Here is a 72089-nt window from a genome sequence, read left to right as displayed (position 1 = left end):
TTGTAGTATACTCTGAAGTCAGGGAGTCTGATTCCTCCAGCTCCGTTTTATTCTCTCAATATTGCTTTGGCTATTCGGGGTCTTTTCTGTCTCCATACAAATTTTTAATTTTTTTGCTCTACTTCTGTAAAAAATGCCATTGGGGAGTCAGCTCGACACACTACCAGTCCCTCCCATCAGGAAGCTTGCACAAGCCTCTTAGACAGTCTCATCCACCAGAGGCAGACAGCAGAGGCAAGAAGAAATACAATCCTGCAGCTTGTGGAACAAAAACCACATTCACAGAAAGATGGACAAGATGAAAAGGCAGAGGGCTATGTACCACATGAAGGAACATGATAAACTCCCCAAAAAACAACTAAATGAAGTGGAGATAGGCAACCTTCCAGAGAAAGAATTCAGAATAATGACAGTGAAGATGATCCAGATCTCGGAAAAAGAATGCAGGCAAAGATCGAGTAGATGCAAGAAATGTTTAATAAAGACCTAGAAGAATTAAAGAACAAGCAAACAGAGATGAACAATACAATAACCAAAATGAAAACTACACTAGAAGGAATCAGTAGCAGAGTAACTGAGGCAGAAGAACGGATAAGTGACCTGCAAGACAGAATGGTGGAATTCACTACTGTGGAACTGAATAAAGAAAAAAGAATGAAAAGAAATGAAGACAGCCTAAGAGACTTCTGGGACAACATTAAATGCAACAACATTCGCATTATAGGGGCCTCAGAAGGAGAAGAGAGAGAGAAAGGACCAGAGAGAATATTTGAAGAGATTATAGTCAAAAACCTCCCTAACATGGGAAAGGAAATAGGCACCCAAGTCCAGGAAGCGCAGTGAGTCCCATACAGGATAAACCCAAGGAGAAACATGCCAAGACACATAGTAATCAAATTGTCAAAAATTAAAGACAAAGAAAAATATTGAAAGCAGCAAGGGAAAAATGACAAATAACATACAAGGGAACTCCCATAAGGTTAACAGCTGATTTCTCAGCAGAAACTCTACAAGCCAGAAGGGAGTGGCATGATATACTTAAAGTGATGAAAGGGAAGAACCAACAACCAAGATTACTCTACCCAACAAGGATCTCATTCAGATTCAATGGAGAAATCAAAAGCTTTACAGACAAGCAAAACCTAAGAGAATTCAGCACCACCAAACCAGCTCTACAACAAATGCTAAAGGAACTTCTCTAAGTGGGAAAACAAGAGAAGGAAAGAACCTACAAAAACAAACCCAAAACAGTTAAGAAAATGGTAATAGGAACATACATATAGATAATTACCTTAAACGTGAATGGATTAAATGCTCCAACCAAAAGACACAGGCTTGCTGAATGGATACAAAAACAAGACCCATATATATGCTGTCTACAAGAGACCCACTTCAGACCTAGGGACACATACAGACTGAAAGTGAGGGGATGGAAAAAGATATTCCATGCAAATGGAAATCAAAAGAAAGCTGGAGCAGCAATACTCATATCAGATAAAATAGACTTTAAAATAAAGAATGTTACAAGAGACAAGGAAGGACACTACATAATGATCAAGGGACCAATCCAAGAAGAAGATATAACAATTATAAGTATATATGCACCCAACATAGGAGCACCTCAGTACATGAGGCAACTGCTAACAGCCATAAAAGAGGAAATCGACAGTAACACAATAATAGTGGGGGACTTTAACATCTCCCTTACATCAATGGACAGATCATCCAAAATGAAAATAAATAAGGAAACAGAAGCTTTAAATGACACAATAGACCAGATAGATTTAATTGATATTTATAGGACATTCCATCCAAAAACAGCAGATTACACTTTATTCTGAAGTGCGCACAGAACATTCTCCAGGATAGATCACATCTTGGGTGAAAAATCAAGCCTCAGTAAATTTAAGGAAATTGAAATCATATCAAGCATCTTTTCTGACCACAACGCTATGAGATTAGAAATGAATTACACGGAAAAAAACGTAAAAAACACAAACACATGGAGGCTAAACAATACGTTACTAAATAACCAAGAGATCACTGAAGAAAGCAAAGAGGAAATCAAAAAATCCCTAGAGACAAATGACAATGAAAACACGATGATCCAATACCTATGGGATGCAGCAAAAGCAGTTCTAAGAGGGAACTTTATGGCTATACAAGCCTACCTCAAGAAACAAGAAAAATCTCAAATAAACAATCTAACCTTACACCTAAAGGAACTAGAGAAAGAAGAACAAACAAAACCCAAAGTTAGCAGAAGGAAAGAAATCATAAAGATCAGAGCAGAAATAAATGAAATAGAAACAAAGAAAACAATAGCAAAGATCAATAAAACTAAAAGCTGGTTCTTTGAGAAGATAAACAAAATTGATAAAATTTGATGATAGACTCATCACGAAAAAGAGGGAGAGGACTCAAATCGATAAACACAGAAATGGAAAAGGAGAAGTTACAACGGACACTGCAGAAATACAAAGGATCCTAAGAGCCTACTACAAGCAACTCTATGCCAATAATATGGACAACCTGGAAGAAATGGACAAATTCGTAGAAAGGTAAAACCTTCCAAGACTGAAGCAGGAAGAAATAGAAAATATGAACAGACGAATTGCAAGTAATGAAATTGAAACTGTGATTAAAAATCTTCCAACAAACAAAAGTCCAGGACCAGTTGGCTTACAGATGAATTCTATCAAACATTTAGAGAACAGCTAACACTCATCCTTAAACTCTTCCAAAAAGTTGCAGAGGATGGAACACTCCCAAACACATTGTATGAGGCCACCATCAACCTGATACCAAAACCAGACAAAGGTATTAGAAAAAAAGAAAATTACAGACCAACATCACTGATGAATATAGATGCAAAACTCCTCAACAGAATACTAGGAAACAGAATCCAACAGCATATTAAAAGGATCATACACCATGATCAAGTGGGGTTTATCCCAGGAATGCAAGGATTCTTCAATATACGTAAATCAATCAATGTGATACACCATATTAACAAATTGAAGAATAAAAACCATATGATCATCTCAATAGATGCAGAAAAAGCTTTTGACAAAATTCAACACCCACCTATGATAAAAACTCACCAGAAAGTGGGCATAGACGGAACCTATCTCAACATGATAAAGGCCATATATGACAAACCCAAAGCAAACATCATTCTCAATGGTGAAAAACTGAAAGCATTTCTTCTAAGATCAGGAACAAGACAAGGATGTCCACTCTCACCACTATTATTCAACATAGTTTTGGAAGTCCTAGCCACGGCAATCAGAGATGAAAAAGAAATAAAAGGAGTACAAATTGGAAAAGAAGAGTAAAACTGTCACTGTTTGCAGATGACATGATATTATACATAGAGAATCCTAAAGATGCCACCAGAAAACTACTAGAGCTAATCAATGAATTTTGTAAAGTTGCAGGATACAAAATTAATGCACAGAAATCTCTTGCATTCCTATACACTAAAAATGAAAAATATGACAGAGATATTAAGGAAACACTCCCATTTCCCAGTGCAACAAAAAGAATAAAATACCTAGGAATAAACCTACCTAGGGACACAAAAGACCTGTATGCAGAAAACTATAAGACACTGATGAAAGAAATTAAAGATGATACCAACAGATGGAGAGATATACCATGTTCTTGGACTGGAAGAATCAATGTTGTGAAAATGACTAACCTACCCAAAGCAATCTACAGATTCAATGCCATCCTTATCAAATTACCAATGGCATTTTTTACGGAACTAGAACAAAAAGTCTTAAAATTTGTATAGAGACACAAAAGACCCTGAATAGCCAAAGCAGTCTTGAGGGAAAAAAAAGAAGCAGGAGGAATCAGACTCCCTGACTTCAGACTATACTACAAAGCTACAATCATCAAGACAATATGGTACTGGCACAAAAACAGAAGCATAGATCAATGGAACAAGATAGAAAGCCCAAAGATAAACCCATGCACCTATGGTCAACTAACCTATGACAAAGGAGGCAAGGATATACATTGGAGAAAAGACATTCTCTTCAATAAGTGGTGCTGGGAAAACTCGACAGCTACATGTAAAAGAATGAAATTAGAACACTCCCTAACACTATACACAAAAACAAACTCAAAATGGATTTGAGACCTAAATGTAAGACCGGACACTATAAAACTCTCAGAGGAAAACATAGGAAGAACACTCTTTGACATAAATCACAGCAAGATCTTTTTTGATCCACCTCCTAGAGTAATGGAAATAAAAACAAAAGTAAACAAGTGGGAACTAATGAAACTTCAAAGCTTTTGCACAGCAACGGAAACCATAAACAAGACGAAAAGACAACCTTCAGAATGGGAGAAAATATTTGGAAACGAATCAACAGACAAAGGATTAATCTCCGAAATATATAAACAGCTCATGCAGCTCAATATTAAATAAACAAACAACCCAATCCAAAAATAGGCAGGAAACCTAAATAGACATTTCTCCAAAGAAGACATACAGCTGGCCAAGAAGCATATGAAAAGCTGCTCAAAATCACTAATTATTAGAGAAATGCAAATCAAAACTACAATGAGGTATCAGCTCACACCAGTTAGAATGGGCATCATCAGAAACTGTAAAAACAGCAAATGCTGGAGAGGGTGTGGAGAAAAGGGAACCCTCTTGCACTGTTGTTGGGAATGTAAATTGATACAGCCACTATGGAGAACAGTATGGAGGTTCCTTAAAAAATAAAAATAGAATTACCATATGATCCAGCAATCCCACTACTAGGCATATACCCTGAGAAAACAATAATTCAAAAAGACACATGCACCCCAATGTGCACTGCAGCAGTGTTTACAATAGCCATGTCATCGAAGCTACCTAAATGCCCATCGACAGATGAATGGATAAAGAAGTTGTGGTACATATATACAATGGAATATTACTCAGCCATAAAAAGGAACGAAATTGGGTCATTTGTTGAGACGTGGATGGATCTAGAGACTGTCACACAGAGTGAAGTAAGTCAGAAAGAGAAAAACTAATATCGTATATTAACACATGTATGTGGAACCTAGATAAATGGTATAGATGAACCGGTTTGCAGGGCAGAAGTTGAGACACAGATGTAGAGAACAAATGTATGGAAACCAAGGGGGGAAACAGCAGAGGGATGGCGATGGTGGTGTGATGAATTGGGTGATTGGGATTGTCATGTATACACTGATGTGTATAAAATTGATGACTAATAAGAACCTGCTCTATAAAAAAAATTAAATTAAATTAAAAAATTTATAAAATGTCATTGCTAATTTGATAGGGATTGCACTGAATCTGTATATTGCTTTGGGTCGTATAGTCATTGTCACAATATTGATTCTTCCAATCCAAGAACACGGTATATCTCTCCGTTTGTGTCATCTTCGGTTTTTTTTTTTTTTTTTGTGGTACACGGGCCTCTCACTGTTGTGGCCTCTCCCCTTGCGGAGCACAGGCTCCGGATGTGCAGGCTCAGTGGCCGTGGCTCATGGGCCTAGCCGTTGCACATCGTGTGGGATCTTCCCGGACCAGGGCATGAACCCGTGTCTCCTGCATCATCAGGCGGACTCTCAACCACTGTGCCAACAGGGAAGCCCCGATTTCCACTTTTATAGGTGTTAGCATTTCCCTTATGTATTGAGGTGCTCCTATGTTGGGTGCATATATATTTATAATTGTTATATCTTCTTCTTGGATTGATCCTTTGATCAGTATGTAGTGTCCTTCCTTGTCTCTTGTAACATTCTTTATTTTAAAGTCTATTTTATCTGCTATGAGTATTGCTCTTCCAGATTTCATTTCATTTCCATTTGCATGGAATATCTTTTTCCATCCCCTCACTTTCAGTCTGTATGTGTCCGTAGGTCTGAGGTAGTTTGGTGGTGCTGAATTCTCTTAGGTTTTGCTTGTCTGTAAAGGTTTTAATTTCTCCATCGAATCTGAGTGAGATCCTTGCCAGGTAGAGTAATATTGGTTGTAGCCTCTTCCTTTTCATCATTTTAAATATATTGTGTCACTCCCTTCTGGCTTGTAGAGTTTCTGCTGAGAAATCAGCTGTTAACCTTATGGGAGTTCCCTTGTATGTTATTTGTCATTTTTCCCTTGTTGTTTTTAATAATTTTTGTCTTTAATTTTTGTCAATTTGATTAGTATGAGTCTTGGCGTGTTTCTCCTTGGGTTTATCCTGCTTGGGACTCTCTGTCCTGCTTGGACTTGGGTGGTTATATTCTTTCCCATATTAGTGAAGTTTCTGACTATAATCTCTTCAAATATTTTCTCTAGTCCTTCCTCTCTCTCTTGTTCTTCTGGGACCCCTATAATGGATTTGTGGTGCATTTGATGTTGTCCCAGAGGTCTCTTAGGCTGTCTTCATTTCTTTTCATTCTTTTTTCTTTATTCTGTTCCACTGCAGTGAATTACACCATTGTATTTTCCAGGTCACTTATCCATTCTTCTGCCTCTGTTACTCTGCTATTGATTCCTTCTAGTGTATTTTTCATTTCAGTTATTGTATTGTTCATCTCTGTTTGTTCTTTAATTCTAGGTGTTTGTTCTTTAATTTTTGTAGGTCTTTATTAAACATTTCTTACATCTTCTTGATCTTTGCCTTCATTCTTTTTCTGAGGTCCTGGATCATCTTCACTATCATTATTCTGAATTCTTTTTCTGGAAGACTCCCTATGTCCACTTCACTTAGTTGTTTTTCTGGGTTTTTTTCTTGTTCCTTCATCTGGTACATAGTCTTCTGCCTTTTCATTTTGTCTACCTTTCTGTGAATGTGGTTTCCGCTTCACAGGCTGCAGGACTGTAGTTCTTCTTGTTTCTGCTGTCTGCCCTCTGGTGGATGATGCTATCTAAGAGGCTTGTGCAAGCTTCCTGATGGGAGGGACTGGTGGTGGGTAAAGCTGGGTGTTGTTCTGGTGGGCAGAACTCAGTAAAACTTTAATCCACTTGTCTGCTGATGGGTGGGGCTGAGTTCCCTCCATGTTGGTTGTTTGGGCTGAGGCGATCCAGTACTGCAGGCTACAGGCTCTTTGCTGGGACTTGTGGCAGACTCTTGGAAGGCTCATGCCAAGGAATACTTCCCAGAACTTCTGCTGTCAGTGTCCTTGTCCCCACGGTGAGCCACAGCACACACACACCACCCCCCCGCCACGGCCTCTGCAGGAAACCCTCCAACACTAGCAGGTAGGTCTGGTTCAATCTCCTATGGGGTCCCTGCTCCTTCCCTCTTGGTCCTGTTGTGCACACTACTTTGTGTGTGCCCTCCAAGAGTGGAGTCTCTGTTTCCCCCAGTCCTGTCGAAGTGCTGCAGTCAATTCCCGCTATCCTTCAAAGTCTGATTCTCTGGGAATTCCTCCTCTCATTGCCGGACCCACAGGTTGGGAAGCCTGACATGGGGCTCAGAACCTTCACACCAGTGGGTGGATTTCTGTGGTATAATTGTTCTCCAGTTTGTGAGTCACCCACAGAGCAGTTATGGGGTTTGATTTTATTGTGATTGCGCCCCCTTGTACCATCTCATTGCGCTTCTCCATTGTCTTTGGATGTGGGGTACCTTTTTTGGTGAGTTCCAGTGTCTTCCTGTTGATGATTGTTCAGCAGTTAGTTGTGATTCCGGTGCTCTCGCAAGAGGGAGTGAGCGCACATCTTTCTACTCTGCCATCTTGAATGAATCACTATCAACTGCTGATGCCAACGCTTTTCCTCCCAACACTGGGAAGCTGACTGATTGCATCACTAAGTCCTCTTGTTACTGAACCAAACTTGAGTCTGCTCAGCCATGTGCAGTAAAGCCAGTCTAATGACAGTGAGTTGTGGTGAAGGTAAGTGCAGTGTTTATTATAGGGAGCCAAGCAAGGAATTCAGGAGAGCTAGTGCTCAAAAAGTCTGAACTCTAATCAGTTATTTTTGTAGAATGGCTCCCAATTTGGGTTTGATTGATGTTTTTTTCATGATTAGATTGAGGTTATGTTTAATATTCCATAATCTTGCTATTGCTAGAAAAATTACATCAACTGAAATCACTCCCCCTCTGCCTGTCCCTGCTCCCACCCCATCCACATGACCAATGTTCAAGCCCATTATCAAAAGATGCAAAAGAAATAATAATAGAAACATCATGAGCAGATGAAGGTAAAACATTATAATGCCGAAAGAATTTCTAGTAAGGTGGCAGCAATCTGAACCAAATGGCAGCTTTTGCAGCATACCTATATTATTCCTTACTTCATAGTTTTAAGATAAAAAATTCCAAGTACAATTTTAAAAATTATGGTACATAACGTTTTCAAAAAGTTGGTATTATGCTGTTTCCTCAGGAATGAGGTGGTGCTGGATGTCGTTGGTGGAATGGATTTAGGGGGTGGGCAGTTTTCTTAGAGACATGCTGCCAGGAAATCAGTCTCTTTCCCAAAAAAATCCATGAGGTTGATTAAATAAGCTCTCCTATATGTAAAAAAGCACATGATTTACCATCTGAAGGGTAATATGGCTACATTATGCCTCATGTGGCCATATTATTGGCCTTTAAGCCAACTTTAGCCAAGAGTGGTCAGCATCACCTTACAAAGAAAAAGATGACCAGTAAAGATGACCTCGTGGCCTGGTGGCAAGGGTAATATACCTCAGAACTACAGACCTGAGTAAATCAAACCACCAAAGAGAGGGATAGTTGAAGAATGAAAATTACATCTGCAACAGAATAATATGTAATAATAAATGCATAAGTTAACATTCAGTATATTTTTGTGTGTTTTGTTTATTGTAAATAAATACTCTTAACGTTTTTCAAGTAAAGAATTCAGTTATAGTTCTATTGTAGAAAATGGAGTCTAGATGAGCTCTAGAGAGACCATCAAGTCACAGTAATAGTACATAGAGACTCCCAGATGTTTGGTACCCAAAAGGGATGTTTACAAAAACACATTTTTGCAAAAGGACTGTTACATTTGCACAGATGTATGTGTGTATCAGAACAGAAAATGCACTTTGGGGAAATTAAATAACTATTGTTTGAAAAAGTGGACTTTTAAGTATGGTTATAAATCTCAAAAAGAAATAGCTCTAATTTATTGCCCATCTAGGAGAAATTCTGGGTGTACTCTTTCTGGATGTACTTTCCTCTTCATTCTTACAACTACGGCACAGGGGAGTAATTATCAGTTTGTGAATTCTACTGTGAAAGGACCTAAGTGATTTCACTGGAAATCTTTCCCAGAGACTTTCCTTTGCTTTTTAAAATAATATAATTGGATGTGAAATGAATGGCTGGCACATTTTATAACATATATATTGCAAATGACGGTAGACTTGAAAGAACTAGAAGTGCCTAAATGCTATGGTTGTGCCAGTAACGGAGGCATAGGCTCTTGGGTTTTGTGGGAATGTATTAAATTACAGAACCTTTTAAAAATGTAATAAAAAGCAATGTTCATAAGGTTCCTAAAACAACTCTATATTAATCTGGCTTTTGGTAAATAAAACTCTAAGGAAAACTTCCTTCCAAATGTGAACGTGTCACAGTAAAAATATATTGACATGGAAGGAATGAAGATGAAATAAGTAATATTTTCCCTTAAACACAAAGGGATTATAGTTATGATTCACTAATTAGAAACAATAACTAGATTTAAAAGCTATGATGAATTTTATATGAGAGTTGTAGTAGACCAATTTATTTTGATGGATAATTGTCAGAGTAGTAAATTGAGGTTCTAAACTGTGCTACATAATGTAGGATATTTGAATTCACTATGATTATGACAGAACAAAGCAGCCAGTAGATTCTAAATAAATGATTTGATGACTATGTTGAATATTGCAAAAATCAATTAACATGGTATTATGCTTTGTCCTGTTAAATAATGTCCATTTTATAAAAGCCATAAGGCTTATTAAATTTAAGAAGTTGCTTTAGTCTTTCATAATGTCTGAAGACATTAAGTAAACCACGAGCATAAAAAAGAAGCATTCTAAAGCGCTTTGTGGGCCAATCTGGCTTGATAAATAATCAAAGCTTATCCCATCTCAAAGAAAATGTGGGATTATTCAAAGTTATTCATTTTTGACCATAATTCATTCTGATGTATTATTATTCTAACTTCTCAAACATGATTTTGTAGGACAAAAAATGGAAATCATAAGATAGCTTCACATTAAAAAAAAGCATATAATAGATCACATTCATGTGCCTTTTTCATTCTGCTGTTGAGATCATTAATGAAATAGTAATTCCCATGGTGTTGGACATGGCATAATCTACTATTTGGCTGCTGGGATAGTTTCCTGATATTTGTCACCAATATTGGGCAGTTGTTCAATCAGATAAAGTGGATTAAATATTTTTAATGTGTACGAATGAAAACTCTCTTTTTCAAAGGAATGAGAAGGTGAGAGGTAAAACTTTGAGAACATCTGTAAAGGTGGATTTACAGAAAGTATGCTTGATGTTTATGTTGCCAAGGTTATGGTTTTATCTATAGAAGGTATTTTTAAATTTACTTTATAATTACATTGTAAAACGTTAAAGAAGAATACAGAAGTTTTGTCACTGACATGCCAGTTTTTTCCTGAGTGTGTCTGAGGAAAGCAAGTTTTACTGGACAACTGAAATGTTATAAAATATGAACAGTCACTGTCCTTGCTTCAGAGAGTACTATTGGTGACAAAACATTTTTCCTGTAAATATTTCATCTTTCACCTATGAACTAAACATCTCATCTCCACCCTATGAATTTCCCATCTTTTTTACCTACTAGTAGTAAGAACTTGAGCAAATAATTTCATTTCAGGGCCTCATTAGGAAATGCATACAATGTTCATTAGTGTTTTTCAAAACATGGGTCATTACCCCATTTGTGGGTCACAACTAATATTTTTATAAAATAAAATGGAATTGACTCAATTTGAATAGAAAATATAGAGAACAAGACACAGTAAAAGGCTTGTTTGCAAACTTTGTTTTAGTTTTAAATATCTGTATGCACAGTGTGATATAAAGTGTATTCCTTAATATAAGATGTAGGCAAAAAAGTTTGACAAATACTGTTCTAAAGAATCATAAGTTCCTTCTAAGTCTAAAATGAAATTATTCTAGTTTCCAGCTCAAAAACTCTGATATTGACCTCTTTTAACCTTATGTCATATGGTTTATTGCCTGACAGACAACAGTAGCCAGCTATTGGGTTGGCCAAAAAGTGCCTTCGATTTTTAAGTAAAAATAAAAAGCACATTTTTCATTTTCACCAGGACTTTTATTGAAAAAAGTATTCACCCTTTTGTTCCACTACCTTCTGCCATTTTTCAGGCAACTTCATAATTTCATCTTCCCAATACTTTTTTATCTTTTTGAGCAAAGAACTGTTCCAGGTACCTTTTACAGTCTTCCAGGGAATTGAAATTTTTTCCTTTAAGAGAATTTTGTAAAAACCAAAATAAATGGAAATCTGAAGGTACTATGTCTGGTGAATATGGCAGATGAATGAGAACTTCCCAGCCAAGCTAAGTTTTTGCCTGGTGATCAAAGAAACATGCAGTCTTGTGTTATCCTGATGGAAGGTTATGCGTTTTCTGTTGACTAATTCCGAATGCTTTTTTCTAGTGCTGATTTCAGTTGGTCTAACTGAGAGCAGTACTTTTTGGAATTAATCATTTGGTTTTCAGGAAGGAGCTCATAATAGAGGACTCCCTTCCAATCCCACTATATACACAACATCACCTTCATTGGATGAAGACCGGCCTTTGGTGTGGTTGGTGGTGGTTCATTTCGCTTGCCTCACAATCTCTTCTGTTCCACGCTCTTGTACAGTATCCACTTTTCATCGCCTGTCACAATTTGTCTTAAAACGGAACATTTTCATTACATTTAAGTAGAGAATCACATGCAGAAATATGGTCAAGAAGCTTTTTTTCGCTTAACTTACGTGGAACCCAACCATCAAAGCGATGAACATAACTAGGCAGGTGCAAATGATTTTCAACACTTGATTTGGATATTTTGAGTATGTTGGCTATCTCCGCCGTGGTGTAACACTGATGGTTCTCAATTAATGTCTCAATTTGATCGCTATCAACTACAACGGGTCTACCTGCCCGTGGAACATCATCCAGTGAGAAATCTCCAGCATGAAACTTCGCGAACACTTTTGACATGTTCAATCACTCACAGTACCTTCTCCGTACACTGCACGAATCTTTTTTTGCATTTCCGTTGCGTTTTTACCTTTTAGAAATAATATGCCAAAAATGTTGCTTTTTTCCTTCCATCTTCAATGTTAAAATGGCTACAAAAAATTCACCTATTTTGATAAGTCTTTTTTAAAATGCATGCTGACGTGACAGCTGTCATGTGCAATCTAACAAAATTCTTTCAATGAAGTTAAAGACAACTAAGTGCTACTAGAGCCATCTTATGGAAAAAAATGAACGAACCTTTTGGCCAACCCAATACAAGGGCATTTAGTTAAAGCGACTGAAAAATATTTACTCCCTCAATTAGTTGTACTCGTTATAGCCACTGTAAGTCATTAAAAGACAACTTCTTGGGCTTTCACACACTCTGGGTAAATGCCAGACCTAAGGCACATAGGAGTTTGCCATGTTTGAGAAATAGAAATAGGTGAGAATGGTAGGTATCTAGTGAAAAGAGACAATGGTAGGAGATGAAGTAAATCATGGTAAAGTGTTTACAGTATATTTTTACTGCCAGAGGAGCCATTTGAAAGCTGTAAGCAGAGGACTTCTGTGGCCTTTTTAAGACCAGTAGGATCGCTGTATAGAAAATAGATTTTTACACAGCAAGAATGAAACTAAGAAGGTTAAAAGACTATGACAGTCATTCAGGTGAGAGATGGTGTGGCTTCTATTAAGGTAGTAGCAGTGGAGATGAAAAAAAATAGATGGATTTGGGGAAAGTTTTGGAAGCATACAATACAGAATTTGCTAATAGACTGGATATAGGGGGCTTGGCAAAGAAGGGAATCAATGATAGTTCCTAGAATTTTAGTTGTGATGGGGAAGAGCAAGTTGGGGGGCATGGTGGCAGGAATCCAGATTTCTGTTTGGGAGATGTTAACTTTGAGATACATTTTAGGCATCTAAATGAACATGTCAAGAAAGTAGAACTGGGTTTCATGGGAGAAGTAAGGACTGCTGGATTTTATGCATTTGGGCATCATCAACATATAAACAGTATTTATAGCCACAGGACTGCTACTTCCATAAGAGTGTCATGCAGTGTCTCTTTTAGTCTTGATAACAATTCAAGGGAGATATTTTCTTTTTATATCGATATGATTAGCTTCTTTCTATATCTGATCGACTCCTATGCTCAGAGATACATAGGCTAACTGTCAAGCAGCTACTAAATGGTGGAGCCTGGATTCAGATTTGTCTGACAGAGTTCTTGTTCTTTCCATTACACCAGGTTGTTTTACTGAAGTATTAGAATATGTGAATTTCTGAGTGGAGGATTTTAAATTTTTTTGAATGAAGGTTTTTTTTTTTTAAAAAAAGGTCTGTCTAGTCTAGAAAGAATGAACTTCATTCAGAATCTAATCCAAGTTTATAAATTCAGTAGTCTTTTTTATCCTTATGCAACTTCCCTTGGGCAGGTGCCACTGATAGTTCCTTTTTTTTCTTTTTAACTCTACTCCTTTGGCATGTGGAATATGACTCTCTGTTTTCCTTTCTCCTCATATGTTGATTTTCTTTTCTTCACTGACCCTTAAGTATACGTGTTATGCAGGAATTTTTAGCCTTCTTTCTTAACTTTACATATTCTCCCTTTACATTTTTATGTTCTCGTTGCTTCAAATACTAAATATACCCTTATGACCCTCAAATTTTTTGCTTCCACTCCAGACATTTTTTCCCTAGCTCTACCCAACCAGGTCCAAAGGTTTCTGAAAGCAATTAGCCTGGAGGCTCCCCCGTGCGAATAAAGAGGAGCGAAGTGTAGGGGCTGTGATTAATTCATCTACTTATAATCATTTACATATCGGCTGCCTTTATGGAGTTTAAAAAATAGACTGGCAAGCAGACAGTGATCCACGGGGAGCGTTAACTAAGGGTTTGGATTGGCACGAAGCCATTCATGTGAACATAAGTCCTCGGCCACAGGAACATAACTTGCAAAGCAGAATTCTGCTTAGTTCCTCAAAGAGATTTAACCAGAAATTTTTGAAGTGTATCAGTTCAGCCGAACATTAAAAAGGAAATCGAAGGCGAATCCCATCATGGAAGGAGGAAAGTTGGGAACAGATAACGGGTTCGCGCAGAACTGCATTGCAGCAGGTCATGAAGAGAACAAGGTACCGATTAGGAAGTGGGAAGACAATGAATACACCTATGCAGAAAAAAGTGAAAAGCCGGGAGTGACACACATTAAAGACCCAGAATTTGTTAAGAATCCACGGTAAAGTAGACATCTCACCCCAAACCGGCTTCGGCGGCTCCCGCTCCAGCGGCTCCGCCCCCGCGCCCTCACAGACTTTAACGCGCGGCGCACCGCCCAGCTCGTCCCGCCCCCTTTCCCGACTGCCCCTCGGCAGAGCCGCGTGCACGTGTGAGGCGGATCCCGCCCCCTCCGCGCTCTTGGCCAATGAGAAATGGTGTCGTAATTCGCCGCCGCCTAGTCTCGGGTCGTGTGACCACATCTCCCCGCCCTCTCGCCCGGTTGCCTCCAGGTTCTGAGAAGATGGCGAAGGTCTCAGAGCTTTACGATGTCACCTGGGAAGGTAACTGCTGCCGGGGCGGGCGCGGAAAGACCAGAAGCCGTGGGAAGCCGTTCGGGAGTACCTGCTGCCCTCGGAGAGCTGGATTTTCCGGTCTCTCTTCGGCATTGGACCGGCAGAGCTGTGGTGGTGGCTGAGGTGGAGGTTGAGGCTGACCCCTTCCTTGGCCCGGCCACCGACTGGAGTCTGCGGTGTTTCCCACCTCTTGCGCCAGTAGGCTGACCGACCGTCCTACCTCCGCGCCAGTCCAACGGCCCAGGGTAGCTTCCATTGAAAGGCGACCGGGACCTGGGGCTAGGGTTGTCATACGTTTCCTGTGGCTGCTGGGCGGCGCGGAGGAGGCGGGATAGTTGCCTGCAGAAGCGTCTTTGCAGCCGAGAAATACACGGCCTGTACGGGCCTTTGAAGTGCTCTGTAAGGGTTACAATTCTGTGTAGTAAAGGTGTGTGGAAAACCCGTGAACATATCTGATTCTTTTACATGCCAGTTTACATTTCATTCTCTCTTCAAAACTGGGTTTCTGATTTCTCCCCTTGTTAATTATTCCGTCCCATTTCCCCTCAAAACACATTTACACACACAACTTCCTTATTATTCCCTACCAGTAAGTAATTCCTTTTCTGAAGGGGAAGTACCTCTGGTTTAATCTGAGGTGGAGTTTGTGTTTAAATTTGGAAGCAGCCAAACTTTGGACGAGTTCTGTAAGAGATTTTCCTTTCTTAAAAACTTTCGTGGGAGGCATGCATGCTTAAGAGAAGAGCCTTGAGTTTCTCTAAGGCATGGAATTTGTGTAATCGAAATTTATATTCCCAACATTTCACAGTAGACTAAAGTAGCTTATTTGTTCGGATATTTAAATAATGGCCTGATAACACGTGGACTGAAAACTATATTGATTGTTCAGTGGTGAGTAAATCTTTCCAGTATTACAAAGTTGAAAACAATAATGAGAAAAGGTAAAATTCTTTTATACTGGAAGTGAATTCAGTGATTTATTATTGCTTTTGTGGCTTCTAGCACACTGTGAACCGCAGTGTTTCTACGTGTACTGGGGAATCCATTATATTAAAAATATTAAGTTCTCAGTACTTGGAGACAGCAAATTAAGTGACACAGTCCCTACCTTCAGGGAGTTCATAGTCAAAAGGAGAAAGACAGACTTGTAACATGGTTTTAAAAGGCTTGTGTCAGGGTATATTCCTTCAGTAGATACGTGGCTGTTATTTTTAATGCTTTTAAGAAATTTTCAAATATTTCATGGTTTTTTGAAGGTGCTATTTTGAAGGTATGTTCAATATAAGTTTCTTAGATGATAGTGTTGTGTAGAATGGTAGGGAATGAGTGGGTGTGTTAACTACCAGCAGACAAGGTAATTTAAGTAACTTGGACCTTACCCTGTGGACATTCTAAAGATGAGTGACATAATTAGATTTAGATTAATCAATAATAACTGCTTCACAAGTTTGTTGAGGAACAAAAGGGAAAACATATGTTAAAGTGCTTTTAAACTATTAAATACATATAAAAAGATGATCTGGCTCCTGTCTGTGTCTCCAGCTTTATCTTAAGCTACTCTTACCCTTGCTCTGTGAGCTGGCCACGCTGGCTTTTGTTGAATTCCCTAAATGTGCGATGCTCCTCTAGTCTTAAGACTGGATACAAGCTATTCCTTCTGATAGGAGTGTTCTTCCCTCCTGGTTCTACTCTTATACTCTGCTCTACTGACTATACTTTTATCATTTCTCGGCATTCCCCTCAAAGGTCACATACTCAGAGAGCCTTCCTTGACCACCCTACCCCCGCCCATTCTCCATCCCGCCACCAAAATTTAAAAGAGAAAAGACAACAAAAACAAGCAACAAAACTTACCCCTGGTCCTTTAACTGTGTGTCCTCATAGTACTGAAGTACTTACCCAATTGTGTTAAGTTTAAAAATGTCTCTCCTCGAATGAAGAGGGACCAGGCCTATCTTGTTCTAGTGCATGACATATTGGAGGAACTTAGTGATCTGTTGACTAAATGAATTGTTAGTAGGATTAAAAGATCATCACAAAAAATACTATAAGTAATTTTCTTAGTATTGGAGTGATTTTTTTAGTATCTTAGACTTAGGCAACTCACTTAGCAAATAGAATATAGTTTGCTCATTTTAATTAATGTAATTAATAAGTAGAATTAAAATTCTATTTTAGGAGACTTTTAGGAAAAGAGTATTGTAGATTTTTCTTTCAGAGACTTTTGGTAACAAGAGGGTAATGGGAGGACCCTCGGGGTAGTTTTTTTGTTTAGATTTGGGGGGGGCGGGAGTGTCAGTTGACCTGTGTCCTTTAAGAATTCCATTGAATAGGGCTTCCCTGGTGGCGCAGTGGTTGGGAGTCCGCCTGCCGATGCAGGGGACACGGGTTCGTGCCCTGGTCCGGGAGGATCCCATGTGCCGCGGAGCGGCTGGGACCGTGGGCCGTGGCCGCTGAGCCTGCGCGTCCAGAGCCTGTGCTCCGCAACGGGAGAGGCCACAGCAGTGAGAGGCCTGCGTACTGCCAAAAAAAAAAAAAAGAATTCCATTGAATAGCATCATGAATTAAAGTACTGGAAATGGTTAGTTCAAAGAGTAGTGTGATTTCTTGTGATAGGAAAGTTTATCACATATTTATAAAAGACGTATATACTAAGTTTAACGCTCTCTTAGTTTCTCTTGGGCTCTATAAAAAAGTAGGTATATGGTTTATTTATCAGCCAGTTGAAGGTTATTGATGTTTATTATATAGAGGAATTTGGAGGTGGGAAAGAGTTGAAGGAGGGTATAGTCAAGTTTGTTGAGAATAGGGTATTTGGGCAGAATATGGATAGGATGCCTCACACTGCCTGGCCTATAATAGGCATTAAATGAATATTTGTTGAAAAAATATTTATTAAAAATGTTTGAGGGGATTTTAGTTGTGTATGCTCACTGTCTCTACTTCTCTTTTTATTCAGTCCTTTAAACAACCACAATTTGGTTTCCATGCTCTATTAGTCCAGTAAGATTTCTAGGGAGATCTAATGCTGGGTCTAATGTATCTGTTTTGTACATCTATACTACATTTGTCATTGCAGGTCATTCCCTCTATGAAAAATTCTTTCGTTGGTTTCTTAATAGCATTAAGGCTCTCTTTTTACTTTTCAGAACTTTGCTGTGTTCTCTACATCCATTTGCTCCTTAATTTTTGATGTCCCCAGTGGTTCTTTCCTTAGCCCTCTTCTTAATCTGTTATTGGTGGTGATTAATCCTGAGTTCAACAGACTTCTGACTGATGCAGACATAGGTGTTATGTGGTCTGTGACTTTCCTGAAATTATATGCAAAATTGAGTGTGTTTTTAAACATGTACATATTTCTGGGGGAAAGTTGGTTCAAAGGTCCCATCAGCTTCAAAGAGCTCTAAAAAGGTTGAATGTCTTCTGTGGGTAATCATCCACACCTAGCTTTAATTATTAGCCTATATGCTAAATGACATGTTAGTTAAACATATATTTGAGTACTTTGTGCCAGCTGCTGTTCCAGTTCTTGAGGATACAGTGCTGAAAAAGACAGGCAGGGTCCCAGGTCTCATGGCACGTACCCTGAGATTTCACTTCTGCACTAAAAGTTCATATTTATGGATATGTAAATATTTAGTGAAGGTCATTTTTGCAAGGTAAGAGCTGGAGAGGTAGGTTGGTGCCTTGAATACTAGCCTAAGGAGTTTGGACTTTATTTTGTAGATAGTTGGGAGCCACTTTCCTATTTAAAAAAAAAAAAAAAGATCAGTGACTCCTTTTGGTAAACTTAAAATTTTAAATGGACTTTTGATATAGGGCAGGGCTTTTTCTTTGATAGGGATCTCCTGATTGAAATTCCTTGTCATCTTTAATAAACCATTTTCAACTTTGCTTTCTGTAACATGGAACAAGAACATAAAGACCCTTGTATAGCAGCTTCAGTGCACAAGTCCTGTAGATTTTTATTATTTTCCTCTTATTTTTAATTGAGTCACCTTAACATAACAGCAGTTTTTGAAAGCTCTTTACCTTTGTGGAGTCTTTTTAAAGCATCCAGCTTTGTTTTGTAGAAAAAGTCTATCTTTTGCACTCAAGTTTTTTTTAGCTTTTGTAATATTTAATTACAGTATATAATTACATTAAGTTTAACTGCCATGAACTGGTTTGCATGCAACTGACTTTTTAAAATGTAACAAATAATGGAAACAACCAAGAGCCTGTTGGCTAAGAGCTTCTCAAATGCTAGGGGCATCATTAGTATTTTTTGCAGGAAGAAATTCTTTGATTATAACTGGAGGATAGTTAGAGTTTTTAATGAACCTTATTAATGTCACCCATCATATTTTTTTCATTGAAGTATAGTTAATTTACAAACACCCCTCATATTTTAATTACTTGTTTACATTCTGTACACACACAAATCTTCTCAGTGCTTCCAATGACCAGCATAGTGGTGAGAGTCAAAAAATAGTTCTCAGTAAATGCTAATTAAAATTTTTGTAGCACTTTATATTTTATGAAGTGCTTTACATAAATTATCTGATATTAGGAGTTCTAAACTCAGATGCCAAGAAGATGAGGATAATGTGTGAAATTACGTGAAAGATGATAGTGGTGCCTATGAAGAACTGGTGAGTGCGTGCCTTATCTAAAGGTAATCAGAATCAGATTAAAAACAGATTACCCCCCACCCCAACCCCCAACATTGTACTGGCTAAGACATTTGAGGGGTTTAGGTTTTGCTTTATGTAATGTTCATTGCAGATAGGCTTGTGATCTTCTGTATTTTATAGCTGAGGTTAGAAATGTTACATAACAGGTCCAAGATGACTGTGCTAAGTAGCAGCATTGGGATTTAAACCAAAGTCCTCTGACTGTAGCTCCTATGTCTTTATGCCACTTCATGCTCTAAATCTGGAATTGGCATTATTTTCTGTAAAGGGCCAGGTAGTAAATATTTTCAGCTTTGTGTGACATATGGTCTGTCTCAACTATTCAGCTCTACCATTGTAGCACAGAAACAGTCAGACAGTACCGAAATGAATAAGGGTACCTGTGGGTTTTTTTGTTTTGGGTTTTTTTTTGGGGGTGAGGGGTCCCTGTGTGCTGGTAAAACTTTATCCATAAAACAAGTGGCTGCAAAATTTGGTCCTGGGACTTTATTGACCCCTGCTTTCAGTCTCCTGCTTTAAATGAAATATGAAGACCAAAGCCAAAGATGGAAGGATTAGGAAAAGATAAATAGCATTTGGTTTTAGAGAATGTACTGTTGGCTTGCAGAGAAGTTTCAAAGCCTTTTGGTTCAGAAACAAAAGAGAATTAAAAGTGGGTATGAGAACACGTAAGGAAACAGGGTAGAACATTAATAGCTTAAATTTTTTTGAGCACATGTTGTACCATACTCTGTTCTAAACACATAAATTATCTCACAGTGCTTACCACAACAACTATATGATACAGGTATTATTATTTTTCATCTCCACTTTTTAGATGAGAATATTAAAGTGAAAAGTGTTAACTATCCAATATCACACAGATAGAAAGTGGTAGAACTGGCATTTGAACTCCAGCAGTTTGAATTTTACATCTTCACTTTTAACCACACTACACACTAGTGCCTTTAGATAGTAGAAGAGATATCTGAAGAAAGAAGATAAAAATTTAAAGCTTATGGGAGTTTTGAAACACAGGAAAAACCTTTGGATAGTGAAAAGAATTGTGAGGCAAAATTGAAGTGTATGTAACACTTTAAATATATCTTTGAGGGAGTCATAACAGTGCATAGATAATACTTTTTACCTTGCTTTAAAAATATCTTGAAGTACATGTTATACTCAATTTGGTTTTCTTTTAAAATTTAGAACTTGGGTAAATAGGGAAATATTTGTGTGAACGGGCTCATTGTTTTTCCTAGTTGATCTTTAGAAAAAGTGCTTTTGTTACCAAGTCCAAGATCATTCTGCTCAACGAGCAACAGGCTAATAAATCAAGAGGTGAGTTGTTGGGACAAGGAATAGTGACTTTATTCAGAAAGCCAGCCAGCTGAGAAGATGGTGGACTGGTGTCCCAAAGAACCATCTTACCCCAGTTAGAATTCAGGCTCTTTTATAACTAAAAGAGGGGAGGGGGTATGATTGATTGCTGCAAACTTCTTGGTGTCAAAATCCTTTGTTCTTGCATCTGTTCATGTAGGTCAGGTCATGATGTTCCTGAAAACCTCCAACAAGACAAACTTTATACTCTGTTTGCAACTTCTTATCTCTGTATAAGTAGAAAAGTGTTATACCTTTAAAGGTTGGAGTCTTGAGAAAGGGCTGGCCTGTATATTTCAGGCCATTAGGCAACACTCTTAACTTGTAGCAAAAGCAATAGAATACAAAGGTTAAAGTAAAAGAAAAAGATACGATATGGAGTCAGATTTGTTCTTTCCTATTATACTTTGCTCTCCTAATTTTCCTTCTTCTGGTGAGTGATCCTTCAGGTCTTTTTTTGTTGTTTTTTTTTTTTAAGGGTCTCTGGGAGTAGTCTTTGACAGAGAAACATGTTCCCCACCCCTGCTGTGGGTTACATAAACTAAGAATTAACCTGAGTTCCATTTTGCAATGGCCTGAAGGAACTGCTTTGCCTGCCTTCTCTCTCTCCCCCAATAGGTGGGTTGGGCACTTTCCCAGTCCCTGGGAAAAGGTTGGTCCCCAACCTTTTTGGTACCAGGGACTGGTTTCACGGAAGACAATTTTTCCACAGACCAGGGTGGGGTGGATGGTTTTGGGATGATTCCAGCACATTACATTTGTTGTGCACTTTATTTCTATTGTTATTACATTGTAATATGTAGTGAAATAATTATAAAACTCACCATAATGCTGACAGGAGGTGGAGCTCAGGCAGTAATGAGAATGAGGAGGAGTGGCTGTAAATACAGATGAAGGTTTGTTCACTTGCCCGCTGCACTCAGCTCCTGCTATGCGGCCTGGTTCCTGACAGGCCACGGACCGGTACTGGTCCATGGCCTGGAGGTTGGAGACCCTTGCCTTACCAAATGAGATACTTTTATTCCTCTACCATAGTTTATGCTCTTTGTTGTAGAATTCATCTAACAAACTCCCTTTGATCCTTAGGGCTTAATTCACATATCACAGATGTTTTCTTTAACCCTTTCTCCCTGCCAGGTGAAATTAATCTTTCCCTCACCTTGCTTTCTTAGTGCTCTGAACATAACCACTATCTTACCTTTTATCACATTATTTTGCTGCTGTTTACAGTTTTTCTGTTAACTTGTCAATTTCTTAGGCACACTGGATGATTCTTTTTCATCATTACGTTTATAGCATGTTATAAAAAGTATGTATTAATATATTTTTGAATGACTAATTAGAAGTCATGGGGGACATGACAGTGGGTGAAAGGGAATGTTTTAAAAGTCAGAGATTTTCCAGTAATATACTTTGATTATGAATAAGTAGGAGGAGACTGATGGAAAATTGAGTACTGTTGGTAAATGAGAAATTTGACAAAAAAGGAGATGGGACCAGTTTTTCTCTTTTAGTCTCTAGTTTATGGGAAGGAATTCTACAGTTTCTTAAAGGGCATTCTAAAGCAAGTTAAGAAATAATCTAATAGATTAAAAGATATTTCTTAAATTCAAACTGCATATTTTATTAATTCACCTGGGCTAGCATTTCTTAATTTGGGTGTCAGGGTACAGGCAAGGGGTGCAGTTTTGTGGAACAGATCTGTAAAACACTAAATAGATTTATATTCCCGAGGCTCTTCCTATTTTAAAATAGTCTGCCAGGTTGACAGAGAATGTCAACTTCAGACAGTATAACTATGGTGTAGGGGATGTGGTTTGAATGAGTTCTGAGAACCCAGGTCGTGGACCTTGTGGATATATGTTATATGCATGTTATCTTGTGGATATATGTTATATTGTGATGTAATAAGGTATAATGTATATTTGGTCTTCATCCCCAATTTCTGGCACAGAGCTCCTAAACCCTTGTAATTTCCTTAGTGGTAGGGTTGATAGGAACATCTTCTGTTATAATATTTGGTCTTAGTCCTGGGTTCCACATACAACATCTTCTAAGATTTATAGTGATACATGTCTTTTTATATACCATTGAATAACTGGTGGCTGGATAGCTTCGGGATGGGGGCTGGTCACTGGTAAGACCAAGACTTGAGTGAAGGGTTGGAACTTTCAACCCTACCCCTCAACCTGCTGGGAGGGGAGAGGATCTGGAGATTGACTTAATAACCAGTGTCTAAGGATCTAATCAGTCATGCCTACAGACTGAAACCTTCATAAAAGCCCCTAAACTTCAGGGTTTGTAGAACTTCTAGGTTGGTGGATACATCAAGGTGCTGGGATGGTGACTCACTCAGAGAGGGTACTCCTATGCCCCCGAAAACCCCCTCCCACCCCCAGCTCTTTGCTCTGTGTATCTCTTCCATTTGGTTGTTTCCTCAGTTGTATCCTTTATAAAAAACCAGTAATAGTAAGTGAAGCACTTTCCTGAGTTCTTTCAGCCACTCTAGCAAGTATCAAACTGGATGAGGGAGTTGTAGAAAGGAACCCCTGATTTTGTAACGAGTTGCTCAGAAGTATGGGTATCCCTGACTTGTGTTGGTTTCTGAAGTGGGGGCAGTCTTGTGAGACTGAGTCCTTAACCTGTGGGGTATGTGTAACCTACTTTTTTGTTTGCCTGCTCAATTCCTCTTCAACCTTTAAGATTGAGTTCAAGTTACTTCCTGTGCAGAGTGAGAGTCAAGGTGATTTCTAGGTTTCAGTAGAAGAAATTAACTATGTTAATTTGTAATGATTTTCTAAGACCATTTTTGTAAATTCACTTAGGGTCCATTTTCATCTTATGATGATTTTTGTTTTCTTTTGTAGACTTCGAACTGTAGGGACTCAGGTAATGCATATAAAGGTAGTGAAAATCCTATATGCTTCTCTTAGATATATTCTATAGAAGCATAGCATATTGTTTATTTAACTCATGTGTTCAACAACAACTTAATTCAACTATTTAAATCTGTACAACATGTATGTCAATAGAAGGAAGAAGGTAGTACTTCAGATAAATATGTAAGATTTTCAAGAGGTAAGAGTAAGAAAGCATGTATGTAATTGGTGAACTGGACAGTTAATTCTACCTTAGCCATATAAAAAAGGGATCTTTTTTCTGGGTTAGGTACTCCCCCACCCCAGTTATTATTTCTGCTATTGTCAAAATGCTGTTCTTTGAAACTCCAGTTCCCTATTGTATTAATATGCAAAGTTGTTCTCTCAACTTTTGTTGTTTGCTAGTGCCTTTGACCTTACTTTACATTATTCATTTTTATCTTTATATATAATCAAAAAATTTCCTTTGTCCTAATTTTTTCTTCTGTTTATTTCCCTGTGTAATTGTGTATCTTTATATGGACTGTTGTAGTAATGTTGTTATTAAGAGAGTTTTGTGATGAATGTTTCTTCAGTGCTGATAGCCTAATATGATACCCTGATTATGAAAATTTTATATTCTTGAGTCAATGGGTAAACTTCAGGAGCACCTTGAATTTTTGAGATTTCAATGTATAATTTTATTTGTTTTTCTGAGAAAATAATGCTTAGCTTTTAGCAAATTCTGAACATTGTAACCCAAAAAAGCTATGATCCATAGTTGCTTAAAGGGATAGAGGATATTTGTAGCAGACCCATGCCGTACACTACTTTTAAAGATAGTTGTAATATCAGTTGTAATGCATTTTCAGTCTTCTAAAGCAGGGGTCCCCAATCCCCTGTCCTCAGCCTGTTAGGAACCAGGCCACACAGCAGGAGGTGAACGGTGGGTGAGTGAGCAAAGCTTCATCTGCTGCTCCCCATCACTCATATTACCACCTGAACCATTGCTCGCACTACTGCCTGAAACATGCCCCTCCCCCGTCTGTGGAAAAGTTGTCTTCCACGAAACCACTCCCTGATGCCAAAGAGGTTGGGGAGCGCTGTTCTAAAGGATCTGTTGCTCTTGCTAAAATGATTTTCTGCTTTATGAAATTTGAGATACCATAGACTTTTACATTAGTGTGAGTGTATTTTCTTAAAAAGTTGATTTCATCTTGTCAACTGTTTGACATTAATCAAATGTATATATATATGTAATCGCAAGCATTTTTTTTTTCAGAAATGCGAGATAAAATGAGAAAATGGAGAGAAGAAAACTCACGAAACAGTGAGCAAATTGTGGAAGTTGGAGAGGAATTAATTAATGAATATGCTTCTAAGCTTGGAGATGATAGTAAGTTTTTAAATTTATTGTGTTCATGCTCAGCACATGTTTCATTTACAGTTCTTAGTTTTTTTAAAAAAAAATTATTACTATGTTTTTCTGCTGTTCATATTAATCTCTCTATGATCTGTTAGTTTTTAAAAAACTTCTTAGGAAGTCTTAATGACAATTTTATTTTGAGAAGGACTTATAATTGTTGGTAGTAGTGAAGCTATCAAATAGGCATTTTTGTTTTAAAGCTCACAAGGCTGTAGTCCTGGTCAGGTCAAAATGTATTTTATAATGATCTTTTGAAACAGTAAAAGTATTAAATAATTAGAGATTTTTTTTTACCTTATATTAAAATATCTTGCATTGCTGAAAACATAAGGTTGCTTTCTTTCCTTAATTCCAGATGTAATACAATAAATCAATTTTCAGTTATGAGTAATGTTCTTTAAAATATCAGAAACAGGAAGAATTTATTATCTAATTTCTGTTCTGAGATTTTTATATTAAATTCAGTTTTTTCCTCTGTGTATCTAGTTTGGATCATATATGAACAGGTGATGATTGCGGCCCTTGACTATGGTCGGGATGACTTGTCATTGGTAGGTATTTAAACTTGTTTTATTTTATATTTAATTTGCTTCATAAATTATGTGTAAGCAGTTAGTATATGGCTGTATTGAATGCTTTCTGTAGGTGGTTTTCAGTGCTACTCTTTTTTTTTTTTTTTGCGGTACGCGGGCCTCTCACTGTCGTGGCCTCTCCCATCGCGGAGTACAGGCTCCGGACGCACAGGCCCAGCGGCCATGGCTCATGGGCCCAGGCGCTCCGCGGCATGTGGGATCCTCCCAGACCGTGGCACGAACCCGTGTCCCCTGCATCGGCAGGCAGACTCTCAACCACTGCGCCACCAGGGAAGCCCTCAGTGCTACTCTTGAGTAGCTGGGACTAGCTAGGTACTTTGGGACACAGTATGTTTTTTTATATCTTTTTAACAATCCTGAGAAGTAGATGTTTAGTATCCCAGTTTCACTGAAGAGGTTAAATTAGTTGGTGAAGGTTATCCACTTAATAGGTGAATTATGCCATATTATAGAGTTAAAAATAAGAAGCATATAGTTTAAAACATTTATTTTGGGGGTTGTTAAATGACTTACTTAATATATAATGTTAAGTACTGTTTTACAGTGTTTTAAATGTATATGTTAAATTAGTAGAAAATCCTGACATGTACAGAACATGACTTAAAATATTAATATTAGGTATTTAAGTGGGGCCTGACACATTACGGAAGTAATTTTTAATTTTAATTTAATTTTAAAATAATTTTAATTTAATTTTAAAATTACTTCCACATTATGGAAGTAATTTTTAATTTTAATTTAATTTTAAAATAGCTATATTTTTAAACACTCATGTGCTAGGTGCTATGCTAGAAGCTTTACATCATGGTTTATTTAATCTTTATAATTATTTCTTAATTTGATTTGTGTTGATACTACCACTATATTCATTATATAAATCAGGAAGCAGTGGTTTCTGTTCTTTTGTTCTGTATTTCTGAGCTCTTAAGTGCTCCTTCACACTGCTTCCTCATTTAAGCCCAAAAGAAATACAAAAAAAACAGAAAGTAGATATACCCAAGAACATATGCATGTCTAATTAGCTTTGTCCTTTTCAAGGTAATTATGTCATGTTGACTATACACATAACTCCAGTGGAGCTACCAGTGATAAAAAATATTCCATGAAACGGTTGTATTACATTTAGAACCTATGAGACATAGTCTTTTGAATACCAACAGAGGTGGCAGCTTATATCTTGAGGGAAATTTTGAAGTTTTTTTTTTGTATAGCAAAATGCCATTTGGTAAAGTAGGAGATTAAGTGAATAGGTAATAACTTCTTTCGTAACACAGTATTTTTCTTTTTAATGGTTCAGAAGTTCAGCACAGCTAGCTTGATTGAACAAGTACTATGAGTTTTGCATGATGTCAGAGAAATAAATGACCATTATTTTCAGTTTTGACTAACTTGAATATTTTTCTTATTATAGAACTTAGAGCCACAGACTTTGAAGCTATATTTCCAGATCATATTAAAATTTACTTTATTATTGGTTAATAGTTTCTTCATTAGTTAAAGGCATTTTTAATCAGTTATGGTTGGGGGAACTAGAGTGGACCATTTTTATCATGCTTAATATTTCTAGCACTTCCAAGACTCTTATAATCCCTTATAGGTTGCTGAGAACATAGTAGGTGCTCAATAAATATTTGATTATTTGTATAGTTGAGTTGATGGGTAAATTATGGATATCTGCCAAAAGGAGATTGGTACTCCATTGATATGGTGTCTGTATTTTATGACCCCAAATCACATGTGTACTGACAAGGTGATTGATTAGAATATGACTTCAACAGGGCAAAATTAAACAAAGTGTTAACAGTATTTGCTAGGGACTTGAGGTTACTACCAAAAAACTTAATTTTTATCAAGAGAATGTTTGTGCAATACTTAGGAAGAAAAGGCCAGGAAGCAGTTGTAGTTATTTAAGTGGTGCCTGACACATTATGGAAGCAGTTTTTAAGTGATATGGTAGTAGTATTTGAAGAGTTATTAGTGGACCTCATAATCTGCTCATTTTCTTAGTTAAGAGCTTGATCAGTTTCTGAGAACTGATTGTTGTCCTCACTGTAAGTTCAGAGTTCTTTTACCGCATTATTCATTACTGATTAATTTCACTTATGTCATTAGATCTCAGTAATGAAATTATTTAAGAAAAACATTGAAGACTATGTAAGCCGTTCCTTGTAACCCATTTAGTATATGTAGTGTAATTACTACTCTTCAAGTCTTTTTTACCAGTATTTTTTTTTTAGTTTTGTCTTCAGGAGTTGAGAAGACAGTTCCCTGGCAGTCACAGAGTCAAGCGACTAACTGGCATGAGATTTGAAGCCATGGAGAGGTAACTGAATCTTGTAAATAGTGTGATCCTGTTTTAAAATGGCAAACATGGGTTCTTACATTTAGGTCCTTCTATACCCGTGGCAACATCGTTAATTGTGCAAGATCTTTTGCTAGTGAGCTTCAGAATAGTGTCAGAGTGCTTCTCAGCCTAAATCCTGCCAAGTTACTCTCCTTAAATAGAATTTGACATAAGAGTGTAATCCATTTACCATCTTTGGCCTAGTGGAATTGGGATCATGCTTTGGAGTAAAATAGGCTTCCTATCCTGTTTCTAAGGATTTATTAGCTATTGACCTGGCAAATTATTTAAGATTTTCAGCCTTACTCCTCTGTAAAACAAGAATATTACCAACTTGACAGGGTTGTTTTGGGAATTAATAATGATATATGTGTAGTGCCCTCACAGGCACTCAAGGTACAGAAGCTATTATTATTATTATTTTATTTATTTATTTATTTTTTGCGGTACGCGGGCCTCTCACTGTTGTGGCCTCTCCTGTTACGGAGCACAGGCTCCGGACGTGCAGGCTCAGCGGCCATGGCTCACGGGCCCAGCTGCTCTGCGGCATGTGGGATCTTCCCAGACCAGGGCACGCACCCGTGTCCCCTGCATTGGCAGGTGGACTGTCAACCACTGTGCCACCAGGGAAGCCCTATTATTATTTTTGTAATTGAGATATAATTGATATATAACATTGTATTAGTTTCAGGTATATAACATAATGATTTGTTAAATGTGTACTTTGTGAAATGATTACTGCAATAAGTTTAGTTAACATCCATCATCATAGTTATAAATTTCTTTTTTCTTATGATAAGAATGTTTAAGGTTTACTCTGTTAGCAACTTTAAAATGTACAACACAGTATTGTTAACTATAGTAAACCATGCTATATTTATATCCCCAGGACTTAATTTATCTTATAACTGGATGTTTGTACCTTTTGACCACCTTCACCCACTTCTTCCACTCCCCATTCCCTTGTCTGGCAACCACTAATCTGTTCTATGTATCTGTGAGCTCAGGTTCTCTTTGATTCCACATGTAAGTGAGATCATACAGTATTTATCTTTCTCTGTCTGACTTATTACACTTAGCATAATGCCCTTAAGGTCCATCCAGGTTGTCATAAATGGCAGAATTTCTTTCCTTTTTTATGGCTCAGTAATATTCCATTGTATATACAGTTGACCCTTGAGTAACATGGGTTTGAATTGTGTGGGTCCACTTAGTACGTGGATTTTTTTCAATAGTAAATACTACAGTGCTACACAGTCTGTAGTTGGTTGAATCTGTGGATGTAGAACCTTGGATATGGAAGGGCCGATTTTAAGTTATATATGGATTTTCCTTTTTTTAATTTAAATTTTACTTTTGGCTGTGCTGGGTGTTTGTCGTGGCATGCAGGCTCTTCATTGTGGCACATGGGCTTCTCGTTGCAGCACGCGGGCTTCTCTAGTTGTGGTGCACGGGCTCAGTAGTTGTGATGTGTGGGCTCTCTAGTTGTGCCATGCGGGCTCTAGAGCATGTGGACTCAGTAGTTGCGGCACGTGGGCTTGGTTGCCCTGTGGCATGTGGGATCTTAGTTCCCCAACTAGGAATTGAACCTTCATCCCCTGCATTGGAAGGCGGATTCTTAACCACTGGACCACTAGGGAAGTCCCCTATGTATGGATTTTCCACTGTGCCGTAGGTTTGGTGCTCCTAACCCACACGTTGTTCAAGGGTCAGCTGTACTTACACCAAACTGTTTTAGCCATTTATCTGTCGATGGACACTTAGGTTGTTTCCATGTCTTGGCTGTTATAAATAATGCTGCAATGAACATGGGGGTTCAAATATCTTTTCAAGTTAGTAATTTTATTTCCTTTGGATAAATACCCAGAAGTAGAATTGACTAGATCAAATGGTAGTTCTGTGTTTAATTTTTTGAGGAACTTTTATACTGTTTTCCATAGTGACTGTGCCAATTTACATTCCCATCGACAGTGCACAAGGGTTCCCTTTTCTCCACATCCTTCCAACACTTGGTATGTTTTGTCTCTTTGATAATAGCCATTCTAATAAGTATGAGGTGATATCACATTGTGGTTTTAATTTTCATTTCCCTGATGATTAGTGATGTTGAGCACCTTTTCATGGACTTGTTGGCTATTTGTGTGTCTTCTTTAGAAAAATGTATATTCAGTTGCTCTGACCCCTTTTACTTGGATTGTTTGTTTTTTTGTTATTAAATTATATAATTTCTTATAATATTTTGGTTATTAGCCCCTTATCAGGTATGACTTGCAAATATTTTCTCTAATTCCATAAGTTGCCTTTTCATTCTGTTGATGTTTTTCTTTGCTGTGCAGAAGCTTTTTTAGTTTGATGTAGTCCCACCTGTTTATTTTTGCTTTGGTTGACTTTGCTTTTTGTGTTGAATCCAAAAAATCATCACCAAGATTGATGTCAAGGAGCTTACCACCTACATTTTCTTCTAGGGGTTTTATGGTTTCAGGTCTTATGTTCAGGTCTTTAATCCATTTGAGTTGTTTTTCTGTATGGTGTAAAGATAGAGGTCCAGTTTCATTCAGGCTGTCTAGTTTTCCCAACACTGTTTATTGAAGAGACTGTTTCTCCCCCATGATATATTCTTAGCTCCTTTGTCATAAATTAATTGACCATATATGTGTGGGTTTATGTCTGGGCTGTCTGTTCTGTCCCATTGATCTATGTGTCTGTTTTTATGCCAGTACCTTACTGTTTTGATTACTATAGGTTTGTAATATAGTCTGAAATCAGGGAGCCTGATCCCTCCAGCTTTGTTTTTCTTGCTCAAGATTGCTTTGGCTACTCAAGATCTTCTGTGATTCCATACAGATTTTAAGATTATTCTATTTCTGTGGGAAATGGCATTGGAATTTTAAGAATTGCACTGAATCTGTAGATTGCTTTGGGTACTATGGACATTTGACTAATCTTAATTTTTCCAGTCCTTGAGCATGAGATAATCATCTCATTTATTTGTGTCTTCAGTTTCTTTCATTAGTATCTTACAGTTTGTAGTATATAGGGCTTTCAGCTCTTCGATTAAATTTATTTCTAGGTATTTCATTCTTCTTGATGCAGTTATAAATGGGATTGTTTTCTTAATTTCTCTTTCTGGTAGATTCTTATTAGTGTATTGAAACACAACAGATTTTTGTATATTAATTTTATATCTGCAACTTTATTGAATTTATTAGTTGTAACAGTTTTTGATGGAGTCCTTTGCACAAGTAAGCTGTGATTGTATTCACCTGTCTCGCAATTTTGGATGCAGTGGTTTGCCCTGTAACTTTAATTGTCTGATGGATCTAAGAAGAGTTGTTGGGTCAGCTTTTTTCTTGCGAGGATGGTAGTGATGACTTCCAAGGTCTTTATGTGCCAGACCAGGAACCAGAAATCTTGAGTATCTTTTCATGCAATAATTGGCCATTTATGTATGTTCTTTGGAGAAATGTTTGTTCACATTGTCTGTTTTTAAATTGGGTTACTTTATTTATTTACATCTTTTTATTATTTAGTTGTAAGAGTTCTTTATATATAGTCTAGATACAAGTTTTTTATCATATATATGATTTGCAAAAATTTTCTTACATTATGTGAGTTGTCTTTCACTTGCTTAATGGTGTCTTTGATTACAAAGGATTTTGATTTTTTTATGAAGTTCAGTTCATTTTTTCTTTTGTTGCTTGTCATTGTGGTGTTATTTCTAGAAACCATTGCCTAATTCAAGGTCACAAAGATTACACCTCTTTTCTTCTAATAGTTTTATAGTTTCAGTTTTTGCATTTAGGTCGTTGACACTTTTGAGTTAATATAGTATGAAGAAGGTGTCCAACTTTATTCTTTCTTTTGTGGATATCCCGTTGTTCCAGCACCATTTGTTGAAAAGACTGCTTTCCCCATTTAACTGTCTTGGACAATTAAATCAATTGAATGTAAATGCAATGTTTTATTTCTGGGCTTTCAATTCTGTTCCATCGATGTATATGTTTATTATATACCACACTGTATCGATCCCAATATTGATATTGTAGCTTTGTAGTAAGTTCTAAAATTGGGAAGTGTGAGTCCTTCAACTTTGTGGGGTTTTTTTTCAAGATTATTTTGTCTGAGTCTCTTAAATTTTTATATTCATTTTAGAGTCAGCTTGTTGTTTCTTACCTTTTTAACTTGGTGTTTTAGGTGAGACAGGGTTAACTTGTACCTCAATTGTAGCAGCTTTTTTCACATAGGATCTATAGATATAGTTTTTCTTAACCCTTTTATTTCTTGGCTTTTGGCTTATGTGTTTATGTATATGTATATTTTAATATCTTTGGATCTTCTCAGTTAGCAAAGGGCATGGATAAATAAAAATAAATAAAATAGTATTATTATAGGTTAGCAGAAAATAGTTTTGAATCAGAGGACAGAATGGAAGAAATCTGCAAAGGATTGCTCCTGAATCAGTATTCTACTCTAATACCACTTTGTTTTACTTCAAGTAGTATGAGTTCCTAGCCCGTTCTTAAAATATGTGAATAGCAAAGCACATCCCAGAGTCCAAGATGAATGATTTTTCAAATTATCTTTTTAACACATTTTAATAGTTATCATTCTACCCTCTTTCCAGCCATACAAAAAATTGATATGGTAACAATAATTTATTTTTAAGTATTAACTCAGGTTTCTAAGAAACCTAGTGAACTTTAATTTCTTTAAGCTTTTATTCTTTAATTGAAACTCATATCATCATTTTACCTAGTAAGGTTTTACTGTTTTTTTCTGAAAGAGTGGCTGTTATATGTTTTTGTTACACAGGACCTTTAACCATTGATTCTCATACATGATTGTGTGAATTAGAATTATCTGTGGCATTTAAAAAATATGTAGTTGCCTAGTCCTCACTACTGAAATCAGTCTGTTAGGGGTGTAATGCAGGAGAATAGACAGGCAGATTTGAGAACGTTGCTGACTAAAGGTAAATTTTTATGGACCTTCAGTGTATTAGGCAAGACTCTCTAGAGAAACAGAACCAGTGGGATGTATGTATATTTATGTGTGTATATGTGTGTGTATACATATACATATATATATAATGGAGATTTATTATGAGGCAGTTATGGAGGCTAAGAAGTCCCAGGATCTGCTCTCTGTGACCTGGAGACCCAGGAAAGCTGGTGCTGTAATTCAGTCTGAGACCAGGTCTGAAGGCAAGAGAAAGTGAGATGAGATGTCCCAGCTCCAACAGTGTAAGGCAGTAAAAAGAGGTAAATTCTTCCTTCTGCCTTTGTTCTATTCAGGCCCTTGAGGGATTGGATGGTGTCCACCCATATTAGGGAAGGTAATCTGTTTTACTGAGTCCATGGATTCAAATGCTAATCTCATCTGAAACACCCTGAGACATACCCGGAAATAATATTTGATCTTGGCACCCTGTGGTTGACACATAAAACTAATCATCACACCCAGTTTTTACATAAATTACTTTTTTTATTATAATATAACTTAAATATGTTCAAATATAAAACCAGTATTAGTGCCTTACATGTATATTTTCATATAACTGTGAAAACAATGTATGGTTTCTAATAAAATACCAAAAAAACTAGAAAGTACTAAAATTCAAATTATCATTCTATTAATGAAGTGAATGAATAGTTTCCTCTGTCATTTCCAATATATTTCCTAGAAGTTATATAGTTGGGAAAAGATCCCCAAGTGATTTTCATGTACTGTGTCTTGTGAGAACCCGTGCTCTATGGCATTAATTTTGCCCTTGTTTATATACTGTTTATATACTTTATTTTATACTTGTTTAATGATACTATTTTCTCTTTCTCCATATAGTTGCAGGTTCTTATGAGGCTAGCATACCTACTATATAATCATGTGTTTGGTGTCCAAACTAATTTTCTTTTTTTGAGCTATTGCTAAGTCTGATTAACTTAGTGTACAGTGATGTTATTTGGACTTTGCATGGTATGGACATATTTACAAATTAAGTCTGATTTTATTTTTCTCAGTAGTCTGCTACAGTAGTCAAATATTCTTAGCTACTGGCATGACCACAACCACAGATACAGGCTTGGTCACTAAAATTGTGGGCTGGTGTTTGATTAAAAGATGTGTCACCATGATGGTATAGAATATTCATGTGTTGAATAACATTAAGAGAAAAATAAAAAAATTATCATAGGGAACTTAAGAATAGATCACAAGAGTATATCTGCCGTCCCTAGTTTTATAAATACTGCTGTAAAAGTGTTTAAACATCGTTTTTTGCTTTCTCTAAAGATCTATATCCGGAAGTGGAGAAATTGATTGGAAGGGAGTTGGAGGTTGTGGATATGGTTAGGAGGGAATTTCAGAATCACTCGACTATGTCCTTGTATTCCAAATAAGATCACGGTGTATAGGAGTATATTGTTAGGTAAAGTTCTTTATGTGATTTCTGATGTATTCCTCCCTTTGATTGAGTATCATATAATGTTAATTTTGGCTTCTTAGTTATATCCTGCCATATTTGATTATTTTTTCATTTGATAAACTTGTTAACTATTTCCCATATGAGACTAACCCAGCAAAGTGTATTATGTGTGCATACTTAATAGGTACTTAATGAATTGAACTTCACCAGCTCAACTAAGAAAAGCTGTCATAAATATTTATTAAAGGAGAACTAATACTTAGATCATTTCCTTGTGAATATATTTGTTAAAATTAAACTTTTTTTCATGGTTTATTAGCTGTAATTCTATGTATAACTAGGACCACAAAGGTGTCTCTTTGAGCTGCTAGTTTTTACCTTTGTATTTAGGCCAAATTGAATCAGTATGTTTTTGAAGTAAGTTTTTCTATAAATACTTTATACATTTTTTTTTTTTTTTTTGCTTAGAAAATGACATTGTAGCAAACTTGCTGTCATGTGAAGATCAGAAGAGGCTTAGTAGCAATTGTAAATGCATATAAAGTCCTGCCAGTTTAATCATTTTCTGTATTTACTATTTGTCACTAAATTTTAAGGTAATGATTCTTGATATTTGTTTTTCTTTTTAAATAGATATGATGATGCTATACAGCTATATGATCGAATTTTACAAGAAGATCCAACTAACACTGTAAGTTAGCTGGTTGTGCTGAAGATCAATTCGTTTTAAGAAGTGAAATTAATTTATTTTGGAAATAATGGAAAAAAACACATGGAACCATGTTCTATTTTGTTATTTTAAATATTTCATGATGGGCCATTTAAAAAAAATAGGTTTAAAATTCTTCAGTAAAATTTGATTTACAATATCTCTTATTAGAAAGAAGCTAGTTGAAATTTAGAAAGAATGAATTTTATGTGCTTGCAAAAAAAAACAGCAGAGCTTATTGTTTTTGTAATACTTTGAAGTTTATGGAATACTACCTTCTCTGGTTTGGGTAGTTATATTTTAGTTGTCTTCATCAAAAATGAAAGACGTCACCTCAGTAATTAGTATATGGAATTGATTAATGAAGGCTTTTTTTTTTCAGTTTTGCTTTCTTCCTTATACCTGAATAGGGATATATATATGTATATGTTTTCCTTAATATAACATCTTTAATTCTGATTTTGAACAAATATTTATCTCAGTTTATTGGGCAGAAGATTTGTTTCAAATATACTTATGTAGTTTATCTGTTTTAAAAACACCCTGGTGAAAATTTTTTTTTTAATATTGAGAACATTTTAGTTTACTATATTGGCATAATGGCTTCCCTCAGACTTACCTTTTACTAAATGAAAAGTCAGAGTTTTTAAATAATAATCAGTTTGAGTTTGTTTTTTCCCTTTATAGAGACAGATTGTTATGTTAACACATAATACAACTACGTGAAGGTTTTCTCTTATTTGCCAAGTAGTTTATTAAAAATATACATTTTAAAAAGTCATATAATGTATGATTGTGGATTAAAAGATGCAGAAATACTGATTGAACATTGGTAACTTGATTCATTTTAAATTATTTATGCTAAGTTTGGAAGTTAATATTGAAGTATGCAATTTTTAGATAGCATTTATACCAGGCATTTATTGGTCATAAATCCCTGATCTCTCCTTGCCCCTTTTGTTACCTGTAGGAATATGTATTTTTTTTTGCTTGAATAATATTTTTTCCCAGCTTTATTGAGATATAATTAACATTGTGTAAGTTACACAACTTGGTGATTTGATATGTGTATATATATATTGTGGAATGGTTTAGATTATTGCTTTTAATACAGTCTCACCCCAGGGATATTTTCTCTGGAAACTTTCTAGGTGTTGTGTTTTGTAGATATTTGAGTGGTAAGGATTCATCATTTTGTGAGGATTCTCAAAATATAGAAAGTTCAGGGAAAATTTTGACAGAGCTGCAAGCCTACCTGTTATTAAAAAAACCCAGTTAATTTAGATATCCCAAATAAAAAGAGAGTTAAAATTGAGAAGTTCTGAATAATCCTTAAATCTTATTTATCCTAATAGCTTACCATCTGTCTTAATAAAACAGTCCCTTATAAAAAGCCCCATTTTTCTTTTCCTAGAGATTTTCTCATGTACTTATTTCAGCTCTAAGACTTTACCACAGTTTCAAAGGTATTCATTTTTTACACAGCGATATTTCTGTGTAATATGAAATATGACATCAGATTTCTGAAAAGTTGTTTCATGTAGTTTTCTCATACTAGTTTAAAAGATTAATAGTTTGTAATTTATGTTTTTGAATTAGGAGTCATATTTTACTTCTCTCAGTTTAAGTTGGGCATATTTTAAATAAAGTATTTCACTACTTCAGATTCTCAGATAATATGTAACTAAATATTATTCTATCTTTGTAGTACTTTCCATGTTTTATGGTTTGGCTCCCCTTATAGACTATGTATGAGGGGGTAATAACTAAATTATTTAGTTGTTAGGTAAACATTTTAGAACAAGGTAACTAAATTCAGCTTTGCTAGATGTACTATTCTTTCGTCAAATATTATTTTTATCTAGTCTCCCCTCAGTCCCTTCTGTCCTTCTGTAAATGTTTATTGAGTACCTGTGAAGAGCCACGAAAATGTTGGTGTTACTAAGAATAAAGACACTATTTCTGTTACTGTATCCATAGAAAGCACTGTGTTAGACATTAAGGGAGAAAAACAAAGGCATATAAGACCTAGAACTAATAAAGTCTAGTAGGGGAAGACTTTACTTATATTAAACAGTAAAGTTACTATGTAGAAGACACGATAGTTATAATTCAAGCTTTTATACTGTAGAGCTTTGCATAGTCTAAAGCTGATCATGTGACTCTTTCATCTGCTTCTGTGTTCCTATATATCCAGTATAGAAATGAGGCTGTTCATTAAAGCTTTAAGGAGCTCTCTTTCCCTCTCATTCATTCATTATTTTTTCAAAAAATGTTTGTTGAGTGCTTGCAACATGCTTGTTGTGGAGACTATCAGGATGAATTAGACACCATCCTTGACTTTGTTTTTAGAGAGATAGCATGATATAATGAACACATTATGGACTTTGAAATAGACTTATTGAATCCTGACTCTGGTGATTTGCTGCATTACTTTTGAGCCTTGTAGGCCTTGAAGGATGAGTATGGCTTAAATAAGACAAAGGTGGTAGGCTGGGGAAAGACATTGTATCCCATGAATGACATGAGTAAGCCTTAGCATTATTAAAGTACATGGCCTACCTAGGGAAAAAAGAATAAAGTGATTAAAATGGAAGTTTTCAGATTTTGGGAGATTGCTTAAATGGGACATCTCATCTATTTTTAAAAAGCTGTAAAATATTCTTTTGAAAAAAGTAACATGTACCCATGTTAAAAAATTACAAACAGTACAGAGTATATGGTGAAAAATAAGTCCTCCCACCCCTGATCTCAAGTCCTCCTTCACTTAGGCAAACGTTGTTAACAATTCCTTAAGAACTCTTCCAGAAATTTTTTCTCATGCACACACAAATAGGTGTGTGTGCATGTGTGTCACTTTTGACAGGGAGAGTGGTTGGAAATGCAAATGGTAGCATACTCTACCTAGCAATATCTTTTAAAGTTCGTGTGCTGTCAGCACATCCTTTACCTCATCCTTTAGGTACCTGCATAGCATTGTAATGCATGGATATATAATCCCTGTCTTGATGGAAAACTTTCTTTTAATTAAGTCCCCTTGGTATCTGATACATTCTTCCCAGAAGCAGTGTTGCAGTACATGTCATTTGTAGGATAGATTCCTAGAAGTGAAGTCTCCTAGTCTGGAGGTCCATGTATTTTAAAATTTGATAGTTGTTACCAGATTTCCCTCCACAGAAGCTTTTTAGCTGTCTATACTCATTTATTTGGTATATGAGAGTGCATCTTGCCCTGTATCCTCCCAGGTGGTATATTATCAGCTTTTTTTGTGTTTAACCTTTGCCAGTCTAATTAGTTAAAAATGTTACTTTGTTTTAATTTGCATTATGAGTGATGTTTAATATCTTCTAAAGGGCTTAAAGGGCCAGGTGTATTTCTCTTTTTGAACTGCCTCCTTTAACACGATTTTCGCATGAAATTTCATTTCTATTCTTGTTGAAGAGAGGGCATGGTTCTGGTGCTCTTTGTAAGTTTTAACTTCCCCCTTCTTCCTGACTGATTTACTGCTGAGGAAAACTAGGGCTCTAAGGAACAATATTTTATACCTTTTAGTTGGTTCATTGTTCAGAGTGACTAGCGATACAAGAAAGTCTACATTTGTGAACCTCCTGGTATGTTACACTTTAGAATTTTAATTTTTTTCTGCATTATCAATACATTTTTTTTTGTTTTTAATTGAAGTATAGTTGATTTACAATATTCTGTTAGTTTCAGGTATACAGCATAGTGATTTGGGCCTTTTTGCAGATTAGATTCCATTATAAGTTATTACAAGATATTGGGTGTAACAGAATTTTAATTTTTTTTTTTTTTTTTTGCGGTACGCGGGCCTCTCACTGCCGTGGCCTCTCCCGCTGCGGAGCACAGGCTCCGGACGCGCAGGCTCAGCGGCCATGGCTCATGGGCCCAGCCACTCCGCGGCACGTGGGATCTTCCCGGACGGGGGCACGAACCCGCGTCCCCTGCATCTCCAGGCGGACCCTCAACCACTGTGCCACCAGGGAAGCCCCAGAATTTTAATTTTTATTCTTAGAAAATGGAGAATGAAGTCAAATTTTGATTAGTGAAATTCCACCAGATTTTTTTTTAGAGATAACTTTGTCAGTAATACGGGAGTTGGTTTGAAAGAGGTGAAAAGAGATGAAATAGTAATTTGGAGGCTGTTCTGTCTTAGGCTAGAGATTATGGGGATCTAAACCTAGGATAAGTAGAATTGAAGAGGATGGGGGTTGGATGAAAGTATATTTTGCAATAAAAATATACAAATGATGCAAACTTAGATATGAATGTTATTTTAGAAGGATAACTCTGAAGTATGAAAATTTTCGTCACCAGCTCATCAAAATCAAGTATTGAATTAGGCTCACTGTGAGCTTTTTATCCTTTAGATTACCCCAACACCGGTCAGTTTTTTGTTTGCCTGCTTTTAAAGTAAAAGTAGGCTTTTCATCCTTTGAAAGCTCTTTGAGGGAAAAATTATGTCCATTGCATGCAACAATGCCTAGCATATATGCCTTCAGTAAATACTTGTTGAATGAATGAATGCCTTTCAGAAAGAAAGTACAATAATTCTTATCTTTTTAGTTATATTTCATATTTCAGAAAGATCAGATTTTGCCTCCAATTGTGAACTGCCTGTTATGATATATCAAATATTTGAAGTCTTATTTTGGAATTAGATGTAATTGCCTCTGTGCCAAGAGTGAAGATGGTTTATTTTTTTTTTAATAAATTTTATTTATTTATTTTTGGCTGTGTTGGGTCTTCGTTGCTGTGCGCGGGCTTTCTCCGGTTGCGGCAAGCGAGGGCCACTCTTCGTTGAGGTGCGTGGACCTCTCATTGCAGTGGCTTCTTTTGTTGTGTGCAGAGCACAGGCTCTAGGTGCGCAGGCTTCAGCAGCCGTGGCACGTGGGCTCAGTAGTTGTGACCCGCGGGCTCCAGAGCACAGGCTCAGTAGCTGTGATGCGTGGGCCCAGTTGCTCTGCGGCACGTGGGATCTTCCCATGCTCGAACCCGTGTCCCCCACATTGGCAGGCAGATTCCCAACCACTGCACCACCAGGGAAGGCCCTGAAAATGCTTTTAGAATGCCATATTTCCCAGGGTCACGGCATAAGCCTCGGAGGCAGAAGAACTTGGAACTCTGCTTTCCCTTTGTTGGCGTGGTCTGTTTCTGTGTCCCAACATCTGGGGTAGGGGGCTTTCTAGGTTGTATTTTGCTGGTAGACCTTAACCCTTTAATCATTTTCTAGGTTCTCTCCCTACGTGGCCTCATTTTTTTTTAAGATGTGATATGTCTTTCAGGAAAAATTGCTAGCTAGCTCCTTGTACATATACAGAGGTATGTAAGAAATTTATGGTCATAAGAATGTTTTGAAGTTGCATAGTTTATAATAGAAATTCTGACTCCATTATTAAAATCGCTTGTAAAATGTGGAACAGTTTTCATTTTTGACTTAAACTGACTTTTACAAAGGTTGATCTAAACAAGAAATATAGAAAAATTCAGAATATTGGCATATTTTATAACATAAAAAGTATAAGAAAGAAATATAAATGGAAATTGATAGTCAAGACTCTACTTAATGTCTAATTAGTGCTATTTTAAAAACTGTTTTGGCATATAATTGATGTAGAGTAGACTGCACATATTTAAGGTGTATAATTTGATAAGTTTGGACATTTGTATACACTTGTGAAACCATCACCACAATCATAATGAACAAAACCATCATGCTCTAAAGTTCTCTTTGCTCCTTTTGATTTTTGTATTCTTATATATATATTGTTTGAGCTTTCTTGTGAGATATCATTAAGTTACTTGCAAACAATTTCATCCTTTTGGGTCTTTGTTAGACAGGACCAGAACAGTGTTTATACTGGGACTAATTAATTCCCCATTATGTTCTTCTGGGTAGTCTGTTCACTGCCCCAGGAATCATGGCATTTTCCAGTCTGGCTGGTAGGAAGGGGCACTATTCCCAGCCCTGTGTGAGCTCTGGGCACATTTTCTCCTAAACTTTTCTGGTAGATCTTTCCTTGGCTGTAGTGGTTTCCACATACACATGCACTGATCAGTGCGAACCTGAGTACTCGAGGGAAACCCTTGAGATTCAAGGCGAATCTCTTTAGAGTCTCCATTCTGTATTTTTCTCTCTTCTCCTGTACTCTGTCCCGTGAACTGTAGCCTCTTTGATCTTCTTGGACTCTGAGCTCCTTATGAACTCACAGCTCAACCTGATTTTCTTTTCTTGCCCAGCACCCTTGAAACTCTCTCAAAGCAGTCAGTCAGGGCCCACCTCAGTTGTTTCTGCCTGTCAGGGATCAACTCTCCTTTTTTGCCTGTCGTCCTGTGCCTTAAAAGTGGTTGTTTTTATATATAGTACAGTTCTTTCATGGTCTCAGGCAAGAGGGTACAGCCGCTCCCTGTTACTCCATCTTGGCCAGAAATGAAATCCCTGCTTAATGCTTATTTTAAATGATCATGGTTTTTGTGCCAGAATGTGGTAGTATTTTTCTGTAGAGGGCTGTTGTATGTGACTTAATGATCCATTGTTGCCTGTATGATAGTGATTGCCATATAGGTTTTTCTTTAAGCTGTCATGTATAGTTTCATTAGGAAGACTGGCTTTGTATAGTTGAATAGTTACCTCTTAAAAGTGTGTTTTAAACCTTATAATATTAGGAGATAAGTTACTATTATCTTAGGCCTTACATGGTTAAGCAGTGTATTGCTTATTATAGTAGAGATTTTGGGGCATGTTTCACAAATTGATTAGTAAAACCTTATGTTTAAAATCTTTGCTTATACTTCACTGAAGTGTTTGTTAGGTGGAAAACTCTTAGTTTTTAAAATAGGCTATTACAAAGTTAATACTGAATTTCTGTTTTACGTTATAAAATTATGGCATTCCACCTACTATAAATATACATAATTCAAAATAATAGTAACAAATTAATCTGTAATATTTCAGTTTCAGGAACTCTTATCAATAAATCTAGAATGGGAATCAGAAATTTGAGATCCTACTTCTCATCCTACCTCTTTTGATGCATTTAGGTTGTTTAAACCTCTGTTTTTCATTATTTACAAAAGGATTGTGTTTTAAAAAGGCATTTTTAAAGATTAATTATCTTTGAAACACTAGCAGTGCTTTATAAACTGTATTCTGCAAAATGCTGCTGACCTAAAAATTTTGGTGTTTGTTCAACAGTAGAGACATGATTCTCTTGTCAAATCAATGAGAAAATGAGTTAATATTAGACAGGTGTTCTTAAAAAAACGAAACTCATTTTGTGAATAATGGTGTCCATTACAGTGTTCATACCACATCTCTTACTGTAGAGGTATTAGTTGCTATTCATGTTTATACTTTGACTTTTTGTCTCTTATTTGTGGCATTTGAATGCAGTATTTTCAACAAGTTTCACTGCATCTTTACAATATCTCATTTCAGCTAATACAAATCCTGTAAGGATTGGGGCAATATATCAATATTAAACTAAGCAAGCCTGTGCCAGTTCTTTAAAGATCTCATAGGCAGAGCTTTTGGCAAGGTTTAACACATATATATTAAGCATAGACCAAAGGTAAAAAAGAAGGAAGATAACATTTATTCAGTACTGTTATATGCTGTGTACTGTGTTAGATACTTCACTTTGATACTTGGAGATTGGTGGTATTATTGAAGTTTGGGCAGGTTGGATGTTTTGGTCTTGGTTAGAAAGCTCGTAAGTGACAAGAGTTGGGATTCAGTTCCTTGTTTTTTTTTATTTCAAAACCTAGACTCTCCGCTCTAACATATTGCCTGTGGAAGAAGTAGTGTCATCAAAAATGAAATGAATAAACAAAAATGTTTCAAATTCTGTTGAACTGGTGAAGTTAGATAATATATGCCCCAAAGAAATTAGTTTCTTAATTGTGTTAATTTAATCCTCACCTATTTTCAGAAGGACTTTGGAATAAGGCGTACATTTGAAGTCTAATATTCTTCCTAAAGGCTTTAGGATTGAGTTACTTTTAGAACTTTACTTTTCCTTTCCTTCTGAATTCTTGAGACTTAAACTTTACATTTATTATGGCACTTTCATTGTTGTGCATAGTGAAATTATTCCAAAAATATTTGAGTTCCTGCTGTGTGGCAGGTGTTCTGGTAGGCATTCAGCATGAACCATATAATCAGGGGTATACATTTTTAACAAATGTGTCATTCTTTCATTACTGAAATATTGTTATCACTATTATTATAAATATTGCTTTTGGTCATATTTATTGGGAGTCTCTTGATTCACTCTGATATTTTGACTTTCAGTTTTTCAGAGCAAAAACCCACCTTTTCCACCCCAGGACAGATAGCTCCTTTGGTCTAAAGAGGCCCCATTCATTTTACAGTACTTCCCTTGTCTGTATCTTGTGGAGTGTGTTTTACATAAAACAATGACAATCATGTTCATAATTAATAAGCCTAACCTAGCCCTAATTATAGTGTTTTATTGTTTAGTCTTCTGCATTGAATTAAACAGAGATGGAGGGGATATAAATTTAATAATTCACACAGAGCCCTCCAGTCACTTAAGCCCCAAACATACAGTCTTGATTATACACAATGCTGCTGTCTCCTATGCCTTTGCTCCTGTGTTCTCCTACTGTGCAGTATCGTCCCTCCACACAACTTTCTTTTCTGCTTTCTTAATGTCTACTTGCACTTTCTCTTTCAGCCCAGGTATCACATCTGGGACGCTCTTTGCTTCCTGTGCTTCCACTTCCTCCCATCTGCCACAGCCTTGTTAGGATCACCTCTGTGTTGCCACAACATCTTAGATATCTCTATTATTGTCTTTTTATTTGATGTCTCTTTCTCTTATCAGACTGAGCTCCTGCAAGGAATTATCTTTTCCTTTTTTTTATCCTTATATTTTCATTGTCCAGCACAGTACCTGGCAAACAACAGATGTTTGTTACATATTTGATGAATGTATAAATAAATGGCATTGATTTTTATATATTTAAAAAGCTTTAAGTTGCAGGTTTTAAATGTTTTGTCTATTATAAAATATTTCTTTCAGCACCTATATTATTGTTTTGAAAGACTCTTAGGTAGATTTTTCTCTTGAAATTGTGAAAAAAGTTATTTGAAGCCATATTTGTATAATGACATTCAAGTGGCCACAGTAAGATTATTTTCTAATCTCCACTATCCCTCTATCTCTTAAGATACAGATCTTATGAATGAGACAGAGTAAAGGACTTTAGGCTGGATAAAGATTAGGATTCCCTGCTGGCTTGTAATTATCAGAATCTGGATGGTTATTTATTTGAATGAAATGATGCATACATTGTGTACATCAAAAGTAAAGCACATGTGATTGTTAGAGGAATGTTTGAACTCCCCAGTGGGATGTCATGGGGTATGTTTATAAACTCCCACTAAGCAGTAGTTTTACAATGGAATTTCACTGGCATTGAGATAATAATTTGCACAGTCAAATTACCTCTTTACAAAAACCCAGGGAATCATGAGGGTCTAATCCTTTATTAATGTCAACCCACAGGCTGCAAGAAAGCGTAAGATTGCCATTCGAAAAGCCCAGGGGAAAAATGTGGAGGCCATTCGGGAACTGAATGAGTATCTGGAACAGTGAGTGTCTTACAAGAGGATTGTGTTTTGTTATTCTGATAAATCTTTTTTAATTAAAATGGAATTTGCATTTGATTTTCCTTTTTGCCTCCATGCTGTTCATTTATAGAATATCTACACACTTACTTTTTTTCCCTTTCCTCTCACCAGATTTGTTGGAGACCAAGAAGCCTGGCATGAACTTGCAGAACTTTATATCAATGAACATGAGTAAGTCGTTAACACATAAAATTTCGTTAAGGAGTGCAATCTTCATCACTATATAAGTTCAGAAGGCATAGTAGTTTCTAAAGGATTGGTGAGAGGTATGAATCACGTCATTTTAAATTAGCAAAATAAATAAATGAAGAAAAACAAATCGACAGTTTGTTGGTTATAATATGTGAATTGCTTTAAGTAGGTCATTTGTGTTTTGCTAAATTATTTTTGTTTGGGAAATGAGTTTTCTTTCAAATACAGATGGCATTCTTTGGAGTTAGAAAGGCATGTATGTGCTGAGCTAAGGTTATTTTTAGTGAATCAAAATTGTGAATTTTTAGAATTTAAATTGTTCTTACATACAAAGAGTATTATACTCCCTGCTGTTTAAAAATTCTGTCAATTGTATGCATTTATTAGCCTTAGTGCTAAGAGAATCAACTCTTCCAAAGTAGAAGCATTCTGTTGCCTGGGTAAAAAACCAAGAATAATCAAGAATGTTGAATGCTGTAGGAACTTGCTTATTGGATATTTAATGTTTTTGTTAGCTTTTTTTTATTGCAGTGACAGGAGGAAATCCCAGTGTGAGAGGATTAGCCCAGTCTTAGCGCAAGTTTTCTAATATCACAGCATTAACGCTAACCTCTATCTAGAGGCAGGCTTTTTTTCCCCTTTTTTCTTAGTGAGGAGTCTGAAGTATATCACATTGTTTCTTTCCTTCCTTTTCAGAGAACAGAATCAGATTCTCATGCACATATTCTTACTGTGCACGAATACTTAGAATACTTAACCTCATCCTCATAGTACAAATAGCTGACATAGGAAATAATATCGAACGAAGATACTTGTCTCTTGCCTTTTCTCAGGGGTATATATGTATGTGAAATAGAGTTAATGTATTATCTGTGTAATTCTAATAAAAGTGGCGGCGAAAATAAAATGTCACTTAATGAATGTGTACTGTATTCTGGGAACCATTTTTCATTTCTCTATTATATATGCTGGCTATCAGATTCTCTTTGTTTTTTGTTTGGAAGTTATTTCCTGAACCATGTTTGGATGCTTGTATGATCATATTTGTAAATATACTTAGCTTTCTCTTACGTATGTAAGAGTGGTAGTGTATTTGGTTAAGTGGTAATGTTTCTATTTTTCATTGTTTTAAAGTCAACATTTATAAAGTATTTTATTAAAATGTAAATTATTTGTATGCTGGAAACTATAAAAAATTAATGAAATTAAAGAACACCTAAATAATACCAAATTCATAGATTGGAGGCTCAGTATTGTTTTGTTTGTTTTTTAGGGTTTTGTTTTTGTTTTTGTTTTTATTGAAGTATAGTTGATTTACAATGTTGTGTTAGTTTCAGGTATACAGCAAAGTGATTCAGTTACACATACATATAATGATTATCTTTATTTAAATTTTTCCTTGGGCTAAATTCTTAGAAGTAGAATTACTTGATTAAATGATATGCACATTTTCAGTGGTTTTGATAAATCATTCCTAGATGTGCACTAGAAAGGTAGTGTCAGTTTACTCTCACATTAGCAATTATTAGAATGTCCACTTAACAACACCAGGTGCTACTATTCTTTCTAATCTTTGCAAATTTTGATAAGTGAAAATTGGTTACACGTTTTTTAAGAGCTCTTTATGTAAATGATATGAGCCTTTGTCCTGTCAAGAATATATCCTTGTTTATTATGTCTTTTTAATATTGATTTTTTTAACTTATAGAAACTTTATATTTTTAGATGGTCAGATATATCAATTTATATTGCTTTCAGGTTTTCTGTCCTCTAAGAACTATATAAATATATATCTGTTTTTTTCTTCTACTTCTTTATCAATTTTACCTTTTTACATGTATTTGTAATATTTCTATATTTAGTTCTCAAATAGGTTATACTTTATTTTTAACCTATCATTAAATTTAGTATTTGCCTCACCTTGTAATAGCCACATTCAGTTTTGCTTTGTTTTGCATCTCTAAAGAGTTTATTGAGATAGAGTTGGATGTACATTTAAGAGAAATGAACTGAAGAATCACAAGAAATCAAGAGATACAAAGACAGAAAAGCACCTGAAAAATAGTTTCTTTTCATGGGAAATGATACTTACATTCTGCCTACCCTTTTATCTTGTATTACAAAACTCTTTTTGGTCTTGAAGCTAGTTACTTACACAATGTCTGTTTATTTTTTCTAATTGAACACTTAGAAGGGATATTCAGATTTACAGTGAGTGGAAATAAATGTCTTCAGATTTTTTGAAACTGTATGAAAATTAGAATGTTCACTTAATTCATTTAACTTGTTTGAGCAAGTCATTGTCTTCGGTAGGGTATTGTTGGTACAAGTAGTAAGTTACTGTGTAATGTCAGTTTACCACAGTTTTGTGGACCTGGTGGCAAAAATGAACCAATTTAGGAATTGCTTGATATATTTAATATTTTGACATTCTTTTCTTCATATTAATAGTTATAGTAAGTCACAGGCAGCATTGCGAATCTAGATGTAGACTTTTTTACTCCAAATAAATTTCCACAGTAGACTGTTCATATAAGTCTATTCAGTGATTTTATAGAGAGAAAAGGGGATATAGAATTCTGCCACATACTTTTTTTTTGTCTTTATTTTTATTTAAATTTGCTTCTGATTTATAAATTCTAGATACAGTTATTCTAGTGGTATATGTCACACCAGTTGATCACATTGAGACACTTGCTCTAAGTATAAAAAATTTGTCATGATTTATGCCTTAACCCACAGTACATATTATAAACAAAAATATGTATTTTAAACAAAGATACTGAATTTTTTTGTACTTGATTTGTATTTAAAAATAGATGTTATATCAGCAGGGAGCAGTTTAGTAAAGATTGATTATGATTGTGATTATTGTAGGTACAGCCTTACTATAAAATTCTATAACAAAGGGAATTATCAGAATCCTGTAAGGAAAAATCACAATGTTGATAAAGCAGTCAAGGAACAAATATTATAACCTATACATATGCTTTTGTGAGGAACAGAAGAACTTCAAAAGCTTTAGTTACTGACTCTAATGTAGTAATAATAGTGGTTATTCTATTTTAAATGGATTCCAATTATTTTGACTCTCTAAATCTTAGTCTCATGAGTTGTATGTAATGAATTAATTTCTTTATATATCTGCATTGGTATTGGCTATGTACCATCTTGGGAGAACTGAGAAAATAGTCATCAGTCAAATCACTTTTGTATGGCTTAATACTCTTGTGTACCCCTGGCTGAGAAAAACTGGATTAGACCATTTCTCACTCCTTCCAGCTCTAAGTTTATTTGATTCTATACTTTATCCACAAAATTAATTTGATTTTATATTTTGTAAAATTGGGGGAAGGTATCCCCTCGTATGTGATACTAAATAATTTTTGAGAAAAGTATCTTGGCATTCATTTTTCATTAGAAACTCCTCTCTGCCCATTTTATCTTACATTATGTTATATAAGAATCAGAGTCACTGTTCTGCTCAACCCATTTAAATCTCTAAGAACATTTATTCTTAGCATTAATATGAATTTTTGGCGTTACCGTAAAGGAACACATTTAGAAGGGAACTATCTTTCTGATGAAGCTGGTGTTTAAGGTAGAGACGACTTCCCCTTCTACACAATGATGAATAAATATCAGATAGGTAGTCACAATACTTTTGTTCTACACATTTACTGTCATTTGTTCAGTCATTCATTATATAGCTATCATATGTCAAGAACCAATACTAGGTTTTGGGCATAAATATGAAAAGGGCTAAATAGCAGCATGATTTTTGATGAGAATTATATATAAGGTCCTTCATAAGTTTAAAATGCTGTGATTTGGGGCTAATCTGCAGGGTGTTTTTGGTTCCTTTGGCCCTTTGGGTTTGATTGCTGTACCTGTTCTTATGTTACCGTTGACATATTCATCACTACCATCACCACCTCGATTTTTCATCCTGATGTGTAGTGTATATAGGTAGTATGCATTGTGGTTAAGAGTGTAGGCTGTCTGCCTACTTCCTAGGGTTTTGGTGGGATTAAATGAATTAATATTTGTAACATACCTAGAGAAGTGCATGATACATAATGAGTACCTAAAAAAAGTTAGCTATTATTAGTCAATATTTCACATGTTTGAAACTGCAACGTATATATTTTGAAAACTAAGTATATCAGACATTAGTGTAAAATAGATACCTTTGTATATTGGTGACAGATGTCAAAAATAACTGTAGGTAGCCTTTTTCTGTTGTGATGTCATAACCTCCTCACTGGGACTGAATCTTACAAGACCTGTGTTCTTTAGGATTTCCTGTAAATAGGAAGGATATTCACAGGGCTTAAACATATAAAATACATTAAGGAGAATTATAGTCATGTGGTATAAAACTATTTTTCCAGAACCCTTTGCAGCAGTTTTCTCCTTAGGTTTTCAGTAAAGATTTTGTTTCTCTACCACATGATTAAATAGTAGTAGAGTGCATATCAAAACCACTAACTTGATCTGTTTTTCATGGGTTTAGAAATTCATAACTTAATAACTTTGTATTTGACAGTAACCTTAAATAATGAAAAGTCTTTGTAATAGAATATGTGGGATATGTCTGTAAAGGATTTTTAGTGAATAGAGAATATTTAGTGTTTATTTCCTCATTACACTTTAACTATTTGAATATTTTATTAAATGATCAGTGGACTTGTAGAACCTATTTTATATGTAACCTGATCCAAGATCTTGAAGCCTGTGTTGTTAATTATGTTTGGATGTCATCCTAGTGACCCAGTTTTAAAAATTTAATATCTCGGGACTTCCCTGGTGGCACAGTGGTTAAGAATCTGCCTGCCAATGCAGGGGACACAGGTTCGAGCCCTGGACCGGGAAGATCCCACATGCCGTGGAGCAACTAAGCCTGTGCGCCACAACTACTGAGCCTGTGTGCTCTAGAGCCCGCAAGCCACAACTACTGAGGCCATGTGGCACAGCTGCTGAAGGCTGCGCGCCTAGAGCCCATGCTCCGCAACAAGAGAAGCCACGGCAATGAGAAGCCCGCGCACTGTGTAACCCTTGCTTGGTGCAAATAGAGAAAGCCCCGCGCACTGCAATGAAGACCCAACGCAGCCATACATACATACATACATACATAAAAAAATAAGAAAAAAAGAAAAATGTAATATCTCTTGATAGTTCACAGGCTGCTTTAGGATTTAAGCTTCTGTGTATTCATTTCATTAAAAAATATGATATTCATATTTATGAATTCAAGATAGGTACTTTATTAATAAAGGTATTTAAAGTATTTTGGGAATAAAATGTGTAATATCACTAAAATTGTTTTTAAATTATTTTAAGATGTAACTGACATAAAATTTATGACTTTTAAAATTAACTCCTTGATGTTTTTCAGCTATGCTAAAGCGGCGTTTTGTTTAGAGGAGCTTATGATGACTAATCCACACAACCACTTATACTGTCAGCAGTATGCTGAAGTAAGTATTTTCAAAAACAATTGTATGTGATTTTATTTTTGTTGGTATGGGTATTATTATGGAACTAAGAATATGTCGTTAACGTTAGGCAAGTATATAAATATGTAAGATGTGATGAAAATTGATTTATGGGAGTAAAATTTTTAATACTATAATGGAAATACTGACTTTTCAGTTAAATGCACTTATTTAAAATAGTGAAATTCTTTGTATTTTTCTAATTGCATACTGTATTCTTTCTTAATTATGAATTATATCACAGTTATCGCCATTTAATGGACTTTAAGGCATTTTACAGTGATTACAGTTTTTACGTCCATATTCTAGGAAATTCATATTAAGGTCAGTATTTTGGAAAGTAGGAAGTATTTATCTTATTTGATTAACTGTTAAGAATAGCAATACAATTGAATTCTATAAGGTTAAAAGGACTTCATCATTAAGGAATGTCAGTGCAACTAGGAAAGGACAATTCACTATGAAGTCTAGTTTTATAATACTAGTAATAGAAAATAAAGTTGTGAAGCATTTCGAAGGCAGTTGAAATAGAAATTATACTGCCTTTTTTATATTGGCAGCATTTTTTTATTTTAAAAGCTCAGTGATCTTAATGTTCATAGAATATAATGATTCTGGAGGGTAGGTTATGCTTTAAAGTTTAGATTAGCTTTAACAACTTTAAGATGAATTCTTTTAACATCTTGCATTTGTTTACAGAATATCTGTTTCAATTACTAATGCCTATGGTATGATGAAACATGCTATATTTCAAAGTAGTAAAATAAACAGGTTTCAGCACTCCGTAATTTTTAACAGGTTAAATATACCCAAGGTGGACTTGAAAATCTTGAACTTTCAAGAAAGTATTTTGCACAGGCATTGAAACTGAACAACAGAAATATGAGAGCTTTGTTTGGACTTTACATGGTGAGTTGAGGTGCATGTTTAATGTTATTTTATGAAATGTCATTTAAAGTCCGTTAACCGTCCCAGTTAATCACTTCCCTCTTTTCTTTTTTGTATTTCATTGATAAGCATATGATTTTTTTCCTCTATCCTCTAGTTAATTATGAGCAATAGGTTGTAAGGCAGTTATATTTTTAAATGTTAATATATCCCAGCTATTTGACATTTTATTGTCAATTATCTTTTACTATATCAGAATTTAAATCTGCCTTTATGAAATTAAATAGTAACAGATACAAAGCTATATTATGTATTTCTTTTTTTTTTTTTTTTTTTTGCGGTACGTGGGCCTCTCACTGTTGTGGCCTCTCCCGTTGCGGAGCACAGGCTCCGGATGCTCAGGCTCAGTGGCTATGGCTCACGGGCCCAGCCGCTCCGCGGCATGTGGGATCTTCCTGGACCGGGGCACGAATCCGTGTCCCCTGCATCGGCAGGCGGACTCTCAACCACTGCGCCACCAGGGAAGCCCAAAGTGATTTCCTTCTTTTTTGTTTTTTTTTTGCGGTACGCGGGCCTCTCACTGTTGTGGCCTCTCCCGTTGCGGAGCACAGGCTCCGGACGCGCAGGCTTAGTGGCCATGGCTCACGGGCCCAGCCGCTCCGCTGCACGTGGGATCTTCCTGGACCGGGACATGAACTGGTGTCCCCTGCATCGGCAGGCGGACATTCAACCACTGCGCCACCAGGGAAGCCCGTTGTATTTCTTGATTGTTTTGTTATTCTTGGGTTCATGCCCAACATTTTATTTCTTACCTTAAATTATAATTGTATGAGATATTTTTAAACTATGTTTATAAAAGACATATTAGAAATAAAATCTCTGATGCCAAACTAAAACTTTTTTTATGGTATAGAAAAACAGTGTGGTACGCATGTAATTAAATATTTCTTTTGTTTATGTATGCTAAATGATGAGCTTAGAAAAAGTCAGTTAACAAGAGCTATGGGAAATAGAGGAAGAATTTAATGAACTTCAAATTTATATAAAATGAGCTCCTTTCTACAGTCAGAATGACTAGAAAAATAAAATTCTTTAATAGGCCAGTCCTTTGAAATTTTAATTTATCCTAGTCTTTTCATGGACTTTCGGATGAATATTTTGTTGGAGCTCAGTGAAAAGGATTGATTGCAGAAATGGAGGCAGGAAGAAACGTAAATGAAATAATTTTTAGCAAAGAAATGGCAAAATATAATTAGAAAACAGATTAAAGGAATTTCAAAAAATTTTTTCTGGATTCTACTAGTGCCAGTTGTAACAGCTTGTAGGTACAGTATGGTAGCAGTGTCTCTTTTACCAAATAAATACTATTTTTTAAAATAAATAAATTATTAATAATAGTAAAAATACATAGCACTTTATGTGTCAGGTGTTGTTATGAGCTCTCTTTTTTATTTTAAATCATTACATCTTTATATCAACTATTTTAGAAGGTACTATTACTACTACCATTTCACAGAAAATGAAACCAAGGCACAGAGAGTCCTGATTAATTTGCCCCAGGATGGACACAGAGCTGCTAAATGATGCTCAGGCAGTTGACTCCAGAATCATTCACTTAACTACTGCAATCAGATTTTGGCATATAAATTCCTTAGTGGCAGAGAAGGAGACAGAAGGAAAAAGCATATAACACAGGCTAGGCATTAAAGAAACCACATGGACAGAGCTTCTTAAGATATATTTAAGCATAAGATAAAATTTGTATCTTTCTCTCCCCAGAAATACATACAATTAAAAATAAGAATATGATTTTGAGGGTCTACAGATTCTTGCATGGATCCCAGTTTAACAATCCCTTGTTTAAATACATCTTTAAAAAGGAGATGATGGCTCTAATTCGTTCTTTGGAACATAGTTTGGAAACTCTCAGTGTAGTGAAAAGAGAAATAGGTTGGAAGTGATGATCTCTTTCTACTTGTAAGACTTTCGTTAACTTACTTTGGTTAAGTCAGTTCACTCCTATTGGACTTAATTTTTTTTTCACCTGTTAATGTAGGAAGTTAGACTAAATTATTTTTGAGGTTCCTTATATTAATATTCAGTAATTCTATAATTCTGACATAGAAAAGTTGAAGTAATTCAGTAATAAGAAATAGCACCAGTAATATCCTACAGTATTTAAGTGATGATGGAATTTTACCTTCAAGGGCTGTGGTAGACAGGTAATAAAATAATTTTAGATATTATTTAAGGTATCCATTCTCTTCCTACTATCTTGGATTATTCTCCATTTTAAAATATATTTTCATTTCATTTCACTAATTTCATTCAGCTCTATTTTATTTTAAAAATTGTGTTGATACAGTTTTGAAAAACTTTATTATCAGCCCATTGCAATTATGACCCTTACATGTTTTTGATTGTCTTGGCTACATCAAAGGAGTATTGTTTTTGATGTTTCTTTTTTGTTCTTAGTCTGCAAGTCATATTGCTTCTAATCCAAAAGCAAGTGCAAAAACAAAAAAGGACAACATGAAATATGCTAGTTGGGCAGCTAGTCAAATAAACAGAGCTTATCAGGTTAGTATCGATAATTTTATATTATGACAAAGATCAGTTAATGTATTTCTTAGTTGTTGTTTATGTTTCTACAAACTACAAAGCTAGATGTCTATCATTGAACTTTTGTGCTTTTGGGTCTTTATCAAATGTTTTTTACTTTAGTAAAATAGTAGTTTTACTTTAGTAAAATAGTAACAGGAGTCTGTTACTATTATGATCCCATAATGAGCATTATCATCTCTCAGTAGTTCTACATTTGGCAAATAAAAAAAAGTAATTGTAAAAATCCAGAAAGGATAAATTTCATGATGTATTTCACAGGCAGATTGGGTCTGTGAGTGTATTATTAATCAGAGATATCTCAAATAATAAAAAAAGAGGAAGAAAATCCTAAACGTAAACTAACAAGACTATATAACAAAGTTTATGTACTCTGTTTACAGTCAGATCTTATCTGAAACATCTCCCCTCATATTTTAGTTTACTGAAGCTCATCCCTAAGGAGATTCTTCAGGAAAGACTCATGGAAAAACTCATCTTCTTACATCTTTCATGTTTGTAACTTATCCGTCTATAGTCTTTATATCTGAAGGACAATTTGACTTTTTATACATCCTTTGCTATTAAATACATTTACCTAAGTATTAAGCATATTGTTCCTTTTTTTTTAGGATAAAATATTGCTGTCAACAAGTTTCATGCCATCCTGATTTTCTTTCTCTAATAAGTGACTTGCACTTTTTGTCAGGTTGCCCAAAGGAATTTTTTTCTTTATCTTTAAAATCCAATAGTTTCACTATGATAATGTTTTGTTGATATTCTTGGGTCGGTCTTCCCAAATACACTATAGACCTTTTTAATATTTGGATTCAGTCCTCTTTTAATTTGAGGAAAGTTGCTTTTAGAATTATGATTTTGAATTTTTTTTGCTTGATTCCTTAAGTTTTCTTTTTCAGGTCTCTAACTATAAGTTTATTGGATCTCCTTTCACACTTCCTTTTATCATTCATTTTTTTTCAAATCTGTCTGTCATTTTCTGTATTTTATTCTCTTCTTTTTTTTCTGGTAATTTATATGTTTCCTCTTCTTTGTTACAGAGAACTCAAATATGACCTCTCTATATATCTAGTCTTTCTTAGAACTAGGTCAGGTTCAGAATGATTTTTCTGGCTGCAGGCCTCCCTGTGTTCTACCCCTACCGGTCTACAGATCTTGAATTTTGAGGTGGTGTTCTCAGTTTTAAATGTTACATTTTGTTGTTGTTGTTTTTTCTTCTGGGATTTTCTGCCTCTGGGCATCACTACCTCCCACCCTCCCCTTCTCCCCTTATCTGAACCATCTCTCCCTCTTAACCCCAGTGTTTCTGCCCTGTGAAATTTGGTTTCAGTTTCTGTAGTTTTCTTTCAGTTTGAGGTTTTTTTCCTTTTGGAAGAGGGTATTTGTTGGATAATTCAGAGATTTTGAGGTTTTAGACTATTAGATTTGTTTAAGGTCACGTTTGCATGCAGTGTTTTTTTGAAGATGTTGGGGGTAGGAGTTTATTAATTTATTTTATTTATTTATTTTTGCTGTGTTGTGTCTTTGTTTCTGTGCGTGGGCTTTCTCTAGTTGTGGCAAGCGAGGGTCACTCTTCATTGCGGTGCACGGGGCCTCTCACTATCGCAGCCTCTCCTGGTGCGGAGCACAGGCTCCAGATGCGCAGGCTCAGTAGTTGTGGCTCACGGGCTTAGTTGCTCCGCGGCATGTGGGATCCTCCCAGACCAGGGCTCGAACCCGTGTCCCCTGCATTAGCAGGCAGATTCTCAACCACTGCGCCACCAGGGAAGCCCTGCATGCAGTTTCTTATACTTTGATTTGGAGCCTATGAGACTGTCCTAGTTTTGCAAGCCATTGCATCAGTTCATACTTTTTTTTTACTTCGGTGGCTTATAGAGTAGTAGGTTGTCCTCTTTTCCATCCTGTAGTGCCTACCACATAGCTGTTGAGCTTTTGTAGGTCCTGCTACTGTTGGTGGTATAACAACCTTCTAGGGTTTTGAAGGATTGCCTGCAATATAGTTTTTTTTGAAAGATGTCTGTTGGGTTTGTTTCCTCTTATTTTGGTCTTGGTTTTGGTGCTGTTTATTTCTTTGCTTTTGTACTCCTGGTTGGGGAGATTAAAACAATTCAGTGCCCTGTGATCACACCATTTAGTCACTTTTGTGTAGTTTTATTATATATAATAGAGAATGTTGGTTCTGTTGGCATATTGCAAGTCAGAATATCTATAAATATTAGCTAAGCTATGCTTCTTCAAATGGAGTTTGAGATGGCTCGAGGGGTTCCACACAGAGTAGGCTTGGGGGTTGGGGGTTGCGAGGGAGGGAGGGATATTTTGTGATTTAAAAATAAGACTTGGGGGCTTCCCTGGTTACGCAGTGGTTGAGAGTCCGCCTGCCGATGCAGGGGACATGGGTTCGTGCCCCGGTCCGGGAAGATCCCACATGCTGCGGAGCAGCTGGGCCCGTGAGCCATGGCCGCTGAGCCTGCGCGTCCGGAGCCTGTGCTCCGCAACGGGAGAGGCCACAACAGTGAGAAGCCCACGTACCGCAAAATAAATAAATAAATAAATAAGACTTGGATAATATGAAAATAGTAGTGTGCAAACTACATCATTGTTTTTAAGATATTTTTGAGAAACAACTAGCTGCTCAGAGAGTGCTTTTTTTGACCTGGCATGACTATATTTCTAAAATCAATTTTTATTAAATTATAACATACATGGAAAAATGAACCCAAGTCACAAAGATACATTCCAATGAATTATACAAGTAAATGTATCCAGGTCAATAAATAGAAACATTACAGCACCCCAAAACCTTCCTGGTACCTTCTTTCAAATTCTACTCCTTGTATTCTCCTCAAAAGTACAAATTTATAATCCCATAGTTTTGGCTTTTTTTTGAAATTTATAGAATCATACAGTATGTATTTATTTTTGTCTGGCCTATTGCATGATTTATGAGTTTTATCTTTAAGTTTGTAGTTCATTCATTTTCATTGTACTGTAGTCTATTATATGAACATACTATAATTTATTTATTCAGTTTTTTAAAATTTATTTTATTTACTTATTTATATTTGGCTGTGTTGCATCTTCGTCGCTGCTCACGGGCTTTCTCTAATTGTGGCAAGCGGGGGCTACTCTTCTTTGCAGTGTGCGGGCTTCTCATTGTGGTGGCTTTTCTTGTTGCGGAGCACAGGCTCCAGGCACACGGGCTTCAGTAGTTGCAGCACGCAGGCTCAGTAGTTGTGGCTCGCGGGCTTTAGAGCACAGGCTCAGTAGTTGTGGCGCATGGGCTTAGTTGCTCCACAGCATGTGGGATCTTCCTGGACTGGGGCTCGAACCTGTGTCCCCTGCATTGGCAGGCGGATTCTCAGCCACTGTGCCACCAGGGAAGCCCCTTTATTCAGTTGTTGATAGGCGTTTGGATTATTTCCTGTTTGGGGCTATTATGAATAATACTACACTGATATTGCTGTACAAGTCTCTTGGTGTATATGTACATGTACTTCTTAGGGGTGTATACCTTTGAGTGGAAATACTGTGTCATAGGATTTATATATATCTAACTGAAGTAGATAAAGCTGGTTTTCCAGATTACTTGTTTATAGTCCCACCAGCAGTGTTTGAGCGTTCTCATAGTTCCACATTTTCACCAACACATCCTTCTGTCAGTTTTTGTAATTATAGTCATTCTGGTGTATGTGTAGTGGTGTCTTCATGGTTTTGTTTTGTATCTCCCTGATGACCAGTGAGGTTGAACACTTTTTCATATGTTTATTGGCTGTTTGGATATCTTCTTTCATGAAGTCTATGTTTTTCATTGGTTTATGACTTTTTATTTTGTTTTTTAGTTTTTTGATTATGGGCCCTTTGTTCATTATATGTGTAGCAGATCTTTTTAACTCCTTAGTTGCAATCACTCTCAAATGATTTTGATGAAGAAAGTTTTGAAGATTATCTTCACCCTAATCGTTCATTTCCTTTATGGTTTGTTTTTTATGTTCTGCTTAAGAAATCATTTGCTACTGATGGTCATAAAGATAATCTTGTGTGTCTTTGGAGTTTTTTTTCTTCTACTTTTCACATTTAGATCCACAATCCATTTGGAACTGATTTTTATGTATTATGTGAAAATAGAGGTCTGTTCCCCCCTGCATAGCTTTCCAGTGTTTCTATCTCTGTATTCTGTCATGAGTCCCATTCTATGAAAGCTGCTACCTTATAATAGTTGAGAGAGAACACAGATGCGCGAGCCTGTATCGTCTGGCTTCCAAGTTTGGCTCTGACATGTGGCCATGGACAAATTACATACCATCTCTGGGCCTGGCTTTTCATTTGCAAGATGGACATAATAAAAGTTTTCTGAGTATTAAAGGAGTTGATACATACTTTTTACCATATCACAGTAATACACCTTATATTGTGTTTACTAATTGCATGCTGTAAGTTCACTTTATTATGTCTGCTATTTTTATTGCAATTACAATAGCAGTAACAACAATAACAGTTATAATAGCAAACAAAATTTATTATAAGATAGGTACTTTTCTTGTTTTACAAATGAGGAAATTAAGGCATGAAAGATTAAATCACTTTCTCCAAGGTGATATAACTGGATATGAACAGGAGCGATTTTCAAACCTAGGCAGCCTGACTCCAAGTTTGATGCTCTTAATGGCCACAATATACTGCCTTTATAAAGAGATGTCAGGTATAAATGTTTCTAAAACTGTAATTATATTTTCCAACTCCCTTCTTAGTTATTTTCTCATGTGAACAAGTGATATCCTACCCTCACTTGTTTCCTTTTTCATTTCAGACCCAAAGCTCTCCGTAGTAACTAAATTTAGAGTTTCATTTTGTTTGTTTGTTTGTTTTTCCTCGTTTTCACTGTCTCTTCAGTAATGCAAGACCAGGCAAGCATGCCCTTCCCTGCCATATGAGATGCACTTTACCATTAGACATGAATCCATCATTTCGATATTTTAAGTCATTGCTCATATATCCAAACCCTATTCGTTAGTAATATTTTCCCTCCCTGCCATTCTCTTTAAACAAAATTTTTTAAATTGTCTTATTAGATCCATTCTCTTTTCATAGACTTATTTTGTAAAGTCTCAGTGTTTTTGGAAAGAGCTCTGAGAATATCATCTGTGCTCTTCAGTCTTTGACTTTGGCACCATAAACTCCATAGTACCCAGTGATGTTTTACACATCTTTCCTGAAGGTATGATTTGCCTTTTCTTGACTCTAAGGGAAAGGATAGTATAAGGAATTTTTGTAAGTTTCTGTCATCTTGGATACCACTCCAAAAAGATAACATCTCTCAGTTGATAATGTCAGGTTTCTGTATAGCAGCCTAAAATACCTCTCAATTAGGAATCACCCATCATGCAAAATTTATTTTTGCTTCTAGACACTAGTAACATTTTTTTTGTTTATTTTTGTTTTTGTTTGGCTGCGCTGCGTGGCATGCAGGATCTTAGTTCCCTAACCAGGGATCGAACCTGTGCCGCCTGCAGTAGAAGCGCAGAGTCTTAACCACTGGACCACCAGGGAAGTCCCCGTAACGGGTTTTAAATAAAATCTTTTGTTGCTTTTGAAATTTTCATCTCTATTCTTTTTGTACAGAAGTTGGTGATTTTCTTCATGTGAATCAGATTTCATAAATATTTGTATCTATTGCCTTTTGCTAACATAGTGGTTTAAAATAACGACTTATTTGCTTATGAATCTGTAGGTATCATGTAGGCTTGTGCTCAGTTGAGTAATTCTACAGGTCTATAGTGGACTTATTTTCTTTTCTCCTCTATGCTAGTGGTTGATGGCCTCACTTAAATGTCTGATGGTTGGCTCTCTGTCAGCTGGGGGTGCTGGGCCTTGTATTTCCCATTTGGCAAGCTAATTTGGACTTATTCACATGATGGTTTCAGGGTTCCAGGAGCAGCAAACAGGCAAACTCCAGAGCCTCTGGTTGTGTCACATATGGCTAATATTCCATTGAGCAAAACAAGTCACATGGTGAACCCAGATACAGGGGATATAATATTTCACCTCTCAATCGGAAGAGAAATATGTGGTCATTTGGCAGTTTATTACACTTTTGTATAACTCCATAGTTCCATCCTTCTGTTTCTGTTTATTTTTCTTTTTATCCACTTTATTGAGGTATAGTTTACATACAATAACATGCACACATTTTAAGTGTATAGTTGAGTTTTGACAAATGTATACTCCTCTCTCACCACTATCCCATTCAAGACATACAGTTTCCATCAGCCCAGAAAGGTCCCCTCTGCCACTTTGTAGTCAGCCCCATTCCACACTGCAGACTAGCACTGATTTGATTTTCATCACTATAAATTAGTTTTGCCTGTACTAGAACTTTATATATAAATGAGATCATAGATTATGTACCCTTTTGTGCATTGCTTCTTTCACTCAGCATGTTTCTGAGATTCATCAATCCACTTCTCCATTTTATTTATCTTATTACTTTGTCCACCCATATTATTTTCCACAAACTGTAAATTTGTGAATTTTAACCCAACTTACTCCAGTTATCACAATGGGTAAATCATTGACCTTTGAATTTGATAAGCAATTTTTTATTATTTGAGTGGTTTTCTGGTTAGTTTTCTTTAAGATCCATCAGGAAATTATGAAAAAAGTTTACTTAAGCAAAATCTGTGTGAAAAATAAAAATGCAGAATTTGTGATTAATGTGGAAAAGTATAATTTTCAGAGACTGACATTTTAGTAATAAATCTCTGGGCTCTAATTGAGAACTTTATATATCTAGGCATATAAACAAGTATAAAGTGTATAGTAAGTATTCCTTATTGTAATGTTTTTCTAGGCATTTAAAAATTAGAGAAAATGAGATTTTAAGAACTGCTTTCTGTCTTTGTTTCTACTTAATGAAACAAAATATGGCTACTACTTGCTTTTCAATTAGGTAATTGGTTTAGCATGTTCAGTAGAGGCAGGCAAGTTTGATTAATGCTCATGAAAAACTTTAATGTGAACCTACTCACAGTAATTTTCCAGATAAATGCTTCTTTGGTACTCTGTTAAATTCGTCTGTGCTAGTGATCCATATGTTATTTGTGATTGCAGAGGTGATTCTGTTACTATCCTTTTGGGAAATAGAAAATTAAATCATGATTTGAGGGAAAAATAGGATTCCGGCTTAATCAGTTAAATTGCCATATAATTCTAGAATAGACAAAATAATTGCATGTCAGGTAAAATTTGAAGTGATAGATTTATATTTCCAACTTTCTTTTTATTTGTTCTGACACAAGTTCGTTTGGTTTATTCTAAATTGCACTGGTTGTCAGTAGTGTTGATATACAATCTTAGGTGGTTTTCTAAAATTAGCTAATTTTAAAAATCACAAATTTGTATTTATTATTTTATTACATTTAAATACAAATCAAGAAAAATGCTGTATTTTAAAATACTATGATTTCAGCGCTACACAAATTTTTCATTTTTATTTTCCATTTAAAAAATTAGGTGTCCTATTTTGTACCCCTTCCCCCAACCCATCAAAAGCTTTTTCTTAGAATTAGACCTTTAAATATCTGATTAGGACAATTCCTGTTTACTTTGGGTAGGCAGTAGTAAAAGAAAAGGCTTTCTGTTCTTGGTAAGTCCTTGTGAAAGTGACTCTATCAACTGGGTAATAGGAGTAATAAGCACACTCCACATCCTTTACTCACCAAGGGAAATTATGAAAGGGCAGAGTTTTAAATGTGGTGTTGCTATTGCCATATTTTTAAATTATGGCCTGTATATTCAGCATTTGAATTCCTTAAGTTAATAATGTCTTATGAAAGGCAAAGTGATCTTGATTCTTACAAGAAGCTTTTTCTCTTTCCCTGGCATTTCCTCTAGAAATCCCGTTTAGTTACTCTATCAAATCAAGATTCAACCACAGAAGCTAATGGTTTAGGAAATAGGAGAATCATAATGTTAAGCTGCAGCCAGAGAGGTCAGAGGCAGGTTACCAATTCCTGAAGCCTATTGCTTCTACGATGTTACCTGTGCTTGATCACTTAATCTTTCTCAACAGGTCACAAGAAGTTTGCCAAATTAAGTTAATTACAAAAGAGAAGGAACACATCATAAATCAAGTACTAAGTACCTAAGACAGCATTGATATTTGAAGGAAAGATCAGTCACTTGAAAGTATACTGAGTGCTTAGATGTTAACTTGAAAATACTGTATGTTGCTAATAGAAAATGTTAATACTTTAACCAGGGGAAAAACAGGTAATATAGTTATAATAAACCTTCCCCTTCCTTAACAAGGAATATATAGTTATCTAGTAAATCTGTAGTGTTAAGTCAAACTGATAAATGATGGGAATTGGCAGTCTAGTTAGAAAACTCATTTTGAAATCAGCATGGGGTATTCAACAGTGTTTTCCCCACTTATCATGCACTATATTGAATTTAATACACATGAATTTGCTTTTAAATGTACAAAGATAGTATTTAATGTACTATATTTTGTTTTTATTGTAAAATCCAATCCCAATTTGGTATTATAAAATAAATTATGACTTAATAAACTAAAAATGCATATTTTAAAACATTTACTTTAATATGTAGCATAGAGTTTTATTTGATAGGTTTTTGCTGCAGAAACATGATATTATCTAGTCAACTAATAAATCTGGGAAATTTTAAAAAATTGCAGCCCACTCTAAGTAGTTTTGGAGAATTCTTGCAACTCTAAAACGTTTGATAACACTTCTTTACATTTGTATTTTACCTTTGTTTGAAATTGTAAAAAGTTGATTAGAGGCCACACAAGTAGTCCACATTCCTACATAAATATAAGCTAAATTTCATTTCTAAATTATGCTTTTAATTTCATAAAGCTTTTCTGGTCTGAAGAGGGAGTACAGTTTGAAAATCATGTTAATGTTTTTATAGGTTATCATACTACTTAAACATTTAAACTGGCCAATTTCACACGGAAATTTTTATATACGTCAGTTGAAGATGAAACCTTAATGAAAATGTCCTTAAAACCCAAATTTTGTTTTTTATTGAAGAAAAAGAACATATCAGATTTCATGCTAGTGATAAAATAGATAATGTTAACTCTCTAACAATTTGAAAGTAAGACTGTGATTTTGAACCTGCCACTGAAATTGAGCCTAATTGCATTTTCTAAAAATTAGTTTGCAGGTCGAAGTAAGAAGGAAACCAAATACTCTCTCAAGGCAGTCGAAGACATGCTGGAAACACTGCAGATCACCCAGTCTTAAGGTTTCAAAAACTCTTTCACATTACATTTCACAACTGTAAAATTGAGCTCACTGGTTTGTGACCTATTTACTAGATGCCCAGTGCTATTTATATACTGATTTTCTGCTAAGAAGGCAGTTGTAAAGAATGTGTTTATATAAACCTAAAAATGCCATTTACTGCTAAGCAGGAAGATGGGGAAAGCCGATGGAAGAGAGATTTGACAAGATTCTTACTGATTGTACATCATTCTTTCCATATCATACATATATAACTGCTTTTAAACCACAATCTGATATAGAAATAACCTTGTTAAATAAACTGATGATTTATTAAACTTGCATATGAAAATTCTAGATTCTTTTTGTTATAGTCAAATAGTGAGTGACTATATTGTTTTAGAACTCGATTTCTAGTTAACTCCTTTTTATTTGTGATAGGAAATGCATAGCATATATAGGTGACAGAAGCAACATGCTGGCAAATTATTTTCATTCTTTTTATAGCGTCAGGTTGAGTTTCGCTCTGTATTCCAGTGGGCTATTATTTTATATGCTGTAATGTTATTCTGATAATCTTGATTAAAATATATATCATTCTCCAAAGTTCAGCACTATCTTTTTATAAAATTTTGTTTTGCTATGGGACATAACTGAGATTTTTTTTTACCTGTAAAATGGTTTAAGGTTCCTGTATGTTATGATATTCAAATTTAACCCTTATGAAAGTAATATTTATCCAACTTTCAACTCTATGTAAAAGGCATAATTTTTAGAGAGCATAGATAATAGGAATGAAGGGGTTTCAGTGGCTTAGTTATTTTTACTTTAGGGAAAAATAAGAATATCTAAACTATCTTTAGAAGCAAATTTTTTACAATTCTCATATCTCATTACTCCTCAGTAATAATAATTAGAATTTCTTTTTCCTTTTTTTCTCTTTTCATAGTGAACAACCATTACACTACCTTTAGCAGTATTTTGCATGTTTCGCAATAGAATAGAAAGAACTTTGAGAGTTAACCACTTTATTCAGACACAAATCAGTTTTTAAAATAGGCAGTTGTTCATTCAGAGCAAATATTGTTAATATTAGTTTGTAATTTATATACATAACTTATATATTACATATAGAACTACATATATAAATTTTAATTAATTAATTACCAACATAATACAGAGACTCCAGCATGCTTGTTATTGCTTTATTTGCACAAATTGGAGATCATGGAAGAATTGACAACCTGGAAGTCTTAAGGAAGAAAACTATTGTCAGTATCAGCTTTTTAACCTTTTGAGTTATTCTGTTAGTAAATTATTCTCCACATCTAGTCTAATTCTTTCATTTTGCAGTTTTTTTCATTTTATTTTGCCCTGAGTAATGGGCAGATGTGAAATAACTCTTCCCATATGAAGATAATTCTTATAAATTAATAATTGTTATCACAAGATACACTGTTTTTGCCCATGAATTTAGTGACCATTTTCAACACAATCAGACATTTCAGATTTGTTTGCTATAAAGAAAATAGTGCCCACATATTATTCCACTACCTTTCTTCCCTTTAATCTCCTCCCATGAGTCACTAGCGTAGTGTTTACTTTAGCAGTATTTTTGTAATAAGTAATTTAGTGTCCCTTATAACTGTCAGCCTTTAGTTTCACTTTATTTTTTCTAATTTTAATACCGCCTTGCCAGGAATCTTTTATTTATTAAGTACATTGTTAATGTGTAATAATTTATAAAATTCAATTATATATAATGATAATCTCATTGTGGCAGACAATTGCCCACCCAACTGCTTTTACCTTCTTCCTTGTTAACTGTATCCTATATTGTTCAGATAGGCGCACAGATCCCTGTTATTCCACGAGGTTTGGACCTTACCCTCAGCCCCAAGGGAAGTATCATGATTGATCTGAAAGAGAAGTGGTTTCATTCCATATGGTCCGTGATATGCCAAGGCAGAACTTTTTGCATTGAAGGAAATATTCCATATTTGTGCTACCTAATGTGGTAGCCACTAGCTGTATGTGGCTATTAAGCACTTGAAATGTAGCCAGGACAACCGAGAAATGGAATTTTTTATTTAATTTTAATTTTAATAGCTGCATGTGACTCATGGCCACCATATTTGAAAGTGCAGATATCCAAAATCTGGGCATGTGGCCTAATTAGGGCTAATGAAATGAACAGAAGCTGTGGGGAAGGACCTTTCTTTCAAATTAAAAAGTCAAAGTTTTGTGAGCTGAGGCTTTTTGCTTCTTCTGGCCATGAATGCCAACAACAAGCCTGGAGGTGTAATAGCCATCTTACAAGCATGAAATAGCAAATATGAGAATTAAAGCTGTATTTCAGAGATGGTTCCGTAGAAAGATTACTGGGAGCCTGGGTCCCTGATTGGCTGAACACTTGAACCAACAAGAGCAATTGCTAGCTTCTGCACTAACTAAATGAGAAAAATAAACTCTTGATTGTTAAGCCATTGTTTTTATTTTTTGTTACTTTAGCCATATATGTTTCTGACTAATATATCCATCATTCAGCTTTTTTTTTTAAGATGCAAAACTCTTATCTTAGACACGCTAGGGATGCTATTTTAGAATTTAATGATTTAAAATTAAGTAGATAATTACATGTAACAAAAGAAGTAGTATCTTGTTCCAACTCAGCACCTAGTATTTAAGCCAACAGAGGTGAGAAAAAAGCATATTTAGAGTGTCTTTAATCATGAGGATAATATTGACTTGGGAACAGAGGAGGACGTAGAAAAAGTTGAAATGGAAAATCAATGTTTCAGTATGTTGGAAGCATACAATTTTTATTATCAAATATTTAGAAGAATTTTTTTTCTTTAATTCTATAATCCCTTTATTCTCAAAGTAACATTTAAATTCAAAGAACTATAGTAGGAGTGTAGGAGGGACTTTAGAGAGATTTAGTTGTTCTGCATTTTAGGATGAGGAAGTGAGGTTCTGAGAAATTAAGCTCTTCTGTGACAGAGCAGGTAATTGGACCAGGATGTCAGGCATTCCCAAGTCAGTGCTCCTTCTAGCATATTCTAAGGCATATGTCTAGTCTCTGATAGGTTGTTCCTTGACAAAAATGAGAACCAGATATATCTAAGGGACATTGCTTGTTAGCAGAGCAAGGACTAGAATTCAGATTTTCTGGCTTGTAAAAGAATTTTTTAATGGAAAAATGAAGTCAGAATTTCAGTTTTAATTAAATTGAATTTAAACAAAATTACCCATTAAAGATGTTACTTCATTTATAGTTAATAGAAGTATTTCAAACTATTTAGAACTATTTCAAACCTCTTTCACTTTGAACCTGTAATTTATCCTATCTCTCTTCTCATTCTTGGCAAGTAACCTCTTTTATAGGCTGAATTGTGTCTTCCCCAAAATTTCATATTTGAAGTTCTAAGCCCTGGTGCCTCTGAATGTGACTTTATTTGGAGATTGAGTCTTTAAAGTGGTCATTAAGTAAAATTAGGTCATATTGGTGAGCCCTAATTCAATATGATTGATATCTTTATATGGAGAGATTAGGACACAGACATACAGCGGAAGGACCATGAGAAGACGAAGAGAAGATGTCCATCTACAAGATAAGGAGAGTTTCCTCAGAAGAAACCAACCCTGCTGACACCTTGATCTTGGACTTCTGGCCTTTAGAACTGTGATGAAATAAATTTCTGTTGTTTTAAGACACCCAGTCCTCTGTGTACTTTATTAAGGCAGCCCTAGTTAACTAACAAGGCTCTCTTACTGTTTCACAGAGAAAAAGAGAAGTTATGAGATAAAAACATACCCAGTATGACATTCTTGTGCCCAAATTCACCTCTTTTCCTCTTAGAGTAAAAGAAATTGGCCCTACCCTTTTCTGAGCTATTTCCCACCACTGTCTTCCTCATTTTTTATGCTTTAGCCATACTTTAGCTTCATGAATTTGCCACATTCCCTTCCTGACTTCCCAAAACTTTGTCTTTTCTTCACATTTGTCCTTAAACTATTTTTTTCTTCATTACCTCTTGTCTTTTTTATTTCAACTAGATTCTTCCTGTTAACACTAAAACATGCTCAGTTTGCTACCACTTTTTAAAACATCTTCCTTCATTTCCACAGTCCCACTCCAGCCACTACCCATTTTTCTCTTTTTACAGCCAAATTTCCTCACTTGTCTAAACTCATGTCTGTTTTCCCATTCTTTAAATTGCTCCAGTCTGGCATTCCCTTCACCCCCTGCATTGTTCCTTTGAAATAGTTTAGTTCCATGTCACCAATCTAATGGACATGTTCAGTCTTTTAAGTCATGCCATGTTCCATACCTCAAATCTATCCACGCTTCTCCATTTCTATTGCCACCACTACCCTACACCAAGCTACCATTACCGACTCCTAGACTACAACAGTGGCTAGAGAGCATCTTCACTTCCCCTGCTCCATTCTTCACTACAATTAGAATGTGACAAAACATCACTAATAATGCCTTTTTACCCTCCCCCTCTTTAAAACTCTTCAGTTGTTTCCCATTTGTTGCCTTAAATATGACCTTTGAGGTTCTATATGCTGTCAGAACCAGGAAGGAAGATTCAGATTTTCTTAACTGTAAACTGTCGTCCTCTACTCTTCCCCTTTGTTTCTGAATTTAGCTACGCTTAAATTCAATGGCCTTGTTATGCTTCCTTCTACAAACTTGGTACTTGTTGTTCCCTCTCTATAAAACAAAGCCTTCCTTAACTCATCTTTCAGAGGTCACACCCCTCTTTTTTTTTTCCTACTGTATTTTAAAGACAATGTCTTATTTTAAAATACTTTAAGACTCACAAGAAGTTGCAAAAGCAATACAGAGAATTCCCATGTACTGGTAAACTTCTCCCTATTATCTTATGTAACCTTAGTACATTGTTAAACCAGGAAATTGACATTGCAGCAGTATTATTAACTCAGGTACAGACTGTATTCAGATTTCACAATTTTTACATGCCCTTTTTTTTCTTTTCTGTTTATGAAGTGTTACATATGTAGATTCATTTTACCATCACCACAATCAAGATATAGAATGTATATCACAAAGGAACTTCTTCTTGCTGCTCCTTATTAGGTTACATGTTACATCCTCATCTAACTCTAATGCCTGCTGTCCACTGATTTGTTTCTCTGTTGCTATAATTTTCTCACTGTAAAAATGTTATATCAGTGGAGTCATACAATTTGTAACCTTTTGAGACTGACTTCTTTAACTCAACATGTTGCCCTTTAGCTCTATGAGTGTTGTTGTATGTGTCAATAATTTGTTCCTTTGTATTGCTAAATAATATTCCATTGTATAGAGTTATCACAGTCTGGTAATGCATTCACCATGGAAAGACATTTGAGTTGTTTACACAATGAAGTGGGCTTTATTCCAGATAAGCAAGACTCTTGCTTTAATATTTGAAAATTGGTCAATGTAATTTATCATATTAAGAAGAAAATAAGAAAAAGTACATGATCATGTCAACTGATCTGAAAAAAGCATTTGAAAAAATTCAATACCCATTTATGATGAAAAAAACAACTCAGCAATAGAAGGAAACTACCTCAATTTGATAAAAAGCATCTACAAAACTTACACCTAGCATGCTACTCAATGAAAGACTAAATACATTAAGATGGGAAGAAGACAAGGATATGCACTTACCACATCTGTTCGTTATAGTACTTGATGACTTCGCTGGTGCAGTAAGATAAAGGAATAAAAAGCATACAGATTGGAAAGGAAGAAGTAAAACTCTCTGTTTACAGATAACCTGATGGTCAACATGTAAAATCCCAGGAAGTCTCCAAGAACATCTTGGAACTAATAAGTGAGTTTAGCAAGATCACAGAATAATACAAGGTCAACAAAAATTTTTATGCTAGCAATGAAGACATTTTCACTTACAAGTTGCTAAAAAATACAGTATTAAGTATAAATTTAAGAAAATCTGTGGGGTATGTTTGCTGAAAACTACAAATGCTAATGAAAGAAGAGCTCAATACATGGAGAGACATACCATATTCATGGATTGGGAGGCAACATAGTAAAGACACCAATTGTACTCCAAATGATCTGTGGGTTTAATACAATTTCTATCCTGAAGGATTCTTTGCAGATAGACTTTCTAAAATTTATATGAAAAGGTAGAGGAACAAGAATAGCGTACACAATTTTGAGAATGAAGATAAAGTTGAAGGAATTAGACTGCAAGATACCAAGACTTACTATGTAGCTACTACAGCAGTCAGGAAAGTATGGTATTGTTACTGATTGTGTGGTTTTGCCAGAGTGATAGACACATAGAACATGGAACAGAATATAGAGTCCAGAATAGACTCACACCAGTTTGGCAAACTAATTTATTCAGTGGAGGAATTGTGCTGGGACGATTCAATATTCAACAAATGGTGTTGGAACAGTTGGGAATCTATAGCAAAAAAACCCCTAAACCTAGACCTCACACCTTAAAAAAATATTCAGAATGGGTCATGGATCTTAATGCATTGTGTAAAACTAAAATTTTTAGGAAAAAAACATGAAGAAGCCCCTTTGACCTAGGGTTAGACCAAAATTCTTCAGGTAACAAGGTGTAATCTTTATTTAAAAATATGAATAAATTGAACTCTGTAAAAAAAATTTTTTGTTCTGAGAAAGACCCTGTTAAAGAAGTGGAAAGACAAGCCATGGACAGAAAATACTTGCAAACATATTCAATAAAGGACTTGTGTCCAGAATATATAAAGAACTTTTAAGATTTAATAGAAGACAATCCAATTAGAAAATAGGCAGAAGACTTGAACAGACATTTCAACAAAGAGGCTGTAGTGGTGGCACATGAAAAGATGTTCAACATAATTAGCTATTATTAGGGAAGTGCAAGTTGCAGCTATAATGAGATACCACTGAAAACCTATTAGAATGGCTAAAATAAAACAACTCTGTGCTGATGATTATGCAAAACAATTTGGAAATGTCAAATGTTTAGCTTCTCTGGTTTTTCATATACTTTTATATTATCACATACCTTTCATTTGAAGCACTTATCATTTTAATCATTTTCAGGTGATTCCCACCCCACCCCCACCCCACCCCCCTGCTGTAGATTCTTTAATTACGTGAGGTCAGAGACCATATCTGTTTTTGCCCACTATTGTCATTCCAGTTTTTAGCATGGAAGCTACACACACACACACACACACACACACACACACACACGTTCATATACTCATCTCTCTCCATTTATATATTTGTATTTATTTTTGCACCCAATTGTAATAATCATAATGAGGTGTAGAAGGTATGAACGTTGCATTACAGTAGACATAGTAGAAAGCAAGAATAAATCAAGTCTTCTATACTTATTGTTTCTTAGCATAAAAATATAATTAATAATTAGAAAGATCTTGATGCCTAAAGTTAAATTAGAAACATTGCAACAGACCATTTAATCCACAAATGACCGAATTCCAATAAGGTCAATTGCATCTCTACTATTTAACATAAAAACACAAACATTATAAGAATGCACAGCTAATTTTCAAGTCTAAGTCCTGGAAAAATTCCTCTATCTCAACAAACTGCTGCCAGCAAAACAAACTTAGAGACATTAATTTGACAAATAAGTCACTAATAAGGAAATATGTACTTGCAGATGTCCAAGTAATCATGAACATCTCCAAACAGTGAATGGACAGTAACTTCGAGGAAACCTGAGTTTATGCCTAACAAACTTGAGAGATACACTACTAAAGAATCCCTAATTGCAAATTCAGTTCCTTTTTAGGCAACTTAAATATTACATGAAAACATGGATACGAATTATGTGAAAATGTGATTGTATCAGATGAATGACCCAAAAAGTTGAAGTTTATCAAAAAGCATGTTCTTTAAAAACTCTAGGTAACAATGTGTACCAAAATATCACATCAATTTAAAATCAATTTGAAGCTCTCCAGAGTGGTAACTGTAGAGTGGTTTCAAGACTTGGCCTCAAATGACAGCTGATTTTGGATCCAGTTTCACTATACTGGTCTACGTGTCATACTCGGTATGACAGAGAGAACTGGACACAACACAGCTCCACTGGTTGATAATTCCCCAATGTCCCCCCTAGTCTGACTTTAAAAAATACGGGAATAAATATGACTACAGTTCTTGTGAGGGGAATCAAAGTTGTGTGGTTCCAGATAAAAACAATTGAAGAAAACTGTCTTGCTAAAAAGAGCTTCAAGTAACATGATATATATGCTGATTTTAAAAAAAACTAATGACTTTTGGGAAATAGACATGGTGCAAAAGTTTGCATCACAAATTGTTGCATCACAAATGGCACCCAAGAGTCAGAACTCTGATGTTTGCACAAATGCAGTCTTAATATTAGAATGAGAGGGAGTTCTAAAAAACAAGTTTTAAAGATGTAAAAATAGTTAAATACAATATTTTTTTTCCATGGGGTGGGAGTTACTGCTAAATATTTCATTTTTCTGCATGTGATTTCTCTAAAGTTTTTCCCACAAGACACTATTTACTAGTCTAAAGAGAATCATAATACAGTATTTTCTGTTAATTATATCCCAATTTAGCTTAGCAGCTTTAAACTTAATTTTCTATTAACAAATCTCAAATATCATTAGACTAGTTTTTGAATTAACAGTCATTGATTAGAAGTAACAAAAAATGATTTTCAATTGTATTCTTTTCCTTCTACAATCTTATAGAAGTACGCCACCTAGAGTAAATTTTGTAATTTTTAAAGTATAAAAAC

General features: G+C 35.5%; 1 protein-coding gene and 1 non-coding gene across 3 annotated transcripts; one reads left to right on the top strand and one right to left on the bottom strand.

The window, feature by feature from the left end:
* The first annotated feature begins 14638 nt into the window (after positions 1–14638).
* Positions 14639–67014, top strand: EMC2 (ER membrane protein complex subunit 2). Of its 2 annotated transcripts, XM_067711486.1 has the most exons (12): positions 14639–14772; positions 24960–25073; positions 25590–25654; positions 27934–28019; positions 35095–35152; positions 44722–44807; positions 44958–45017; positions 50437–50518; positions 51335–51445; positions 53900–54004; positions 63232–63320; positions 66844–67014. In XM_067711486.1, the coding sequence occupies exons 1-11, from the start codon at positions 14733–14735 to the stop codon at positions 63316–63318; spliced, it is 894 nt and encodes a 297-aa protein (XP_067567587.1). In that variant the 5' UTR covers positions 14639–14732; the 3' UTR covers positions 63319–63320; positions 66844–67014. The 2 variants fall into 2 exon arrangements, with proteins under 2 accessions (XP_067567587.1, XP_067567588.1); XM_067711487.1 differs by lacking the exon at positions 53900–54004.
* On the bottom strand, positions 59518–59590 carry TRNAR-UCU (transfer RNA arginine (anticodon UCU)). The gene has a single exon. It is a non-coding gene; the product is annotated as a tRNA-Arg (tRNA).
* Positions 67015–72089: the final 5075 nt, after the last annotated feature.

This window comes from Pseudorca crassidens, chromosome 17, assembly GCF_039906515.1.
Source record: "Pseudorca crassidens isolate mPseCra1 chromosome 17, mPseCra1.hap1, whole genome shotgun sequence".
Taxonomy (NCBI): domain Eukaryota; kingdom Metazoa; phylum Chordata; class Mammalia; order Artiodactyla; family Delphinidae; genus Pseudorca; species Pseudorca crassidens.
This window is presented reverse-complemented; position numbering and strand designations above follow the sequence as displayed.

Excerpts from the sequence above, each read along its gene's own strand:
- EMC2 (XM_067711486.1), top strand. The coding sequence starts at position 14,733 with ATGGCGAAGGTCTCAGAGCTTTACGATGTCACCTGGGAAG. Across the intron at positions 51,446-53,899 it reads CTTTGTTTGGACTTTACATG|TCTGCAAGTCATATTGCTTC; the intron begins GTGAGTTGAGGT and ends TTTTGTTCTTAG. Across the intron at positions 54,005-63,231 it reads AAATAAACAGAGCTTATCAG|TTTGCAGGTCGAAGTAAGAA; the intron begins GTTAGTATCGAT and ends TCTAAAAATTAG.